At 45.1% G+C, this 72,089-nt stretch overlaps 1 protein-coding gene across 1 annotated transcript; it reads right to left on the bottom strand.

The window, feature by feature from the left end:
- Nucleotides 1–28,086: 28,086 nt before the first annotated feature.
- Nucleotides 28,087–57,459, bottom strand: Hsdl2 (Hydroxysteroid dehydrogenase like 2). Its single transcript, XM_037432311.2, has 8 exons — nucleotides 57,302–57,459; nucleotides 52,865–53,028; nucleotides 48,112–48,325; nucleotides 46,905–47,008; nucleotides 45,144–45,245; nucleotides 41,174–41,374; nucleotides 32,140–32,376; nucleotides 28,087–28,617 (listed from the first exon to the last, which is right to left on the bottom strand). Exons 1-8 carry the CDS (start codon nucleotides 57,313–57,315, stop codon nucleotides 28,376–28,378), a joined length of 1,278 nt encoding a protein of 425 aa, XP_037288208.2. The 5' UTR covers nucleotides 57,316–57,459; the 3' UTR covers nucleotides 28,087–28,375.
- Nucleotides 57,460–72,089: the final 14,630 nt, after the last annotated feature.

Below are 72,089 nucleotides of genomic sequence, written 5' to 3' on the forward strand. Positions count from 1 at the left end.
GCGATGATGTCAACATCAATGGCAGAAACAGCAGCCGAGGATACTGAGCAGAGCACATCCCCTTCAGGCAGAGGGGAGCGCGAGAGGGCGTCGGCGTCAGCATGCTGGCGTCCGTTGCGATACAGCACGCGGATGTCATAGTCTTGTAAGCGAAGAGCCCAACGGGCGAGACGGCCTGAGGGATTCTTCAATGATGAAAGCCAGCATAGTGCATGATGGTCGGTGACGACATCGAATGGGCGACCATACAAATAAGGTCGAAACTTTGTAAGAGCCCAGACGATCGCCAGGCACTCTTTCTCCGTGACGGTGTAGTTTTTCTCGGCTCTCTTGAGCGTACGGCTTGCATATGCTACGACATATTCAGGGAATCCGGGTTTTCGCTGCGCCAGGACAGCGCCGAGGCCTACTCCGCTGGCGTCCGTGTGCACCTCCGTTGGGGCTGTAGGGTCGTAGTGGCGTAGAATGGGAGGCGACGTCAACAAATGGCGGAGCTTCGCGAACGCGTCGTCGCACTCGGATGACCACGAATTGAAGGGCCCGTTGCTTCCAAGGAGCTTCGTCAGCGGTGATATGATTGTGGCGAAATTTCGTATGAAGCGTCGGAAGTATGAGCACAGGCCCACGAAACTACGCAATTCTTTGACAGATGCAGGTTTGGGGAATTCGGCCACGGCCTGAAGCTTGGCAGGATCAGGAAGAATGCCGTCTTTGGACACGACGTACCCCAGTATGGTGAGTTGCCGTGCTGCAAAGCGGCACTTTTTCAGATTTAGTTGTAAGCCGGCATTGCTCACACGTGCGAAAACTTCTTTCAGACGTTGGAGATGCGTGGAGAAATCCGGAGCAAAAACAATGACATCGTCGAGGTAACACAAGCACGTGTACCATTTCAAGTTGCGCAGCACAGTGTCCATCATGCGCTCAAAGGTCGCAGGTGCATTACATAGACCAAACGGCATGACGTTAAACTCGTACAAGCCGTCTGGCGTGACGAAGGCGGTCTTTGGTCGAGCGTCGTCAGCCATGGGTACTTGCCAGTACCCCGAGCGCAGATCGAGAGAAGAAAAAAAATCGGCTCCATGAAGGCTGTCAATCGCGTCATCGATGCGTGGAAGTGGATAAACATCCTTGCGAGTGATCTTATTGAGCCGTCTGTAGTCCACACAGAACCGCACAGAACTGTCTTTCTTCGCAACAAGAACAACAGGAGACGCCCATGGACTGTCGGAGGGCCGAATAACGTCGCGTCGGAGCATATCGTCAACCTGATCATTAATTACTCGACGTTCAGCAGGCGACACGCGATATGGACGTTGCCGTAAAGGTGGATGGGCTCCAGTGTCGATGCGATGCGTAACAACGGACGTGCGACCGAGAGAACTTCGCCCGACATCGAAAGAAGAACGATATTCTTGTAACAGGTCCAGAAGTTGGGAACGCTGTACGGCCGTAAGGTTGTCAGCGATGGAGGGGCCAAATACATCAGCAGACGACGAATCAGAAGTGGAAACAGCATTGATGGTACACGACCTTGGAGCGCGCGTGTCATCGGGTACGTCCAGGACTTGTGCGTCGTCGACTGGTTCCACTCTGCCGAGACATTCCCCTCGAAGCAAGGTAACAGCGTACGGGAACGGGTTGGTTACAAAAATAGCAGTGTTGCCCTGGTTGACCTGCACGGTCGCGAAAGGTACTAGCAACCCTTTCCTGCTGCAAGCGCGGTCAGATGGCGAAACAAGTCCAATGGTGTCGGAGAGACCAGCGCAGTAGACAGACACAGCCGTCGTCGAGTTTGGAGGCACTGTTGTATCGTCTTTCGTTAGAATCTTGCTCAGTGTCGGGGGACTGTCTTCTGGCGTCAAATGCGAGAAGGGTGAGAGCTCAATTTCGGCGGCGGCACAATGGATGACGGCGTCATGGCGGGAGAGAAAGTCCCATCCCAGGATGACGTCATGAGAGCATGCCTGAATAACGATGAACTGGGCGACATACAGAACGTCCTGGATGACAACGCGAGCTGTGCACCCTGCTGTAGGATGAATCCGGTGCAAACTTGCAGTACGGAGGGATAACCCAGAAATTGGCGTCGTCACTTTTCGAAGTAAGCGGCAGAGTTTTTCGTCCATAACTGATACAGCAGCTCCAGTGTCAATAAGAGCCGATGCACAAACACCGTCCACAAGCACGTCAATGACATTCGAGGGGCTGCTCTGAGGGCTTTCACATTGCGATAGCGTCGCAGTCCTTGCCTCAGGGACTGCGACGACTAGTTTTCCCGCTCATGAGCTGCCGCACTTGGCCGCATGGGAGACAGGGAACGGCGTCGTGGAGACGGTGATCTTCGAGATGGACCTGGGCGAGATCGAGGTGGCATAGACGGCGGTTCTTCGCGATAAGGACGGCTGAGTTGGCCAGCAACAGGTGAAGAAATTGGAGCCGGCTGTACGCGATGGCAATAACGGGCCACGTGACCGGCGTAACCGCAGGCAAAGCAGATGGGCCGGTTGTCGGGTGTGCGCCATCTGTTCACCGGGGTAGGTCTCACCCATGTCGCAAGGGCTGATGGACGGAACGGTGGCTGCATGGTGGACTGAAGCTGAGGCTGAGGGGTTACGTCAACATACGTAGCGGGCATGCCCGCTGCAACGGACGGAGGTCGTGCAGCAGCTTCAGCGTAGGTCAGAGGGGCGGGTGCTTGAACGACTTGGGGTGGCCTGGCGACCACTTGCGCGTAACTCAGGGACGCAGGAGCCGGAGGCTGTTGGGGGTGGTAAGCAGGCATTACCTCCGCTATTTCCTGTTCAATCGCTCGGCGGATGGGAGGGAGAACGGTAGTAGCCGATTGTTGAACAGCAGGTTGGTGGGAAAAGGGCAGGAGGGAGAACTGACGCGCGATTTCCTCACGGATAAAGGACTTCAGTTCTGCCATCAAAGCCACTTGGTCACAACTGGCCTCCAAGCCAGCAAGCGTTGCAGCTCGTGGTGGGGAGCGTCGGGTCATCGAACGCTGCCGGCGGAGCTCCTCGTAGCTCTGGCACAGTGTGATGACCTCAGCCACCGTGCCGGGGTTTTTGGCGAGCAGCATGGTGAAGGCATCATCGTCGATGCCTTTCATGATGTTTCGGATCTTGTCAGACTCGGACATGGTGTGATTGGATTTGTTACATAGGTCGAGGACATCTTCAATATAGCTGGTGAATGACTCACCAGCCTCCTGAGCACGTTCACGCAAGCGCTGCTCGGCTTGCAGCTTGCGAACAGCAGGGCGGCCGAAGACGTTGACGATTGCGGTCTTGAAATCGGACCAGGTGGCAAAATCGGACGCGTGGTTGTTGTACCACAAACTGGCGACACCGGCAAGGTAAAACACCAAGTTGGTCAGCTTGCCGTCCTCGTCCCATTTGTTGGGGACGCTCACGCGGTCGTAAATGGCGAGCCAGTCCTCCACGTCAGTGCCATCAGCGCCAGTGAAGATGGGTGGATCGCGGATTCTGGGGACACCGGGACAAGGGGGTGGCATTGGAGGAGGCGTTTGCTGAGAAGCGTCTTGGTACATAGTAGATGGCAGGGTACGTGATCGTAGCTCCAAAGGCATAGACAGGGATCGCAGCACTCTCCACCAAATTGTTAAGGCGTTTATTAGCCGGCAACGAGCGAGAATATATAATGGCGACAGTCACAGCCAAGCACGGACTCTCAGCGCGAGCGGCGTCCTTGTTGGGTAGCCCCACTAGAAGGTACTCAAGAGTTCGACCCATTTCATAGTTCGGAGGCTTCGCTACAATATATATATATATATATATATATATATATATATATATATATATATATATATATATATATATATATATATATATATATATATATATATATATATATATATCCTCCTGAGTTCCAGCTATGGGGATTTGTCCAAAATATTGGACATGAAAAACCCCATCACTACAAAGATCTCAGCATGTTTTCTTCCTCAAAAACCACTTGTCCAATATTTTGGACATCTACTGGCGCCCTCCATGAAGTTTTGTCGAAATTGCGCCAGGAGATCGCGAAACAAAGAAGAAAACATGGTGGCGTTCAACAGGGCAATCTTCTAGAAGTTAAACGGCGAAAGTTAAGGTCCACTTTTCTGTTGGTTTTTTATTATTTGTTACATTTTGAATAATAGCTTGCAGTTATTCCGGAATTTGTCACAATTTTCTTCAGTAACCTTGCTTTGTGTTGCTTCAGGCCCACTACTTAACGCTTTAATTAAGTTTCAGCGTCCAATTAGTTGGACATCACGCCTTACCAAAAGCGCGGGCATCATGGAAATAATAAGCTTCACTTTTTATCTTCGTCATCTACACACCCAGTTGTGAAATTTTCAGGAAATTCCGTGGACCAAAATCCAACCCGGAAGCCAGGAGGATATATATATATATATATCCGCAAGTATATAATTCACACGTCACACCCCACTCACAATATCCAAACAGCCGCTATTTTTACGCAGTGCGTTTTTCGTCCGACTACGTACGACTTGAAATAGTTTTGAGACCTCATACTGTCGAAAAGGCGACATTTACCGTGCGAATTTGTACATAGACACGCTAAACGTTCAGCGCAAAACTACCTAGAATTTTTTTTTTAGGAGGAGGGGGGGTTGTGTGCAGCAGAACGGTTAACTTTTGCAATTGGAGATCGCTGTAAATGCGTGTGAATATTTTGGTATACCCTAAAAAGTTAAATTACGAAAATAATTCGTGGTGTTGGGGGTTCAGATTCTTTTCCTCTCCCCTCTCTACTTACGGCCTTCTGGTTATGCGTGCGTTTGACACAGTATTTTTTTTTATCTCACAGGTTTCTGAGCGCATCTAACATCTAGTTAATCCACTCAGTTATTGTGAATACTGCAGACACCTAACCAACAAAACAGTTAAGACAGAAGAAATCGGAATAAGACATGCCCTTTTTGTTTCTTCTGTGTCTTATTTCTTCTAGCAGTGGTTCGTCTTCCATTAATTATAAGTATTGTACCAACTAGCCTAGCAACGAGTTCGGCTCAATTACAGCGAGATTTGGGATATTCACTGTGGCGATCATCCCACTTTCATTTTTTTACATTTTCCATACCTTCCAGCAGCATGTACCGCATCTATTAAATGTGTTTATCGAGCAAGCATCTATTAAAAGCTTCATTACTCAAGGTTTACAACAACTGCTAAAAAAAGTAGTTACAAGAGCAAACGGGATGAGTCAGCTGGGCCAAGGAAGAAGCAGCGTTTGACCAACACTGACTAAGAGGATGTTGCGGACGAACCTTCTAACAGCAACAACACCCATGCCCCCTTAACCGTCGCAGACTTGAAGCAACTCAATCTGCCTAATAACTACTGGACGCTCCATGAACTTCGTGACGATGAAGAGGTGTGCTTTATCTGGTGCTCATTGAACTCCATCACTGGTGAAGTGCATGTCGAAAAAGCTGTGTTCTTCACCGTTGATAATGCAAGTGGAGCAAGCTGAAGGACGTTTGGGTTGGACAAACTCGTGGCACACGCGGCTGTATCAACGATGAATGGCGTGACTAAGCTACTAGAGGAGGCACACGAAATACATATTTGTAAATGTTCTGCGGCGAGCGACGAAGACTACTTGCTGGGCAACCTAACAGAGCACCTGCAACGTCAAATAAATAGAAAATCTCAAGTTGTGTATAGCACCAAATGCCATGGCGGATCAACAAAGGAAGGAATGCCTTGCGTGACCTGTAAGTACCTGAGGAAAGCGTTGCACAACCGACAGTCGCGGCTGAAGAGGCGCCAAAGGACACCGACACGCCCTTGTTTGATGACTTCACGAAAGCTCAAGATATACAAACTCAAGAACAAGCGTCTTGAAGCTAAACTGAGCGTGTTGTTTCAGACATTTAAGAAAACCCAAAAAGAACGTGCTGGGATAGCCGGGGAAGTTCTCACCGAAATGATTAAGTCAATTTTTCCAAAGAAACAACTTGCCATGCGCCATTGATTTAAGGCGTCCAAGAGGAACAGTGCACGTGGGATGTTGTACGACAAAAAGTGGCTACTCGAATGCATCCTCTTATGAACTAGGAGCCCGAAGCTATATCGGCACATGCGGAAACAACAGATCCTAGCATTGCCCAGTGATTGGACTCTAAGGAAATACACGGCTCAGTATCGAAGCAGCTACGGATTCAACGAAAAAGTGCTTGGTGCACTGAAAAAAAAAAGGTGGCCCACATGGATCAGTTGAAGCAGCACATAGGGATAATCATCGATGAAATGAAGCTCTCAGAAGATCTATGCGTCACCACTGGTGCAAAAACTGAAGGTATTGTAGACCTGGGCCCCTATACCCCCGAGGAACAAAAAAAACTTACCGTGCAACCATGGCCTAGTGGTTATTTTAGTGCCCTTGGTAGGCAAACGGACGCAAGTTCTTGAAGCTTTTGAAAGTAATGAAAATGTCAAAGGTGAGCACCTGGCTAAAATTGTGCTTGAAGCCACTATTCTCGCTGAGAAAATGGGTTTATTTGTAGACTATGTAACATGTGACGTGGCTTCGTGGAACAGGAAAATGTGGCGCATCTACAACATACGTGCCTTTCTAAAAAAAAAAAGGTTGTTTGCAAAAAGATGCATTCAGTAAACTCAAACCGGTTTCTTTACTTCTTTTCTTACTTTCCTCATCTGGTTAAAAATGTTTGGAACAGGCTACTCCAAACCACTTTCGACACGACAGAAGGATGCGTGTCCGTAGAATTCGTCAGAGAGGCTTTTGCTATTGATAATCGCGCTGTGACACTGAGAGTCATGCCAGGCATAACTTGCGTTCACATCTCGCCGAACCATTTTCAAAGAATGAGAGCCGATTACGCTTTTCAACTGTTTGGTCAGAGACCTTTGCAGGCCTTCTTTTTTTATTGCGTACAGCTTGAAAGGAAATGTGGCCCCACTGACACCACACAGAATTTTTTTTCCAGAATGAAAGATTTGATCAGCATCATGACAGCCCGCTTCTTATCGGAAGCATTCAGACCTGCTTCAAATAGCGTAAAAAAAAGATTGAAGAAATGTTATTTTTGAAAAAGTGGGAACATCCCGCCGATAAAAAAAAATTTCTCAGTGAATCTACTGCAGAAGGCTTAAGGGTTAGCCTCACAAGTACCTTAGAATTATTGCGGTACCTGAACAGAGAGGTCGGTTTCATCCATTTGCTTACATCACAGCTCAGTCAGGACAAGGTGGAAAGTTTTTTTGGAATAGTCAGACTGTCATCGAAGCGATTCGAGGCTGACCTTGATTCGAGGCTGACAACAAAGCGAAAGGTGGACCTACTACGTGTGTAGATATGTGGCAAAAAGTGCGTGCTCCCAAGTGGTTGTTCCGCGTGCATTAGTCTCCTTTTGCTTACACCGGAGCAAGGCCATTGTCTAGCAGCTTCAGCACTGGTGCTACACAATGACCAAGGTGGCTTGCTTTATCCTTCGTTGGATCTCTTTCGCTTCATCACGCGTCTGGAAGAGGTGTTTACAGGGTGTTTTTCTACGTGGAAAGTTCACCGCGAAAGTGTCCTTGACATACCCCACATGATCCATCGAGCTTCACCAATGGAGATTGGTTGCTCTGAGCATACGGAGGTCCTCACTCAGCGGGTTATCAGCTTTTATCTGAGAACAAGGCTCCACTTCTTTGTCAAAAGACTGGATAAATCGAAGCTGCAGCCGAAGCGGAATTCTGTAAAGCACCTGAAACTTAGGAGGCTTTATTAGCTTTTATGCTGACCTACTAGCTTGCATGCACGTGTTCGTGATAACCCGACCACACAGCACACCTTGCAATTGATGTGCTGACATTACTGTGCTGACACTGTTTTGCTCATGTGTTTGTGTTGTGCTGTTTTCGAACCATTTCTGTGACTGTGTTGCACCGTTTAGGAAGTGATTCCACGTGTTATGTGCCTACGGTTACTGCGTTTACATTACGTGACATCCACAGGACCACAGTTCATCTCTGCATAGAAACTACAGAGCACTTATGCGTAGTCCATCAGCGCAGGAACCATTGAAAGCGGGTTGCATTTCATTCCGACCACTTGCACTTTTTTCCCAGTATTTTTTTGAGGTGCGCTTTTACTGCAAGCCAGCGGACTTCTACAACAAGTTTTTCTATAATAAAGAATTTTTATGTATAAATAGGACCATTATTATGATGTAGTGCAACTCACTTGTTTTAACCTCCCAACAATGATGATCTTTCACATCTCTGAAGCCATGTTTTCTTTACTCAACGCATTACCAGCTGTCTTAGACGATGCGCTCCTACCGATGTTCACAATACAAAAGTAATTTGAAGCACATTTAACTTCAGGTAACGTCTGTAATCATGCAAAGGCTATAAAGCTTGACTGTGCCGTTCATATTTTTTTCTCATTGTTTTCATACCTGCAGTAACCATTCTAACGGTTTAACCTCAACAAAATCAATAATTTTCGATCTCTCACATTGGCTTTATGGAGCTCGAACTCAGTAGGTTGGCGTGTCATACTTCAAGGGTTATGACATCATGTGTAAAACATGAATGATGGGCAGGTACAAAAAAAACTGCATCAAAAAAGCGCTGGAGGAGCTGAAGCACCTAGCAGTTCCTGCGCGCGGTGGTTGGCTCTTTCAGTACTGTTCGACTGCAGCGCCGGCACTACGGGCAACACGGAAGGGAACGGGTGGCGAGGCGCGGTCACCCCACTCAATACTTCAAGTACACTCTAACAGTGGCTAGAATAGGAAAGTGTGATGAGCGGGAAGCGGTGCCCACGGAGCGCACTGAAGCCTCCGAGGAAAAGCCGCGTGGGGGGCGCGCGCAATCGTTTATACGAGTTTTGGAACCATCTAAACTCCCTAAGAAATGAGACGAGCCGAGAGCAGAGGTTTATAACTACAGCTGAAGGTGCTAGGCTAAAAGGGGAACAAAGCTGACATACACAACTACCGTCCTATAACAGTGACATCAGTGGTCTACAGGCTGGCGATGCAGATTATAAAGGAAAGACTGCAGGCATGGATAGAGGATGAGGGGGTGCTGGGGGAACTGCAAAATGGGTTTCGGAAACACAGGAGGTTGGAAGACAATCTGTTCTCACTGACGCAGTGCATCGAAATAGCAGAAAAGGAACACAGGCCCCTGTGGCTAGCATTCTTGGATATCGAGGGAGCGTACGATAGCATGGTTCAAGAGGAATTGTGGGGAATACTGGACACACTAGGCGTGGAACATGTAGTCACTAATCTTTTAAAGGGTATCTATAAAAGTAACAAGGTAGTTATAAAGTGGGAAAAACAGGTATCGAAGCCTGCAGAGGTAAAACGGGGGCTTAGGCAGGGGTGCCCCCTGTCACCCTTATTATTCATGATGTACCTACAAGGATTAGAGGCAAAATTAGAGGGAAGTGGACTGGGCTTCAACCTCTCTTTAGTCAAACAAGGAAAACTCATTGAACAGGCACTACCAGCATTGATGTACGCAGATGATATAGTGCTAATGGCCAACAACAAGGAATATTTGCAGAGATTGATGGACATCTGCGGTAATGAGGGAGATAGGTTAGATTTCAGCTTCAGTAAGGAAAAATCAGCAGTCATGATTTTCAATGACAACGAAGGTAGTGAGCTTAGAATACAGGAGGTCACGCTAGAGATAACAGATAAATACAAATATCTGGGCGTATGGATAAGCAATGGGACCGAGTATCTGAGGGAACACGAAATATACGTGACGACTAAAGGTAACAGGAATGCAGCAGTCATGAAAAATAGGGCACTGTGGAATTACAATAGGTATGATGTTGTGAGAGGAATATGGAAAGGGGTCATGGTTCCTGGGCTGACGTTCGGCAATGCGGTCTTGTGCATGAGATCAGAAGTTCAAGCAAGATTAGAAATTAAGCAACGTGGAATAGGTAGGCTTGCTTTAGGAGCTCACGGGAATACACCAAATCAGGGAGTACAAGGTGATATGGGATGGACATCATTTGAGGGCAGGGAAGCTAGCAGCAAGATAAAATTTGAGAAGCGATTGAGAGAAATGGGGGAAGAGCGTTGGGCTAGGAAGGTTTTCAGCTACTTGTACATGAAGAATGTTGATACAAAATGGAGGAAGCGAACCGGAGAATTGACTGGTAAATACTTAGAAAACAGCACACGTGTGCCAGCGCCATCTGACGGTTTTCTCCCAAGGCGTTACACGCTAGCCGGCGCGTTCATCACACTCCTCTATTCTAGCCACAGTAGTTTCAGGCACAATTTTTCTGGGAGGCGTTGGTAGGGCTATGGTGGCTAGAAGGAAAGGTGTCAGCATCGTGCCGGCCGCGCGTTGAAGAAAGGCGTGCTTCATTTCATTTAATTTCACCGCGGAGCGGCGCGCAAGTCGCTACCGTGATCGGTCGAGAGCCTTATCCAGCCGCTAGCGCGGCACTTTTAGTCGCTTGCTCGTGTACTCGGAAGTCGCAACGTCTGCGTTCTGCCTATTTGAACTTGTTCGGGATCAATACGCGCCAATGTGACCATGCCACAGAGAATAGTAAACAGCAAAAACACTGATTTGCATCTGGAGGCAATGTGGGATAAGCTCCGCGGCCCGCAATTAAGGGGAAAAAGCGTCTCTCTTCTCTGCTCCAGCCGACGATGAATGGCACAAGGCACGGGAGCGTGCGATTCCTCGCGCTGACAAACCACTGAAAAAAAAAACAACTCCCAAGCATTTCCCCAAGGGTGAACATGGTTAAGTGCGAATGCACTGGGTAATGCTGTGAGGGGGAGTAAAGTTAAAATCCGTTGGCATTCACCTGTGAGTTAACGTAAACTCCCCCGTGTGATCACATTGCGATTCCCAGGAACCATTACACTGCCTCGGGAAATCTTGGCGAGTTTACGCGTATATGTGAGAGTAAATTCGCACTATAATGATATTTATGTCCACGGCCAGTTTCGCCTGCTTGCGCTCGGCATCACGGGCCCTTCGCCGCGCTGCCTTGTCTTCAACCGGCGCGACATCTTCAACTACGCGTGCAATGCTCGCATTCGATTGCATTGTACTCGTTGTTGGAGGTTTCACAGTCGAGGTTGATGCCTGCGATGGATCCATACCTATGACGTCGTGCCGATCTCTCGAGCAAGTCGTGGCTGGCGCACGGAGCAGAGGGCGGAGCGCTCGCAATCACGTGGTGTGTGACGTCGCTGCGCCTTTGCTACAGACGCTCCTCTCCGCTCCTCGCGCCGTTGCTCGGGGAGAGGAGGCGCACCGCGGACGGTGGATTCAGGGTCGCTTATAAAGTGCATTCGCACTTAAAAACTACGTTGTGTGCGAAGCTCATTTCGACGAAAGATACATCGTTTTTAGCTACAAATATGTTATCAACGCGTTCTTAGCAACTGGGAAAAAATCTGTACCTAAGGAAGGTGGGTTCCTGAGTGAATCAACTGCCGAAGGACTCCGCGTCACTCTAACCAGCACCCTTTTCATGCTGCACCATGTAACGAAAACCTTGAACTATAAATACTTAATGACGTCTCGCCTCTGCCAAGATTCACTTAACATCTTTTTGGCATTCTGAATCAAATGTGTGGCTCGAATAACCACCCTACGCCGACACAGTTTCTGATCTCTGTGAATCGCCTCAGCTTTTACAGTTTGGCACAATCACCCTCCAGTGGAAACAAACATTCTGGAGTTCTGGGCAGCCTTCTATGTCCGGGGTCCACAATAATTCAATAAAACTGCAGAATACGCTGGATGAGCTGCTAAATGTGGGATGCCTTAATAAGGTTCATGAAATGATTGTTGCTTATGAAGACATCCCTGACCACACTGATCTCATTGGACGCAAAAGTGACTCCCGGATCACTTATTACGTCAGTGGCTATGTGGCCAGGTAGATGGGGAAAAAGACGAAATGCAACGAATGTAGCTGGTTCTTGCTTCACTCTGAGAATTCCAGCTTGCTTCTGGCAGAATCATGCTTCACACTCACACGTTATGTAGACAGAGGTGGCCTTCTTAACAGACCTGGTCAAAGCTATGGAAGATGCATTCCCATTCACCTATTGCTTTCGTTTCAACAAGTTGAAAAGTGACAGCATGACGGACGTTATCGCTTACTTGTCTGTGAAGAGGTTAAATATGGTCGGCTGTGAATGCCTTGAACTGGTAGTGACAAATTAGATAATGAGATTCTTTACACTGACCAGAATGTGTTTTCTTTTTCCTGCAGAAAATGCGTCCAGTCAAAAAAAAAAGAGAGAGTGAGAAAAACTGAAGTTGTTGAAGTTGAGACGTATGACTTAACTGCCATAATGTTAACTCAGCGAAAAAGGTTTTAGTTTATGTTATTGAGCATTACTCACACTGTGTTGTTTTTTGTTATTTTACTATTGTCTTGTTCACATTGTTGCAAATCTCTTAATTAATATTGTGATGTCACTGTCTTGCTGTGCTTCACCTATGCAGAAACCAACACTTTCGTGAACTGGTTTGTGACTGTATCTATATGTTTGCCAATTAAATCTCAATGTCAGGTGTCTATGTGTGTCCATTGTATCATCGTATATTTACTGATCTTTTTAGCTGCCTTATTCCCTTGCTCTTGCTGAGTTTTGTTTACCTTGCAGTTCTCTCCAACCTTAATGCATATATTGTGTTCATTTTTTATGGCATTTTTCGTTTTGGTGAAAATAAATGTCTTGCTTGCAAAATTAGACCTTGATTGCACAAGTCATAAAAGTAACGCTTGCCGATACCTTTATCTGCATTGAGACGTCACAAAAAACATTACGGCATCAAAGTGAGAACTGCACGGACTTCCTTTTGGTGTCAAGCTCACGGCAAGTCATTTGGTTCTCTCTTTTCTAAGCTTCGTAGCTGATACACTACGAAGAGTACTGAAAGCATTAGTTTTCAGTGCTAATACACGCTTTGCAACGCACCGCCAGAATTGTGACAGGTAGACTTCGTTATAATCCACAGGGTAGCGTGAAATATTTGCAACAAAAAACGACTGATACACGTGCGCGGACGCGAAAAGGGGCATCTTGAATGCCATCGCAGCTCCGCCGCATCGGGATGAATTCTTGCTCGCTCTCCAGCGCGCCGATGCTGACACCTTTCCTTCTGGCCACCATAGTAGGGCGTATGGAGAGGAGGAAGAAACGGCTGAACATTTGATAATGTTCTGTAAAGGGCTCCACCGTATAGTCGAAGATAACGGCACCAAATTTTTCAATTTTCAAAACATTGCGCTTTAGGGACAGTGAATGAAAAATAGACTTTAAACGGGTACAAATAACCAGGAGGTGGCTAACTGATTGGTGGCTACTATCGAGGCACGAGTGAAATTCAATCCTTAAACACAGAGTGATAGTACTTGACTTTATAGCTAGGCGGCGTGAGCCACTGCTCGATCTAAAGGGCACAGCCGGATACATCCATCCATTTGAATATATTGTTACGGAAGAGAGACGCCGTATCTACGAGGCTGTGGATGAAATGTATTTCAAATCAGCAGCAGCAGCGGCGTGACCGATAGACCCGACACCGAGCGGAGACCACTCTTCGTCTTCCTCGTCAGGCACACACGCGCGTCACCCCCTAGAATCTCAATTTGCATGCATGTAGCATAATCCCCGGCGATAGAAGTGCCGTCTCGGCGCATCTAAATGTCAACGTCACTAGGACAGTGTTTGGGCTTCAAGCGCGCAACAAGCACAATATCGGTAGCCTGTTGGGCACATGAAGGCGATGGGGCGACAGGACCAATTTCATAAGTCACAGGAGTAACCACACGAAGGACTCGGTATGAACCTGTGTAGTGAGTAAGCAGTTTTTCTGACAAGCCAACTTGACGAGTCGGAGACCAGAGCAGGATCAAAGAACCTGGCGGAAAGTGTACGTCGCGGTGTTGTTGGTCATACAAACGCCGTTGCTTCTCTTGAGAGGTCAGAGGCGAGTACCGGTGATTTCGCGTGCGTGAGCGGTCTGAGTGATAGCGTCCACGGCATATTCACTGGTGGGTCCCGCAGGGGACGGTATGACGGCGTCTAGAGGCAATGTTGGTTCTCGGCCAAACAGCAGAAAAAATGGAGAGTAACCGGCAGTGTCATGGCGCGAAGAATTATAGCAAATGTGACGTATGGCAACGCAAGATCCCAGTCGGTGTGGTTAGTAGAAACATACTTAGCGAGAATGTCTGTAAGAGTTCGACTTAGTCGCTCCGTGAGTCTATTACTTTGCTGATGATATGACGTAGTCGGCTTGTGTCTCGTTTGACAGGAATGTATAATGTCGGCTATCAACTTCGACAAAAAGGTGCGGCCACGGTCTGTAAGCAGCTGCCGTGGGGCTCTGTGTTGCAAAATCACGTCCTTGAGGAGGAAGTTGGCGACGTCTGTGGCGCAGCTTGTTGGAAGAGCTCGTGTAATTGGCATAACGCGTGGCGTAGTCGGTGGCCACAGCTATCCACTTGTTACCCGAGGAAGACAAGGGGAAAGGACAAAGTAGGTCCAAGTCAACGCGGAAGAACGGTTCTGACAGAATGTCAAGTGGTTGAAGGCGTCCGGCGGGAAGTGTCGATGTCGTTTTGCGGCGCTGACATTTTTCACAAGCCGCAACGTATCTTCTGACTGAGCGTGCAAGCCCTGGCCAGAAGAAGCATCGAGGTATTCGGTCGTAAGTGCGTGAGAAACCAAGGTGACCAGCAGTCGAAAGGTCATGAAGTTCATTTAGAGCTTCCGAGCGAAGGTGTTTCGGAATGACAAGCAGCAGGGCCGGTCTATCCCGCTCGAAATTTCGGCGGTATAGTACACCATCTTGGAGCACGAACGAGCGATGGGACTGATTAGAAGATGGTGATTCGAGGTGCTCAATGATAACACGCAAGGACGCATCACGGCGCTGCTCGTCACCGATGCATGTCATTTGCGAAAGAGAAAAGCTGCAAGGGCCGGTGTCGGTGTCAAGTATAGTGCTCGACTCAGCAACCGGGTAGCGAGACGGACAGTCTGCGTCCTGATATAGGCGTCCGGACTTGTACGTCACCGTGTAGGTATACTCTTGCAGTCGCAGAGCCCAGCGCCCGAGCCGGCCAGTAGGATCTTTCAGTGACGTAAGCCAACATAGCGCATGATGGTCAGTTATTACAGTGAAATTTGTGCCATATAAATATGGGCGGAACATTGAGACTGCCCAAACAAGAGTGAGACACTCATGCTCTGTAATAGAATAGTTGTGCTCAGCAGCTGTGAGGAGGCGGCTAGCGTAGGCGACAACTCGGTCGTTCCCCATTGGCGTTGGACTAGGACGGCTCCAGTCCCGTGACCACTAGCATCGGTTCGGACTTCTGTCGGAGTGGATGGGTCAAAGTGAGCCAATATAGGTGGAGTCATCAGAAGCGTGAATAGATGAGAAAAAGGAGCAGCTTGGTCGGTACCCCACGTAAACGTGATGTCTTTCTTCAGAAGCTCAGCGAGAGGTCGAGCGAAGGTTGCGGAACCTTTCACAAACCTTTTAAAGTAGGAAAAAAGTCCTACAAAACTCCGAACCTCTTTAACTGACCAGGGTACAGGAAAACTGGTGACTGCACGAATTTTCTCCGGGTCCGGCTGCCCACCAGATGCGTCGCAAGGTGACCCAACACTGTAATTTGCCGGCGTCCGAGTGGCACTTTGACGAGTTTAATTGAAGGCCTGCAGTGCGGAATATGTCGAGAATAGCTGACAAACGCTGAAGGTGGGTCTATAATGTTGGGGAATATACAACATCATCAAGATAACAGACATGTTGACCATTTGAACCATAGTAGCAGAGGGTTCATCATGCGCTCGAATGTGGCTGGAGCGTTGCATAGCCCAAACGGCATAACCTTGAACTGATATAGGCCGTCTGGAGTTACAAATGCAGTCTTCTCTTGGTCTTTTTCGTCGACAGCAATTAGCAAGCAGCCGGAACATAGGTCTACCGCAGAAAAGTATGGGGCGCCGTGGAGACAATCGAGAGCGTCATCGATGCGGGATAAAGGGTAAACGTCCTTTTTCGTGATTCTATTCAGATGGTGGTAATCCACGCAGAAGCGCCACGTGCCATCTTTCTTTTTAACGAGCGCAACGGGGGACGCCCAAGGGCTCGAAAAGGGTTCGATGATTCCCTTGGCTAACATCTTGGTGACTTCTTGCTGAATTACTTTACGCTCGGTGGCAGACACCTGGTATGGTCGCCGATGAATGGGATGAGAATCACCTGTGTTAATGCGGTGCTCGACGAGTGAAGTCTGGCCGAGCGCACGGCTGTCTATGTCGAATATGTCGTGGTATGAAGCCAGAAGGCGGCAGAGCGCGGCTGACTTCTCAGGTTCGAGGTTCGGGGCGATCATGGAGCGTAAGGTTGCATTCAGGTTCGTGGCATTCTGCGAGTGACATGGGTGATCGGGACATACGTCTGCTGCAAAACAGGTGACGTGGTCGTCAATTAAGGGTCTTAGCATGGCGATGGATATTCCTTGAGGTAGCACTTGTTTTATAAAACCGAACTTGATAACAGGTAAATATGTTCGGTTAGAGGCCATGGTTACGACAGAGTGTGGAACAGTAATGTCACGCGCCAGGAGAACATCAGGAATAGGAGTCACGATGTAATCACCGTCGGGCGCACGAGAGGATGTTGCCAATTCAACGAATGTGAGAGCTTTAGGTGGTATCTAGAAGAAGTCAGTGGTGCACAGGCTGTTCGGGAGTTCAGGGTGAGAATTCAGGAGAACAGGAAGTTCTAAACAGAGAGTTCTGGCGGAACAGTCAATCAGGGCAGAATGCGTCGATCAGAAGTCCAGCCCAAAGATGACGTCACGAGGGCAACTGTCGAGCACGGTAATTAAAACAGGAACATGGCGGCCGGCAAGGCTAATACGAGCGGTACACATTCCAATGACGGCTACAGTTCCACCATCGGCGACACAGACGGCTTGTATTGCGGCAGGCGTGAGTACTTTCTTGGGGCGGCGACATAGACGAGCACTCATTATAGACACCTGAGCTCCAGTGTCAACTAAAGCTGTCAAAGGAAGACCGTCCACATGCACTTCCAGCAAGTTCTTATTAGTAGGTAGCGTCAACGAAGGATTTGGGTCAGTCGCACTTGATGCAGAACTACCTCCAGGAGCTGCATAATCTAGTTTTCCATCCGGGAAGATGTATAGTTAGTCGGCGATGGATAGCGGCGGGGTTGGGGCGATGGAGAACGGCGGCGTTGCGATGACGGTGAACGCGCGGTAGAGCGGCTGTTATGTGCATCGGAAGCAGGATACTCACGACTGGGCGAATATCGACGGGGGTCCGCGTATGGCCGAGGAGAAGAAGAAAATTGGCTCCAACGGGGGGGTGGCATCCAAGTGCTGCGGCAGTAGCGGGAGACATGGCCAACTCGGTGACAGCGGAAGCAGATTGGCTTGTCGTCTGCTTCTCCACTCCGTCGGATTGCAGGATCTGGGCAGAGTGTATGGGTCGTGGCGTGGTGCATTTATTGGCAATGTTCTGCATTCCGGTCAAGAGACGGAGCAGGCAACAGGAAAACCAAAATTAGCAATTTCTTGCCGCACAACTGCCTGAATAACTGACACCGCCGGAGGTCTTCGCACGGTGCCCTGGTTGAGTGGAAGTGCATGAAACGGCGCCGGACGGGCCGCCTCAAGCTCGCGCGGAACGATGCATGTGACATTCTCGTGCAAGGGTGGTGCGACACCGAGATCGGTACAGGTTGACGTGACAGCCGTGTTAGGGAGCCGTGAAAATTGAGGCCGAACTCGGCGGTTTTTGGCCATTTTGAAGCGGCGGCATTCCTTAATTATGATATCGGCGGTCGTGACATTGTTGTACACGAGCAAGTTGAAAGCGTCGTCCGCAATGCCTTTGAGTATATGGCCCACCTTGTCGCTCTCGGTCATTTGCTCCTCCACTTTGCGGCACAACGCGAACACGTCCTGTATGTACGAGACATACGACTTGGTTGATGACTATACTCGGGTGGCGAGTTCTGGTCGTGCGGCCGTTTGTCGACCGGATGGGTCCCCAAAGATGTCGTGTAGTGGGTCCTTGAAAATGTCCCAGCTGGTGAGCTCGGCCTCATGAGCGTCGAACCATACATGCATACATGTGGGGTGCCATCCAAGTAAAAGATTACGTTGGCGAGCATCATGGTTGGGTCCCATCGGTGAGACAGGCTAACGCGCTCGTACATGCGGAGGCAATAGTCGGCGTCAAGACCAGGCTGCGCGGAGAACGTACCGGGATCATTGGGGTGGGACATCGCAAGGTACGTAGTAGCTGGCGTTCCAGGTGATGGCGGTGAGGGGGGGATATTATTATAAGCCATAGCCGCAGGTTGGGCGGTGCGGCCACTGCGAAGCTTCATGGTGAGGACGGGGAACGTTCCACCTCCACCAAATATGTTACAGAAGAGAGGCGCCGTATCTACGAGGCTGTGCATGAAATATATTTCAAACCAGCAGCAGCAGTGGCGTGACGTGACCGGTAGACCAGACAACGAGCTTGTTTGTTGTTTTTAGCCTCTAATCCATGGCTCATACCCACTCTGGGGGATTGGCCATGAGAACATATAGTCTCATATGGACGATAGCTGCACTATTGCTTACAACGAAAAAAAAGGGGGGGGGGGGGGTAGTTGTATAGTGAAGACAGTATATTAAAGAAAAAGAAAGAAACCAAAGATTCAGATAGCGAGAAAAAAAATCAACAAGAAAGCAGACACTAATAGCTATACCTTGATTTTGGGAACAGACCAGACAGCTGGTTTTACCAAACCCGATTAATTTGGTATGTCACGGATTTATCCAGATTTGAAAATTGCTTTTCGACCCATTTTTTTTTTTTTTGAGTACCTGTTAACGTGGGCTTTAAGTTGAAAAACGTTTAGAGTTTTGAATAAAATTACACACTGCATCGAATGCATCTCTGTGGCAACTTCGCAAAACAGAGGCACCAAAATATAGAACATTTTCTGTGGTTAAATTTAAACCTAGCTTCGCAAATAAAATATCTAGAAGTTTTTTTCTAATTAATGCATAGTTCTGACATGAGCCAAAATAATGTTCAATAGTTTTTGATTCTTCGCAAAACGGACAAAGGGGGGAAAGTGTCAGACTAATTCTGTGTAAATAAAAATTTAATGGGGGGACGCGGCACCGAATCTGGAGATTATTATTTCAAGTTTTTTTGACGAACTCCACTGGGCTTTCCATGAAAATTTGAGGTGCTTATAATCTGTCCATTGTGTGATATTTTCTAAACTATCTGTAAAAACAGCGAACTTCCTATATCTAACCCCTGAAAAGTATTCTAACTCGGGAAGTACTGAAATTACTGGTCCATCAAGCGATGCTCGTGCCAAAGCATCTGCCAATTCATTTAATTGAAATCTGCAGTGACCTGAGACCCACAGTAATTTGAGGAGTTTTAAATGCGGTGGTGCTAATGTGTGGAACGCTGCTAGGGCACGAGATTGTTCGAAGGCTGTCAGAGCTGCACACACCGAAAGTGAATCTGTTAGGATGATTGCAGTGGTCTCGGTCGTAGGAACTTTACGAAGAGCTAAAATAATAGTTACTAGCTCGGCTTCAAATATAGAAATGAAATCTGGAAGCCTTACTGAAAAAGACCAGCTGAGGAATTCAGACGCAATTCCTACGCCTGCCTTTTCATTGTTGACAGAAGCATCTGTAGCTATTTCATTTTTTGTTTCTGCATGTACCAAGTAATCTTTTAATGTAGTGGTCAAAAATTTAAGAGATTGCAACTTGGCTTGTGGGGGGAAGATTTCATCGTACTCTATTCTAATATTGAGGGTTGAGAAATTAGTTTCGATTACTGTGCTAATGTCTACATTTATGCAATCCAGTTTCTTTTTAACGAAAGTTATCTGAGGGGTATGAAATCGAGGCCAATGTGCAAGATAGAAAGAGTCAGGGTTGCTAATAAATGCGTACTCTGATTTTCGTGCCAGTAAACTGTCGAACTTTAAGAAAATTTGAACCGTTAGAATGCGGAATCGACAGAAGAGTGTTGGCAATCGCGCTTCTTGGTACAATACATTATTCGCCACGAACCTGGGAAGTCCCAGGCATATTCGCAGGGCTTCTCGCTCTAACATTACTAGCGGTTTAATTTTATAACCAGCGGCCCCCGAGAATGATACACACCCAAATTCCAATATTGGTCGCACATACATTTTATATGTCATTAACATCATGTGTCTGCACAGCCCGTATTTTCTGTTGCTTAACCTGCGTAATAAACCTAACGCCCGTTGTGCCTTTGCTGTTATATATTCTATGTGTGGGCTCCAATTTAGCTTTTCATTATAAATCATTCCTAAGTAGTTGACTGAATCTACTTGTGGAATAGATTCCCGATTATACAATACAGAAATTGAAACTGTATCTGCTATAGGAAACACCAAGAGCGCACTTTTACTGATGTTCAATGAAATGGATTGCAACCAAATTTCTAGAGTATTATTATATCTTTGCAATTTTTGACGTAGTGAGTAAATGTCACTCTCTGCAGCGAAGAACGAGATATCATCTGCATAAATCCAGACACTGACATCCTGAACAATCGAAATAGAGCTTATGAGTATATTGAATAATGCTGGAGATAGGACGGACCCTTGGGGAACACCACGTTACTGCTTGAATTTATGCAAACAACAGCCATCCTTCACGCAATACAATTCCCTTGATTTTGAGAATTCTGCTATCCACTCAGTAATATACTGAGGAAACTTCTCTGCAAGGCGGTCAATAGAATAGAGTGCTCGACACTGTCGTACTCTTTAGCTATGTCGAGAGTTACTAATGCGGCGTACTGTTTCCTTTTACGAGCAAGCTGTATTCGACTCTCTAATCCGCATGGGCGCTCCAAATTGAGAATTCACTGCGAAAACCAATTTGGTTTGGCTTTAATATGAGCTTATTCGTCATCCAGGAGTTTATTCGGCCATTTAGGACCCTCTCTATGAATTTCACCATGTTCGAAGTTAGCGAGATGGGTCTGATATTTTCTATGATAAAACCTAATCCTTGCTTTTTTATTAATTGGATTACCTTAGCTATTTCTAGTCATACGGTATCCAGGCATTCTTTAAAGAGTAGTTTATAAGATTGAGGACGTCGTCGGGGGATAGCTTGAATAAAATTTTAATCATAGGAACTGTGATTCCATCTGGACCAGGAGCTGACGAGGATAGATCTCGAATTACTTTTGATGCTTTAGACAGCGTTACGTTTTTGAAGTCGGTGCTTATGCTAGACTTTTGCCAGTTGAAAGCCATAGTCGAAGAAAATCTAATTTCTAGACCTCTGCCAATAAACTCTGAAGAGTTCTTCGTTTCTTCCAATGACAGTTTTTCATAATCAGTATTTACTGTAGACGGCAGGATTTTGCGAGATCGCATATGTTGAAATAAAGCTTTCTTATTTTTAGGTTTCAAAAGAAAATCGAAATGTCTTTTATCATATTCTTCTTTAGCTTGGGCCACCGTGTGTTTAAATACAGCGGCAAGAAATTTATAATCTGACCAGTTCTTAGGGGACTGATTATGTATTAGCTTCTTCCAAGCTGCCTGTCGTCTGGGATCTCGTGAACAGTTGGAATTCCACCAGGGGCTATAGGGTACTCTCTTCGCCGATTTAGCAGCAAATTCAGCGTTTTTGTATGACCTTTTAATTACTGCGCTTAATTTCATAGCTTTAGTGTCATTTCCATACTGAGAGGGAGCGTCTGAAGCAGTTTTTAGGTCGTGTTGAAATTTTGCATAATTTATATAGGTCCGGGCATGAAAGCATGATGGTTTGATGGGGCAAGCGATCTCGAACATTATTGGAAAGTGGTCACTGTTGGAGGCGCAATCAAGGGCTGTCCATGATGTACTAGCAATGGCCGAGCTTACAAAGCTTAAATCTAAGGCGGAGCATGAATGACCTCGAATAAATGTGGGAGTTCTAGCGTTAAGGCACAATAAGTTGTTGTCTACCAACCAGTCCCACAACCGTTGTCCACACTGATCTGTTCTAAAACCTTAGCATGTATGGTGAGAGTTGAAGTCGCCAACTATAATTTTTTCTTTACAGCCTGAATTAGCAGCCATATCTAACAATCTCGAGTCTTGAACGCCTACAGGAAAGTCGACGTTTATTAGCGAGAAAGGCAAGTATCCTGGCAAGGTAATATCTAACGCGAAAATTTCACATTCAGAAGACATACATTTGTATGAGTTTTTGACTTTTAATATTATTGTTTATAAAGAAAGCTAAACCTCCACCTTTGGATGGACGGTCTAGACGAAAGGTTTGGAAGTTGTGTAGGTGAAATAAGTGATGTGTGGAAAGCCAAGTTTCTTGAATTGCAATAATAGCCGGATCGAATTTGGAAGACAGGTATAACAGATCTGTTATGGCTGAGTGATGAGATCGGCCCTTCCAATGTATAATTTTAAGAAACCCTATGATTTCGTTAAAATGGTTTCGGCAACTACCTTATCTAAAATACTTTCTTTTAGAAAATCCGTTTTTGAAAAATTGTCTTCCTGGTATTTCTTGCTTTTTACATGTTTCGGCGAGCCAGGTTTTTTCGATACAGGGGATCTAGAACGCTTTAGGCATTTGAGATCTATGTCCATATCTTGTGTGTCCTGAGAAGCTTTCTGTGCACCCTCGCTTTGCCTCTGAACGCCTTCTCCAGAGGGCTCTGCAGACTGTGCATCCGGTGGAGTTATCCAGATTCTGCCTCATTTGTCGGGTGTGCAGACTCAGCATTTTCTACAGCCGTACTTATATCTATCTGTGCTCTATAGACTTGTGCGATCTGGTTGTTTATAACGTGCGACAGTGACTCCCATAGGGTGGTAGCAAGGTGTTGCATAGCCTTATCCACAGCCTTCTCGATCATGTCCGCAACTGATAGAGAAAAGGATGCTCCATTGCTATGTTATGGCGGGCAGCTGCTCCTGCGTACCCTTGAGTTCGGGCCTGGATTTCAGCAATGGCATCCTTTCGGGAGCATCGCCTTCTGTCTACAATTTCAAGGATTTAGATTTCACGTGCCTTGGCTGAGCAGTTTGGGTCATCAGCACAGTGTGCTTCATGGCAAAGACAGCACTTTTCTTCATTACTTATACAGTCGTTTTAGTTGTGCATCTTACCACAAATTCTGCATCTAGGTACTGACCTGCATCCCTTCACTCTGTTCCCATAACACCAACACTTAATACACTGTAGGGGACGAGGTGATAGCGGCTCTACTCTGTATATTAAAGGCCACGCTTTGATTTCAGTTGGGCGATTCGACCTGGCAAATGTAGCAATCACGGGCTCCGTTGGGACCTTGTTCTTGTCCACAACTCAACTACATCTATAGATAGCTATCACACCTGCTTCTGAAAACATATCTAATACCTCAGTTGGGGTCAAGTTGACATCGACACCCCGAACGAGGCCTTTGACACAAGCTGGGTGAGGTGGAATGAATGCGCTCACCGGGTTGGTAGCGAATACCGAGCATTTTAGTAGGTCTCGAACACAGAGCTGGTCAGACAAGAAGCAAAGAATGCCACCCTTGCTGAACTGCCTGACCTCTGTGATGCTTTGGTAGAGAGTTGTAGTGGCTCTCAACTCCATCTGAATCATTTTTGAATTCTTCATCCGTATAATACCATCGTTGCTTGGGACCAATGCCACAGGAACGGATGAGATGCCGTTGCTGTAAAAACAAGTCCACTGGCAATTCCTGCGAAGGAAGAGAAACAGACCAGAGGAAAGCCTCTGGTCCAGGTGAGGAAAACGGCATCTGCCTGGTCGTACTATCTGAAAATACACTTGCTAATCAATTAGGACACTATAGAAATATTTATGAAAAAAAATATATATATACAAAATCAATCACAACTACTAAATTCTTGGCCAAATCCTCAGAGCAGGCAAACGTCAGTCCTGCCTGTCAAACCTGTCTGTTTGTCACCAAGTGGAGACCACTCTTCGTCTTTCTTGTAGAATCTTCCTCGGAGACCACTCTTCGTCTTCCTCGTCTTCCTTGTAGCCCCCTAGAATCTCAATTGGCATGCATGTAGCATTATGATGACTGGCGGAACATGGGAGAGGCCTTTGTCCTGCAGTGGACGTAGTCAGGCTGATGTTGATGATGATGACGAAAAGATGCGAGGTGGTGGTACTTGGAGTGTGCACTATATGGATGGATGAACGAATGCACGGACGGACAAGCGGACGGACAGATTGATGGATGCATGGACGGACAGACGTACGAAAGAACGCATGGCAAACGAATGTACACACAGACGGACGGATGCATGGACGAACACACAAACGTATGCACGAACAGCAGCAAGAACGAACGGAAGCACGGACGGACGCTTTGCCCCGCTCATCATCATTCACTCCGTGGATATGCTGTGATTATTTTTGTTACAAACACATTGTGCCGGTAAACCAAGTCTTGGGAATCATTTAAAAAACGATTAAAGCTCTCTATAAATCAGTGGTGGTCCAGAGGGGAGGGGTGATCGCCCTCCCCCAAACTCTGTCAGCACCCCCCTCTCTCAATTTAAAGCTGCAGTCCACCTCCTATCACGAATTAGGACAAATGAGTGAAAATGATGCGAGCACACATTTGCGGTATTTATGCTGGGAAAGGGTTTTTCTGCTAGTAAAAACAAAAAAAAAGTCATGACCACGCCCCCCTACTCTGTGTTACTTTAGGCAACCCCCCCCCCCCCTAAAATGAGTCACTGGATCCGCCCCTGGTGTAAACTGTGTAATTTATTATAACACTTTAAATATACGAGTCACTGGAGACACCTGCAACTCAGTCAAACGCGTTTTCAACCACCCATTCACAATACGAAATCCTCTGATAGCGCGACCTCACCTTATCTGATCAGCTGTGGAATTCTCGGGAGGTCAACTGGCACGGTGGCGGCACCTGATGGAGCAGATATCAACCACTTCGCGATCAATGTCTTTTTCAATTTAAGCAATTCCTTACACAAAAGTAGCACTACGAGGTTTCTGGACTATTTCAACAATCAACCTTGACTTAATCTTTGCCTCTAGTATTCCTTTAAAACTGATTACAAATGTGTTTCAGGCTACACTTTCCATTGATGTTTCGTTATGATGTGCGTGTCCACACAAGTATATTCCACAAGCTATCTCACCTTCGAAATTTTCTCAGTGTTCTTCAAATAAATTAACTTTAATTACCTCTCTAGCATATCATTCATCTCTTCCTATTACTTATTGTATAAGGCTCAAGTGAGGAAGCAAACAGATGGTACATTTGTACAGCCAAGATTTATTAAACCATTACTATACATCAGAAGGATTGTTAGTACCTTTTACATACTCAAAGGTAAAGGGAACTAGAAACAAATCTTTGCACTCCTTACGCTGCCCGAAATCTCTGCTTCATGAAAATTTTTTGTTCCCGGAGTCAGCTTGAGTAGTAAGACTCATATAGTATCTTGGTTCACCAGCACATGTACAAGAACATAGCTGATGTCAGCACAGGCACTTTTAGATGCTAACGAAATTCGCCCTCCAACAATTGGATGGAGTCTCATAATACTACCTGTTGTGCAGACTACCTTCTCTAGTGTACAATGTTGAAGGAGCATACACATCTGTCCATTATACATAGAATCTAACAAAGTGGATGCAATGAAAGTCTGCTGTAATGCAGGATATTCCCATGTTTGAGCATGCTGATAACACTAGCTCTTGAGTCAAATTGAGTTTAGTGCAAAGAAAGCAATCTTTTGCAGGCATCTTCAAAAATTTTACCAAAAAATAATGAAACGGCTTCACCATTCATTGCTTCATTCAGCGATAGCTCCTTCGCTTACGCTCAGGGCATGTGAGCATTGTTTCAACACAATGTCAGCTTGACATGCCGAGCACAAAGAACCAACATTGACCACACCATATCGCAATACATATATTCTGTCCCGAAGCTGCACAAATGCCATGGCATAGGACTTGAAGACAATCTCGAGTCAGTTGGCTTGTGATTTAGAACAGAGTTCAGTAGAAGGATTGTTAATGAGGCAAAGATTAGGTAATCTTCACCTGAACGTGCACGCATGCAACAAATTCAAGAACCAAGCAGACTGTACCTTGCGCACAAAAAAAAAAATGCCCTTTGGATGCACAAATATCCCATACCGAGCCGATCCACTTAGCACGCACCACACCCAAAAGTGCACTTATATTATAAGCACACTTAATGCACTTTATTATTCTCAATTGTAAATGGCCATCACTTCCCTATTATTCTGCTGCTTCTCGTTTTGTGCCGAGTAAGTAAATGCGCACAGAGCATGATTAGTGGTACACATTGTAGAGGCCGATGAAGAGGCAACAATTTTACTTCGCGTAAAAAATACAGTTTTCGGAACCGTAGTTGTTGCTTGCCAAGAAAAGCTAGACGGCGTGGCAATCTCACAGCCTATTGGCCTACGAAAGATACTACTGCCCCCTTTCAAACTCTGCCTGTAATCTTCGCTAATATAAGGGGCCATGCAACACTTTCTGAGCATGGTCAGAAAATGCTGCCAATTTGTAGTCAACGCCTCTGAGAGTATGCGAGCCAAACATCAGTGCAGCATAAGGCCTGGAACGAAAAATTGATTCTCCCATTCGCAAACCACTCCCTCCTTTCGGAATACATGACGCCACATAACTCAAAGTTTATAGCCATTGGCTCGATTGAGCATTGATAGCTGCATAGTGCCGTGGCCGCCACGGGATGGCGCTACGTGCCTGGCCGCGATCAAACTTAAAGTAAGCCATGAAGGGACACATATTTCTTGCAAGCTTTCAGAGAGCTCATTAGTACGAAGAAAAGAAGGAGAGCGCTTGAAGAATGCAACAAGTTTCTGTAACTTGATTAGTACTTGATGGACTCTAAAAAATTTTCAGGCCAGCCAATACGTGAGACGACATGCTCTTTTAGTGAAGCCACTTGAGGACTATTTAGAAAAGTGTTTTTCAGTCTTTTTAAAATGGAGACTCCACATTAACTGCAAGTATTGTTTCACCATCGTTGTGGACTAGCCTAGGACCGGTGCAGCCGTACGTACCACCACAGATGCGTATTAATGTGAGCATTTGCTTGCGGCATCTCTCCACCAGTGTAGCCACCGCTTAAAAAATTTCAAGCTTTAATTTTTTACTGCACAGCAGTTTGACAACACATGCTATCACTGCAAGACACTCCAGTTCATTACACATTGCAAACAACCAACATCAGTTAGAGGTTATACGAAATACTTTAGCTATTCATATTGCACAGCAGAATGGTTCTATAAGGCATAACAGTTCTCTTAAGGCACACGAGTGTGTTATATACAGTAACAGATTCAGCTTTGAAAACAAAACTACTCACGTTTTTTCTATGCATACAAGCATACAGCTTCATATGTAAAAGCCGCATAAGTTTTTTTACATAAAGCAAAATATTAGGCCCTGGTAACAAAAAAAAGATAGTCTAGATGCTATGAAGAGTGTTGCAACAACACAACTAAATAACTGACAGCATTCATTTTCCAGTATAAAAATATTTCTTGATTAACATCAAGAATTAATGCAATCAATGCCATTAGTGCAGATATAATGTCCATCCTAGTGAGCAAGGTAAACATTTCAAAATGTATAAAGTAACACTTGTTCCTATTCCAGACAGTTGCTCCATCATGCGAATGAATGCCACATTTCAATTAAAATCACATCTCATCAAGCGATAAGATATAACCATCAGTGACACTCTAGACATCTGAAGAACCGAAACCGAGAAAAAGGAAAATTAACCTTATTCATAAGACGCTGTCTTCACCACACCCTTTGTTACACTAACAAACTTCCACATTGCTATGTTCCCGATGAGGTGGACCCGATCATAAAATGAATTGATCAAAAAGCTTCCACACTAGGAAGTTCAAGATACGACTCGAGCCACTGCACATAATTATGTTGTCTTGCCGATGCCTCTCGAGGTCGCTGGAAGCACCAAACGCGCTGGAGTTGAACGAAATGCGAGATCACGCACTACATTTGATCCAGCAAATGTTGACACAGTCTCTGCGTCGAGGTAAGCTGAAAAATCCGGTTGACCAGCGACGTTCATGAAGCGGGTGGCGCTGTTGGTGTCTAGCCTTTGTGATCTTCCTTCTGCTTGGCTGCACAGACCGGAGTCGGTGAAACATGCCGAAGTAGTTGCCAAACAAAAAGCATAAGGCTCGGTTGGTTTCTAGAGTTTGGCTCGGAGGCTGCCCATAAGCTTTTCGAGTTTCATGGCCTTCCCCATGTCGCCCTTGATCTTCATCTTGCCGCTCATAAAGGCTGCCGTCGGCTTCAGACTGCCTGCAAACATCTTGAGCAGGCTGTCGGCGTCCATGGTAAATACGACGTCAGGCGAGTTGCCTTCCGACGGCTGGCCTTTGCCAACGCTACCCCCTTCCGTTCGGAGGTCTACGAAGAAGTCATCACCACCTGTGGAGATGAGAGAAGACAGTTTCATCAGCCGGTCAAAACGTTTGAGAAGCGGCCCTTGTAAAGCATCATGTTGATGACACGTTCTTTAAACAAACTGAGTGAAAAGGCACAAGAAGAGGTTAACAGAAAAGATAAGAGGGAGAACGCCACTGCAAAGAAGACAAGGTTGGACCTTACAATGTCACCCAATCAGCCACCATTGTAAACTTGTAGAGCACTAACTACGATCCCTCATCACAACCCGAGATGCATATACAGTAAAAACTCGTTTACTCGGATCTCACGGGACCGGAGGAAATGTCCGAGTTAACCGAATTCGGAATTATCGAATGGACCATGAAAACAAAAGTAAAACGTACACAGCACAGACAAACCTTTATTTTTAAAAAAATGCGTTATTTTTGCTTGCTTCCCCGTCGGAACTTCTGACAAAACGATCCTTTTTAATCCCATCAGGTGGTAGTTCACTGTCGCGAGAACAAATGCAGAACTCCTCGACCACAGCGAGGGCTTCAGCGGCCTCCTGCATGGTGCATTGACGTCGCGTCGACTCATCCAGGCCGTCATCATCAGAACAGTGATTTTGGTCCTCCTCAAGCACTTCCGATAATATATCATCGTCAGTCAGCGGACCAGCAGCGGCAACATGATAGTCTGTAGCGACGTAGTCTAAAATCTGGACGCCACTAGAAAGAAGAGAGTCAAAATGCGTGTCATTCACCTCGTCGTCCATATTTTCAGTGGGCTCGCGGGTGTCCTCTGGAGGAATATTCGAGTCATCAGGGCGGACAAAGCCACTGTGCCGGAAAGAATTTGCAATGACGGCGGGCGGCGTTTCACTCCAGACATGAGCCAAAATGTGAATTGCTGTCAGGAGAGTCACGTCGCATTCTCGCCCTGCTTCCTTGCACAGCAGGATCCGTTCCAGCACATGCTTTCTGTACCTGCTTTTTACGTACTGAATTATCCCTTCATCCAGCGGTTGCGGAGCAGCCGTCTTGTTTGCAGGTAGAAATACAAGTTCGATGCACTCTAGCCCTGACACTCTGGTATGAGCACTGCAGTTGTCAACTAGAAGTAAAACCTTATGCTTGTTAGCGGAGAAGCGGCGGTCGAGTTGGTGCAGCCAAGCTTGGAAAATATCCGAAGTCATCCAGGCCTTTTTGTTGGCACGATATTGCACAGGAAAGTGGTGAATGTTTTTAAAACACCTTGGGTTACGTGCCTTCCCGATGACTAGCAGTGGCAGGCGCTCGGTGCCTGAAGCGACAAGCACAGTGAAGCGACAAGCACAGTGATCCTTTTTTTGCTCCTCTTCCCTCCAACGCACGGGTCGCCCTTGAACGTGATCGTTTTGTCCGGCAAGGCTTTAAAAAAGAGAGCCGTTTCATCGGCATTGCAGATGTTGGCAGGCTCATAACGAGCCAGGTACTGGGGAAGCTCAGTTGTCTTCCAGTCAGCAATACGCCGTTCTTCCACTGCTGCTTTTTCTCCGCACACGTTTCGAAAGACCAACCCCTGCCTTTCTCTAAAGCGGGCAAACCAGCCTTCAGACGTACTGAAAGATTCGATGTTCATTCTCAGTGTGTACCTTTCAGCTTGCTGACAGATCAACGGTCCACTCAAGGGAAGCTGGTTGTTCCGCATGTCTGTTATCCACAGCAAAGCGTCTCCTGCTTCGGGTGTGCTGCCGCACTCAGTCGTTTTCGTTTTCCGGTGAATTTGCCGCTGTCAAACGCCTCAAAAATTTTTTCGTTGTTCTTCATGTAGTCGCTTAAGGTGCTTCTCTTAACATCATACTTTTTCATTATCGCCTGTCAAGAAACACCTGCGTCCACGTCTTTCAATATCATAACCTTTCTTTCAAGATCATTTGCTGGCTGCTGTGGCCGCTGAACTCCGGTGACGGCCGCCATGAAGCGCGACGGCAGCGGCAACGCGCACAAACACAGCCGTAACACGCGGAGTCACAACACAAAGAACCAAGACACGAAGTACACCAGTAGACGTAGCATGTGCGTAGCAAGCAGATGTCAGTAGACACTGGATGCGCAGGGGACCCAAGCCCTTCCGCCGGGTGGTGACTAGTGCCACCTAGCCACTTCCCACTCATTCACTATCATTATGGTCGTATTCTGCTGCAGTTCGCTCGGTTTCGGTTTCTCCAAAACTCCGGTTCTGCCGTCGGTTACGGCAAGCGGTGCTTGAGCCTCCAAGCCACCGAGATCGCGCGACTCTGGAGTCCCGATAGCCCTCTCAGGAGTTGTCAGAGATAACCGGTGCGCGGCTAAATCCCTCCGAACTAATGAGTATTTGACCTCATTGAAATGTACACAGTTTTGCCGGGACCGCACCGCGAGTCCGAGTTAAACGAATTTCCAAGTTAACGAGGTCTAGATAAACGAGCTTTTACTGTAATAGCTTGCAACATGTTTAGACAGTTGAGGTTAGGAAGGTTGCCGATTCCTGCAACCCACGATGAGGAAAGCGGCAACATTGTGAGCAAAGAAAACTGAGTGAATGAAAAAAAAGGGCATAAAGGAAAGGCCACCTTTTTCTAAGATAACCATAGGCTGTCATGAGGCTAGTCTGTTACCTCTCACAACTTCCGAAAGACTGGAGGGTGCGGTGACAAGAGGAATCAAATCCAGTACCTCCCACACTGAAGGTGGATGCTCTGCCATTTGATCCCTGCTGCAGTGGATCATGAGGAACCCACAGAGCGAAGCAAAAATGTGCCCTCTTTCTCAAACTACAGTCACAAACTCATCTATCATTATCTGTTAAGTCCAGGGAGCACTGAAATAAAAAACACCCAAGTAAAAAAAATTTAAAAAGCACTAGCACTAGGATCGTATGTTTCGATTGCTTGTGAAGACACATCTGTAGAGTTCTGGTCTGTTGTTTTGATACAAGCATTTCTTCAATGCTCTCGTCAGCATGCTCACAAAAGTGTCGCATTATCGGAATCTCGCCCTGCACGCCTTTCATAAAACACTGCTATAGTTGCTTGTCCACTTAAATCGGTTCACTTTCTACAGCCGTGCACATACAGTCAAATACCTTGGAGATGCAATCTGCACCACCTGGCTTGCACATCACAAATAGCCAGTTTCAATATCAAACTTGCTAAAGAGCTTTTTATCGCCAGCGTAATGTCAGATGTGGTGGTGGGATAAAGAAGTTGCTAGTCGAACATTCATAGAATGAGCAATAGCATAAGCCATGCAAAAGCAACTAAAATATTTCTTGCCAGCCCTGTACAAATATATATTTATAGTGGAATACCAGGCATCAAGAAGCCATCCTACCCTACCATAAATTTACACGGCATACCGGCTGTGGTGATGTGAACAACAGAATAAGTAATAAAAAAGCGCGCTATTAGAATGGTTGTGCCATATTATGTAGCCACGACTTCGACTTGAACAATGCAAAATTTCTATAACCCTGTCAAAGAAGCCCTTCTGTTATAACACTAATTTTACAGCCTTCTCAGAGAAAAAGCAGCATACTAACCTTTAACTTGGAACAAAAACAGCCCTTTAGTAGAGGCAACCAGCTCGGGGCTCAACTTCTGGTTGATCTTCTGCACGATTCCATCGACTCCGTCACTGGCAGCAGGACTATTAGATGTGGAAGACGGTGGTGAGGCTGCTGCGCTGGTACCGCCAATGCCCAGCGACGACACCTGCTGCTGGTCAAACTCGGCGAGGACGTCATCCGGAATGAAGAAGTCTGGCTGTAGCTTGGAGCCTGTATTGTGACGAGAGGGAATGGCAGTGTTCTCCCACTGTAGTGTACAGTTGAACCCTGCTACAACGAAACTCATGGGGCACGAAAAATATTTTACTGAAGTGAAAATTTCGTTGTAGTGAAATAGAAAAATATACCTAATATGAGCTAGCAAAACAAAGAAACATTTATTCTCAAAATTGAAAAGTTTTCGCTTAGTCATGAATAGCGAGGCCATGGTGAAAAGCACGCTGAAACAATGCCTACAACCGCTTTCATGAACATACCAAGCAGTTGCATTAACACGTTAACACCAGCAGCTGTCCACCGTCAAAGCGTATCCGACAACGCCGAAATGGAGGCAGGGTATCTTGGAGCGGTGACTTTTGCCTTATTCTATGCCATTCCTATCATCCATCACTCGCGACTAGCTGATTTTGTTGATTTTGTGGATTTCGTTGAGTGCGAATAAAATGATAAGCAAGCATTAGAACCAAAAAAGGCATCCTTCCGTGGTTGCCCCAAGCAGCTGGGGCAGCTGCGTGAAGGAAACCATGAACTGAGCGACTGAGCTTCAGCTTTGGAACGTCTGCGGCCCAAAAGCAAGCCGGTGGCAAAAGCAGGGCAGCCTCATTGCCATCACTATCGAGCAATGGTGGCACCCATGCTTGCTGAACAGCAGAGGTTTCTGGTGGTGCCAATGCGTATTTTAGACTATGTCGACGTATTTTCACGTTCTGAAAATGCATCAAAATATTAGATTGGGTTTACTGTAGAACAATAAATATCTGAGCCTGGAATTCCATCGTGAAATTTTGTTGAAGCGGGACAGTAGAAAAAAATGTGTTCGTTGTGGCGACAATGAGGCATTGACTCCTATGGACTGCTGACGGAGAACTGTGAATTTTTCAATGTAGCAGAAATTTCGTTGAAGCGGCGTTCCTTGTAGCGAGGTTTGACTGTATTTTTAATACGTAAAAACTTGATTTTAAAAAGTCTCAGTTTTGCTGTAAAGGTGAAGGAATGAATTTGATAGCGACAAATAGGAATGTCGCACAAGAAAAGGCTCACACTTTTAGAAAACACCGCTGTTGGAAAAGAAAAGGAATAAACGTGTGCAGGCTAGTACTGCAGAGAGAAGAAGAAGAAGTTAAAAGCAAGAACCAGCGTTGGTCTGGTTTCTTCGCCGATCGGTAGTTTTCCTTTACATCGTGGTGCCGAAACACCTCGCGCGGACACGTCTCCTTCATTGCACGACTCGAGGGGACCTTCTACTCGACCGCGTCGTTTTGCAGGCGGCGAGGACTGCAACGAATCGTTTCCGATCGGCCTAGACCGGACTAGACTCCAACACCGGATCCGATAGATCGCCTCAAGACCAAGCGCTCCGCTCGACGAGCCCAGAACACCAAGATGCTGCAAGAAGCAAGGTCACTGCTAAGTGACCCTACCGCGGACAAGCTTAAACTCACAGGTATTTATGACCGTTTGTCAGCGAACAACAACGAGCTCTCGAAGATCAATCATGCGCTCGAGGAGCACATAACGGACAAGGAGCTCAAAGCTGAGTATGTCGCGGCAGCAGAGTATAACGACAAAGCTATAAGCATGCTCGCTGAGATTCGCTGCAAGATAGATGGTTTGCGACATGGAGACAGTACAGCAGCGGCTGCTCCTCAGAACGCAAACCCACCACCTTCTGACGTGCCGACCGCAATTGACCCAAGGCTGCCGAACCTTGGCATGCCAACATTCAGAGATGATATACATGAATGGTCGGCTTTCTGGGAGCAGTTTGAGCAAACTGTCCACCTGAACAACGCTTTGTCAACAACGACGAAGTTCTTCTATCTACGTCATTATCTTGCGGGTGAAGCGGCAGCTGCGATATGTGGTTTTCCGACTTCCGAAGCCTGTTATGCAGACGCCATTGAGTTATTGAAGGAACGCTTCGGAGATCGAAAATGAATCGAGCAATGCCAACTATCAGCGCTTCGCAATCTACCTCACATCAAGTCGGGAAACGACGTGCACGGCCTTAGGCGACTTTACGATGCTGTGCAGCTGAATATCCGTTGTCTAACAGCACTAAATGTTTCTACGCTTAGCTTTTCCGCTATGCTGATTGACATTTTACAGAAAGCCCTACCGTACGACATCATTTTGGCCTACACACGTGCAAAGCGCAGTCAGGCACTAAGAGAAAACGGGTCTGCTGCCAATGTCTTTGAGCCAAGCGTGGCAGCTGCTACATCTGATGCGGAGTTAAAGGAGCTGCTCACCTATACACATATAGACTATCAGCGCTTCGCAATCTACCTCACATCAAGTCGGGAAACGACGTGCACGGCCTTAGGCGACTTTACGATGCTGTGCAGCTGAATATCCGTTGTCTAACAGCACTAAATGTTTCTACGCTTAGCTTTTCCGCTATGCTGATTGACATTTTACAGAAAGCCCTACCGTACGACATCATTTTGGCCTACACACGTGCAAAGCGCAGTCAGGCACTAAGAGAAAACGGGTCTGCTGCCAATGTCCTTGAGCCAAGCGTGGCAGCTGCTACATCTGATGCGGAGTTAAAGGAGCTGCTCACCTATACACATATAGAGCTAGAAAGTCGGGAGCAGTGCAAACCCTTTAATGACCGACTGCTGGATGACCGTGCACAGAGGACTCGAAGCGGCAGCACCAGCACGGCTTCCGTACTACACAGCACATCAAACAGCTGGGATGAGTGTTTTTTCTGCAAGTCGAAGAAACATGGCACCCGAGCTTTAGACACGAACCTTGCCATCGATTCGAAGAAAGGAATGCTTGTGAAAGACAACCGCTGCTATCGATGCACGTTCCGAGGACATCAGGCACGCCGCGTAAAACTCACCTGCTCGAGTTGCCACGGGAAGCACGCATCAAGTATGTGCGACCCGCACTATACATCGAACCAAACAGCGACACCTTCTCGTCCAGTTGACTCCTCCGGCAGCACAGTAGGAATGATGTCGTCACCATCAGTTATGCTGTGTGACAAGGATTCACCGAGCGGGGGCACAACATCCCCACAGTGAAGTATATCTACAAACGTTTCGCGCCTTTGTCATCAAAAACGGCAAAACAAGGTATGTTCGAGGGATTCTCGATGGAGGGAGCCAGCGATCCTTCGTCACAGAAGATCTCGCCAAGACATTACACCTACAGGTGCTGGGAGAAACACAAATTGCACTGAATACGTTTGGCTGTTCATCGCCAAGTATTGTGGAAAAACGGCAAGTGTTAGAAGTTTCTCTGCGTAGCCAACACGATTCTGACACCTGAACGTTGCGCGCAATCGTTGTTCCAGTTATCTGCCACGATATTGCTTCCACGAAAGCTGACAGCCATTTTGTTCAGAGCCTGCATCTTGAAGGAGAGGTCATTGTGGACAAAAAGAAGTTTGGTGCGGAAACGGAAAATAGCTTCAGCTTGTTGATCGGTGCTGACCACCTCTGGCAAATCATGTCAGGACGCATCGTCAAAAGTGCAGAAGTTCCAGGACTGGTAGCAATAGATACAGCTTTTGGATGGACGCTACAAGGACCCAGTCACCAAAAAGCCTTTCTTGACTGCAGCTCTAGCCTAATGGTCTGCATTCTGAAAGTGCAAGCAATTGTTGATGACGAATCAACCTCGCAGATCTTGCAATCCTTTTGGCAACTAGAAGCAATGGGCATCGCAGATTCAACGGCACCTTCCTCCCATTGGTCCGTTGCACGATTACATGAAACCATTAGCAAGTAAAGCGAGAGATACACAGCGGCATTGCCTTGGAAGGAAGATAAGAAACAGCTTCTAAGGAACAACCGGGAAATCGCGCTATCACGTCTACAAAGATTAACACGGAGGCTATCAACAATGGAAGGAATGTTGCAGCGATATGACAGAGTAATCCGGCAATATCAGGAGTTGGGTCATGCGGAAACGGTGCCTAAGGATATTCCTCAGGATCGAGATCACACCATATATTATATGCCACATCGGGAAGTAATAAGAGAGGAATCGTTAACTACCAAACTGCGTGTAGTGTTCGACGCATCGTCACACACCCAAGGTGTACCATCCCTTAACGACTGCTTGGATAAAGGAGTGAATCTCAATCCAGAATTGCTGCAAGTCCTTCTTCGCTTTCGGTGGTACCCTGTCGCCATCAATTCCGACATCGAAAAGGCATTCTTACAAATTGAGATACAGAAGACTGACCGAGATGCATTCCGGTTTTTCTGGTTTGACTCTATTTCCGTAAGCCAACACCGTAAGCTCGTCGAATGGCACATGACACGGGTACGGTTTGGATCAATGTCAAGCCCTTTCTTGCTCATGGCAACTATTCACTACCACTTAGATAATGCATGTGAAGACAAAGAGCTCGCTTCTACATTAAAGAAGGCATTTTATGTCAACGATTTATTGGTGGGTGCGGAGACATTCCATGAAGATCGGCGCATCTACGAGCAGTCGAAAGCAATTATGAAAGATGCTGGCATGAGGCTCAGAAAGTGGAAGACCTATGACCATCAGCTGCAGAACATTTTTGACAACCAGGAGGAGCAAGTAGAAGGAGCATCCGGAGAAGCAGCTGCAATCTTGGGAATGCAATGGGATATAGGAAATGATTACTTCAAATTTTCTTCCAAGTCGGTGGTCCAGTATTTAGTGGCTGGCGAGCTCGACACGAAACGTACCCTACTGATGGTTGCTTCTCCAATTTATGACCCGCTTGGCATTCTATCGCCATTCACCATCACTGCGAAGCTTTTGTTTCAATGCCTTTGGGTTTTAGGTCATTCTTGGGATAAAGAATTGCCCGCGGAGATCAAGACACAGTGGGCAGCCTGGTGTGCCGATGTAATACAGCTCGGCCACATAAAGATTCCGCGTTGCGTGAGAGACGGACTGCATGGAGCACTTAAAGAGGCTGAACTGCATATATTTGTCGACGCCAGCCTGAAGGCTTATGAAGCATGTGCCTATTTGAGAGCATTTGATGAAGGTGGAAACTCCGCTACCTCTCTCATAGTAGCGAAGTCAAGAGTGGCACCTATTAAGACATTAACGCTTCCAAAGCTCGAGCTTATGGCCCCGGTAGTGGGAGCCAGATTGCTAAAATACATTTGCTCCTCGTGGGATTTCAAGCATTTCTATTGCGTCATGTGGACTGACTCCATGATCACACTGAGCTGGATACGCGGAAACTATAGCAAGTGGAGTCAATTTGTAAAGCACAGAGTCACTGAAATAACGCAAGTTAGAGAAACAGCGTTATGGCGCTACTGCCCTGGCGAAGACAACCCAGGGGATGTACTGACTAGGGGTATACATACCGATAAGGACTCTACGTGCATGTCGCTATTGGTGGTATGGACCTGAATGGTTGTCCCAGCAAAAATCAGGCTGGCCTCCAGAACCTAACCAGTACAAACCGATAAACAAAGAGACAGAGATTGAGACGCGACATGTATTTCTTCAAGTGTCGTCCAGAAACTTACACCCGGTGATCGATATAAGGCAGCATAAAGACCTGCAGAAGCTCCTGCGCATCACCGCCTGGGTCTTTAGCTTTGTGAATCGATGTGGTGGACTTCAAACTTTGCTCAGCGAAACAATTTTGGCACGGGAGCTAAACAAGTCAGAAATGTTTTGGGCCCGATATGTTCAGCTGGAAGTATTCGCGAAGCGCGTCGAACAACTGCAGCTTGCACACACTCTCTCCAAACAGTCTATCCTTGTTGAGTGAAAGCTCAAGACGGGAAGTTTTTCAGAAAACCAGTGCAGAAATTGTACAGACTGGAATTGAGCGACGCTACTGGGGGGACGGGAGTATCTTGGAAAAGAAAAGGAATAAACGTGTGCAGGCTAGTACTGCAGAGAGAAGAAGAAGTTGAAAACAAGAAACGGTGTTCGGTCTGGTTTCTTCGCCGATCGGTAGTTTTCTTTTACACCGCTGCACCATCAAGCAAAGTGACCTTTGTGCGGTCTAGGTCTTTGACGCAAGCACTGTGACGAAACAGAACACATGAAAACAGGCGTACATGCCCTACAGATGGCTGCTTTCATCCGTCCGCTGAAACGGCGAGCATGACTGTGCACTTTCTCTGCACCTTGTTCAAAGGTGCGCACTTAGTACACTTTTTTCTTCGGCTGTTGTGTCATGCGGCATGTTAAAAATTGAGCGGCGTTTGATCCGCATTTGGAATTTGCGAGAGCAAAAAGTTCTTTTCCTGCCAAATCCGGATTACAAATCACTGAAAAAAGGACAATCTTATTTTCATATGCCGAGGTAACTGCTAACACAAAGTCGTCCGTCTTCTAAGTGACAGTTCACTTCGTCACATAAAGTGTGCGGACCATCCATTCCTTGCGCAGAAATCTTGCGCCGAACGCCCTCCTTCCTGGAAATTACGCACACCTTGTTTTTAACTCGATGGATACGGCACACCCATCTACACGGTGACCCTTGATGTAGGACAAGTGTCGCCTCTACCTGTGGATATTGTCCAGTGTTAGGCCCCCGGAAAGCACGATGTGTCTTGTTGGTGGGCTTCAGCTGTGCGAGCTGCGGTCGCCAGTACAGGACACAAAATTCATCAACTCTGAAGTGCCTGCCAGCGGCCCTGTTGCCATTTTCTAGTGCATAGTCGATCAGCTTTAACTTGAAGGCCGCCGCATAGCCTCCGTACCGATCCATAGCCTAGTCGCAGAAGGACGTCACATGCTGTCATTACAGGCCAAAACGCGTACTTGGTAATTGTGGCTTGGCTTGGATTAGATTAGAGCTCTGTTAAATGGCAGTAAGCATGATGCTTAATTAAGAAATGGTGCTAGGCTGTTGCACGCTATCATCAGTGGTTGGAAGCAGACAACATTATTGGAGCAATTTTTGGGAGTGCGATGATTACTCATGAAAAAAATATAATATTTTTCTTGGGCAATGCGGGAACGTGAGAATTATAAGAGTGTGAAAATTATGTGAGTAAATACAGTAGTTCGTTTGTGGCATTAATTTGACACTGCATGCACAGAAAGGTCACTATCGCTCAGCGACACCTCCAACCACTGCTTCATTCTAGGGTCACGCTCTTCATATGCTTTGAGTAATAGAGCTCAAGGGGGGACGCAAGTCTTAGAAAAGTAAAAAATGGCCAAAAAATCGATTTTGAGAAAAACGCATTTTTCAAATTTTTGAACCTATAAGCACCTCTCCTCAAATTCTTAACGCTAAATTCGATAAAAAAATAGGTTAAAATCTATTTTCAAACCATCACGGGAGTCGCAAAACAACCCGCAAAACATAAAATTTGTTCGAACTTCCCGCGCGCGCCGCCAGCGAAGCAGCCGGCGGATCGGCGCCATCTTGGGCTTGTTTTGAAGCTGGTTTCTTTGTGGGCGTTTTGCGGGCTCTCAAAATGGCGTAGCTCCAACACAACGACTGCCCTCCCCCGTGTTGCGAAGCCGTCTGCCGGACCGCTGATTGGCTAGAGCGCGCGCGCGCCGGCGAGCCCCCCCGTCTCGCGCTTACCATTGGCTGGCGCGGCCAAGGTTGCTCGCTCTTTTTTTTTTGTTTGTTTGGTTTTGCTCTGTCGGCGCCTGCTCTCGTGCGTGTTATCTCGTCTGCTACCCGCTCGTGTACCGACGTCGCCGACGTATACGCCTTTCTGCATTTCGCCGGCATGGCTTGGGAAGCTCGCCTGAAGAAGAACACTCGTCAAGCTTTCGGCAGGAAACGAAAGCGAGCGTGGAATGCGCGGCAGAAGGGAGCGGCCTGCGCGCCGCCGAGAACGCCGGAGATGGCCGAGGCAGCGCATTGATGAAGGATGTCTGGGACAAAAATGCGTGTTTTACTTGAAATAGTGTTTTATGTATAAAAGGGCGATGTTTTTATATATAACATGTGTCTTCCTTTGGTTTTCAGTGCACTAGAACAGCCACAAAGTTGTAGACTGGGTTCCTTATACTGATTCAACGGCCAGTACACAGTTTTTAAATGAGCTATGGCAAATATTTTGGGAAGGTGCATTGACACATTTGGTACAGCCATACTCACATAATGTAGAGCTATACAACGGTGCCATTTTTATTGCTCTAGCTTCACTTTAGCAAAAGTTGCAGTTATTAGAAACTTTAAATGCGTTTTTCTCAGTTCTATGTTTTTGTGCACCACACTAAACCTTAGGGGTTTTTCTTATATGTTACTGTTGATTGAGAATGACAAACTTGGTATCATTTTATTTGTAATAACATTACCTACGGGGTGATGCTATTTTGATTACTCTAGAAGCATACTGTTAATTACAATTATGGATAGTAATGAGCGAAAATTGAACAGAATATCCATTGTAAGTGCTGGTCTGTTTTCTTATCTATATAATGCCTAAAATTAATAAAAGTAGCATCACCCCATACAGAAAGCCCTCAGCATTGGGGCTATGCATTTATTTTTTGGATCTAGCTTGATTAAGTTGCCAAAAAGCCCCCAATGAAGTGCATAATTAATTAAATCACAGATGTTAATATCTTTTTATCCACAGAAGCTATTTCAGAAACAATTACATATTTGCCGACCAAATCCTTCGACACGCACAAGTAATGATGACACTAGCCCCGCAACAGCCTAAAACCCACTACATGCTCATGTCAATATATATGAAAGACACAATGGCGCCAACGGCAACAGCGACAGCAAAAACCTGCCAAGAGTATTCATATATTTGCTGTTGCAACAAATGCTCTCTATAGTCGGGCTCTCTCTCAGTATCTGTCGCAATGTAAGACAAACTTCACTCACCAGGCACACACGAATACTGTTCGAAGTCCTTGACCCCTTCTTCTTTCAGCAACCGTTCGTCGATGCAGAAGTTGCCAGTAAAAGACCGGCTGGGCTTGGTCAGGATGGCATACGCAGCATCGGCCATGATGGTAGGCTTGCGGCTTGAGCTTTGACCGTGCTCGGCACCCATGAGCATCTCTATGGCTGCTGTGTGGATAGCTGAGACGATAAAAAAAGGGGGGGAAAGCAAGTTCATTTTCGTTTAGTTAGGAGAACACAACACGTATGCATTTGAAGAACAAACAAAAAATAACCCTGAATATATATATTTTTTATTCTTCTGTACAGCAGAATCCCCGTTTCATGTCCCCCGGTTTCAAGAAGACTCGCATTTTACGACGGATTTGTCCCGTCCCTGCGAAAGCCTCATAGATGCAATGCATTAAAAACCTGAATTATCCAACGCCATTTTACGCCGAACCCGTTTTTCACGACGATCCGCACGAAGCGGAGAGACAAAATGACGAACAAAAAGGACGTGTCGCGGGTGTTTTTTGCCACACCAGCAGGAGGAACCCTTCGCATGGCGAGAGCTTGGTAAAACAGTTAACTTTGGCTTTCAGATGCCGTTCGTTCGTCTTTCTTTCACCCTCTTAGCGGCTGTGAAAGCGGCGTAAAGGGGCGCGGTTGTGGCTTTCCACATTCTTTTCACCCTTTTTGTACGACCATCTCATTCCTGCTTTCGTTATGCAAATGCGTCCGAAGAATTTTGTCTAGGGAAGGCTAACCTGTGTAGCATTTTAGTTGAGGAGGGGGAAGGCATAATTAGGATGTAATGTGATGTAATGCGGCATTATTAGGACTTACACGAAAGCGCATCTCAAAACAATATCGCGTACCTTCAGCTGTGCAGCTGCCATCTGCTATCAACAGTCACCCTTGATAAATGAATGCATCGCTCCCCCTACGGGAGCTTGTACAACAATGCGCATAATGGCCTGAACTCGCAGTCGTGCATCCACAACCCGCGGACGCAGCTCCATGATCGTCTTCTCGGGCATGTCACCTCCGCGTACAATATGGCATACCCGCTATCGAAGATGCGCGCGCTTTCTCCAACACAGAACTATCAGACACGCAACTCACTCCGAGAGGCAGCGGAGACTGAGGAAGGAGGCAGCGCCGGCCCGCCCGTACCGATAGGGACCCGCCGCGCCTTCTTTCTTCTGTGTGCGGGGCCAAGGCACACAGCGCATACGAACGCCACGGAGGACATGCCTTCGGACATTTCCAATATTGAGGGGAAGCTTTTGCGGATGGGCTTAAAGAAAGTGCAGAAGAAGCTTACAGATATTTAAGTGTATTTGATGCCTCACTACGGCTCTTGGGAATCGAGCCAGCGGATCGCGGAGCACTCAGGTTCGTTTAAATGAATTATAACTAGTACCTGCGCGGCAGTATACTTTTTGCTTTGTATTAGAGCCCTGTAGAGTTTGTTGGTAGTTTGTGTTAAACTTTCTCGCTAATCCGCTTGCTAAACATTTTTTGTGGGTGTAAATTTTCATGTTTGGATTTTACACCTGCATTTTGCGATGATTTTGCGCAGTCCTGAGAGGGTCGTGAAATCGGGATTCCACTGTATTAGCATGTGAGGAGAAACTTCATGCATGTATTCACAAATAAAAACAACACTCCTGTGTTTTCTTGATTAAGAGAAGCTAAGGCGGATACCACGAACTATAAACAAGCTAATGTCACCTCAGAAAGTTTCAAGTTTACAAGATATGCTAGATAACTTTAGATCCTCCCCAGCAATACCATGTCGATAGGCTGGGACATGTTCAAAAATGGGCAACAAAATTAATTTACTTGTCTAATTGACAAACACAATATGCAACAAGCCTGCTAGCATGGGCAGGACTAAGAACACTAAATTGCCCGCCTAAAATTCCTTGATCAGCTGTCAAGCAGCAAATTCAACGTGCTCCAACCTGGAGCGAATTCTTGTCGCGCCAACTGATCTCTTTTCGTCCTATAGGCTGCGAGTTGACATGTATAAATATACAATTCTTGTTCATACATACAGTCAACATCCGATTTCTTGGAGGCCCGATTTCCTGGCCTTATCTGTGGCACCGTCAAGTTGCCCATAGAGTGAACATATTATAAAAAGTCCTAAATTCCGGACGTTCATAGCTATTGCCATTCAATTTTCCAAACTTTTTACCGCTAACCGCAGACTCGAAGTCACTATTGACGCCATCATTTTCATTGTTTTCGTACCCTCGAACCCACTGCATCGCGGCTACCACATCCTTGAAACCGCAAAGGCCACAATACAGCACACACCAATTCATTGCCAGCTGTACCTTAGTCAAGTCTGTGGCCACAGTCGCATGGTGCCCTGTTGCCTGTTCTCCAACAGTTGGAATAGCTACGCTGTTCACTTACAGCCTGCGGTCGGCACGCTTGCAGACTCGTGGAAGGCGGTTACAAAACAGACCCCCTGGAACTGTTTTCGCCACGCAAGCTTCATACTGCACGGCGAGACAGCCATCTCGCCTGGAATGGACAGCGTGTGCGACCAACTTCCACATGGGGACATTGCCTTTGACGATCTGCACGCTGCCAGTATTTTGATTCCAGCCGAGATAACCTTTGAGGGCTTCGCCGACGCTGACAGAGACCTCGAGCTGTGTGCAGAATTGACCAATGACGAAATAATTCGTCAAGTTATGGAGGATTCCGACGAATACAACACCGAGATCGAAGAGGCGGCACCTACACATCCAATGAACTCAGAGTTCACGTGAGCAATGGCACTGTTGTCAGTGTAAAGTGACAACATAATGTTAGCTGAAATTGAGGCATACATCATCGTGGGCAAGTTTAATGCCATGCAAACGAAAATGAGGGACTTTTTCTTCTTGGACCTAAGTGTTTACAAATGCGGCAATGCCAGCCACATGAAACTTTTTTTCTTTCTTTTGATTTTATTTTGTATAAACGGCTCCTTTCAGAGCCATCTAAACCTTGCATTTGCTGGATTGCAATAAGAATTGTGTACTCTTTCGATGACCCTCTCAATCAGCAAAAAATGTCGATTAAAAAGGTGTGTTTTCACTTGCTTTCGTTTTTCTGGACTGCCAGATTTTTCGGACATTTTCGCGGTTCCTCGCGGTTCCGGGAAATCCGACGTTGACTGTAGCTGAATGGAATGGCCATGGTCTGGAAGTTTTCAATGGCATTAATAGCTTGGCTTCCTTTGAATCGAACCTGAAGTAGTATTTCTTATGACTGAAAACTAGTACTGCTTGTGTGTTTATTCTCTTCTTGTGGAGCATTACAACTTGCAGTGACAGATTTTACTGTATTTTGTGATCAAATACCACCCTGTAACAGCCTATACGAGCTAGCAGTATTCCAAGTAAAATAAATAAATTGCAGACAGTAAGTCCTGTTGAAGCTTCAATTTTTTCTTTACAAAAGAACCACCGAAATACATACAGTGCTTCTAATGATTCTTACGAAAGAAGCACTGATCACTAAACGAGTTTTTAAAGATTTTCCATGATTAAAAAGTAGATATCAATCACCATTACACATGATCCTCAATTTGGCCAACCTTAAAAGCGTTGCACCTACAAAACTGCTCCAAAGGCTTGTCAGAAAATCCATGGGAGTTGCCACGATATAACTGACACTAGTTTTTTAGTTTTCAACACAAGCCCCAAATGACTTGTGTTGTACATATTCCGGGTCGGCCTGGCCACAGCATGCACTGCCGTTAAGTTTACTTCCACACTATTGCCGGAAAAGGATTTGTCTGAACTGTCCGATTTTCTGAATGAACTTGGAATTGACACGTGCGTTCTGTATAAACAATTTTCTAAGGCAGAGTAAAACGATTGTGCTGGAAGGAGTGATGTTGTACACAGCTTCGTGTTAGCAAGTATTACGTGTTTCTCCCCCAGAACAGACAGCTCACCTGTCTTAGGCCACAAAGCATTGACGGCAATGCCATCTGCACGCAGCTCCTCGGACAAGCCCAAAACACACATGGACATTCCGTACTTGGACATAGAGTAAGCTGCAAGGCAAAAAAGAATGTCCCATTATTTGCACATTCAAAAATGTTGAATACCTCACGGATTGATGTGCACTTCAGTCCACAGATGGAAGTGCTGAACACTTAGGAAGTGCTCAATGCTTCAGTTCGTGGTAAAGTGCTCAATCAATGAATTGTTCGAAGAGAAATGAAAATAGTACATACTCAGCGCTTTCCTGTGAAAGAACCGTTATGCGTCACATATGCTTTGTCACATATACATCACATATGCTCCAACAGCTTGTGCGTTCCTAAAGGAACCATCAAAATGACTGAAAAAATGCTTTAGCAGGACAGTAAAGAGTGAGGAGACCTCTTACTTGGTGAATGGATTAAAATGCAATGTTGTGAAAATAGCATGTTTATGCTTCACGTTTTGCACATTTAGCAGCTATTATGCAACTAGGAAAAAAAACATTTAGTGGTGGTACCCTCACTGCGTGTTTTATAGATAAAGAAGTCAAAAAATGTGAGTGGGTGATGTATATTATACCCAACTATCTATTATATTATTGTCTCCTACAACAGATCCACTGCATGGAGCGATGTGGCTTGGTGCACTTGGTATTGATTGCTTGCAGCACAGCTGGGTGCAGTACTAGCGTGGTCTGTTAATAACGTCTTGCCAGCAATAGCAGATCTCGCTGTGGAGCTTGCAGACTTAAATTTGAAATAATTAGGTAGGCTTGTGCCAATAATAAATTATAGGCTTCAAGCAAACAGGTGATTTATCAAATGATTCCTAATTTGAATAGTATACATCATGTATGTATTCTTTGAAAATGTGCACATTTGTCATGACCAAACTAACCTGCACAATATTTTTTAGGACTGACACAAGGCCTGTGCAAATGTCATTCTTTTTATTTCGAAGCAGAGTGGAAGCAACTGCGAATAGTAGCGCGATGTCACTTTCGGCAAAATGCAAGTGATAACTTGCAAAATTCGTTAGATTTTAAAACTCACTATACATAGAGCAAGCATATGAGCCAGTAAAACAAGATTTCAAACTTCAAAAAGATGAACTGATGTAAGGGTAATGCGCCCACTGAACCATGAAGTAGAACTTCGCGGCAGTGCGGATTTCCCCTAATCGTTGTTTCCTCAGTTCAGCACCACTCCGCTGCAATGAAACCATCTTTACAGGGGGGCTAATGCGATTTGTAATGTCTATTAGTTCAATACAGATTCTTCAAATTTAAAAACATTTTAAATTCAAGCTGAAGCGAATACAAATACTGTAATATTTTTGCAAACATTCAAATTGCTTGAATATTCGCATGTGCTTGTAATTTGCATATGTCAAACATTTAGCAAGCAAGTTTCCAAGTGGGTACCATGATTTTTTTCTCTGATGGAAACTGACAACCCACTCTAGCAAGCATCCAAAACATGTTGATACAGATCGATAAACTGAGTCAGAGGATAGTAATAATAATTTTCGAAATAATGCCCACGCATGTTAAAGATATGAAAAAACAAGTTATGCAATGCAGACTGCTACCGGGATTGCATGATTTTTCTCACTTTATAACGATGAAAGTGTGTGAACTGCAACTTAGTGCTTTTTAGAACAAAGTAAACATGGCGTGCATACGGGTATTAGAAGCCCCAAATGACTTGTAGAGAAGGCTCGGGTACCTAGGTGGTTCTGAAACCAGATTGGTTTCATGATGAGCGGTGGGCTGAGCATGAGAATGTGCGGATTGCTGGACTTCTTCAGGTGGGGAATGCAGTACTTGGAGCTGCAGCAAGAAAAGAGAACAAAGACGAGACGTCAACCTTTTCCTTCAGCAAGCGCTTGCACTCCATTTATGTGGCGGTCATTCTTCATCCATCCTGATGCACCCCAATAACTTTAAATTATAGCACGGGCGAATGAAACAAAGCTCTGCTACACGCACCAACGTGAAACACACAGACGATTATCAGATATAGGCTGATTCAGTCAAGTGCAACATGAAGGGCCGACTTTACAAGGCTGTGGCAGCTTTACAGAGGTCTGGATCAACTAACAACTGCTTCAGCTTACCGAAGAGTCTGCAAACCGTAAAAAAACAAAAACATTAGGCTTGAACTTGCAATCCTACTTGCTAGGAGCTAGTAATCGAAAGCAGCTTTATAATGCCTTCGCTGATGACGGAGATCGAATAAAAATGGCCAGGGTTATTTCTACTAATCCTACAAATGTGGTGTTTTGTTTACAGTCCATGTTCAAAGATCCAACAGCTAGAAACTTGGGAATGAAAATGGTGACAAAACGACAGTAGTGATGTATCAGCGGGTATCTTGGAGCTTTGGACTAAGGCTCTTTAATTTCGTCAATAAACAGCAAGACGTGCTGTTTGTTGATGAGTTCGTACGGACATGTGGGCACGATAACATAAAACATAACAGCTTATTGCACACTGGGGCGTGATGCAACAAACAACTGCCAATGCATCACAGTAGACCATGATTATTTAATTAATTGATATGTGAAGTTTAATGTCCCAAAACTACCATATGATTCTGAGAGACGCCGTAGTGGAGGGCTCTAGAAATTTCGACCACCTGAGGTTCTTTAATGTGTACCCAAATCTGAGCATACGGGTCTATAGCATTTTTGCCTGCATCAAAAATGCAGCCGCCGCAGCCGGGATTCGATCCCGCGACCTACGGGTCAGCAGCCGAGTACCTTAGCCACTAGACCACCTTAGCGGGGCATGGAGGTGACCATTAAAACCAGGTTCACAGCTAAATTTTGACTGTCTTCATTTTTCTACAGATCTTGTCAGCCCAGAAAACCAGCTCAACCTAACAGGTGCTTGTCTAGACACCAGGCACCCTCATTGGATGAAAAACCTACGTGAGAAATGTGCCGCGGACGTTCACAGAGTGCATCAGGTCGTAGCGCTTCATCTCTGTGCTCTGTGTCTGCGTCAAACTGATGGCACTCGCGTTGTTGACCAGGATGTCGATGCCGCCAAACTTGGAAATGGCGTCCCCGACGGCCCTCTTGACCTGTTCCTCATCGCGGACGTCGAGGACGCAGGGAAGGCACTTGCCTCCCGCAGCTTCCACTGATAGACGGAGAGAGAGAGAAATCCATTCAGGCAGTACCAGCACGGGTACTTCAGTACGTCGTACACAGGAGAGCATAGCATGATTAGGTTTAGATTAAATTAAGACAATATCGCTATTATGACAAGGCCTGAGCCGTTATTAACTGGGCAACACTTTCCAACACGAGACATCATTTAGTCAGCATATGGTGAACACATAAAAGACATTAGTCATCACTAGCCAAGACTAGGCTGTGCTCACTTGTGATACTAGTAAACAAGCATGCATAATAGGCAAGGGCCCTTCCACTTTCTCTTGGCTATGAAAAGTACATAATCCAACGGTAAAGGGAGGTTTCTGTTATACACTTTACCAAATGTTGAATAATGATTTGAAAAGGTGCTGTTGCGGTTGGATAACACTGGAAACCTTGGGCACTGATGCCAAAAACTGTGTGCGATTTTTCCTTTAGGACAACAATTAATTATGCGAAGCTTCACTAATTCGTTATGTCTACTACAGATTGCTGCTACTCTATTGCCACTGTATGTTAGGTAGTTGTTTCAAGATATATCAGTAAAGTGAACTCAAATATAAAGTAGCTTTACATTCATATAGAATGCTTGTATTTAAAGAATTAAAAATTTCAGCTCATAGTCAGCATGAGGACCTGTATTTTTGTGCCAATTCATTCTCTTCTTCATTGAAACTATGGAAGTATTGATACACTTTCCTGATAAGTTTTCCTTAACCAATCACACATTTTTTGGGCTTTAGCATTAATGAGATACAGAGCCACGTTGAGCACACAGGTAGAAGGATCATGCTGTTGAGTGAATATATTATGTACAGGGTCTTCGTTAAGAGCTGTACGAATACTTAATTTTAAAGCCTAATCAAACACCCATTGAACACGAATGCCAATCTAATATTATTTGAACGGTTTTTGAATAGTAAAGCAGCCATATTCAATGCAGCCCTACAATGGTAATGTAAACACTTTCAAAACAGCCCCAGAATTGCACAATACTTTACTTGAAATAACTACTCACTAGCTTTAACAAAGGCACATTACAATTATCTTTCACCATCAAAAAGAAAAAAACCCACAGTTCTGTAAACTGAGGCAAGCTTGCATACAGCAGCAACCGGCTTCAGAAAACTGACCATGGAAATATTTTGTACGACCAGGCTGAAATACATAAGTGACTAGAGTATTCAAGATGGTGCTTTGCTAATAGCTTTCAAAGAAAACTAATGCATCTATAAATACTAGACAGCGTTTACCGGTAAACATTGCCGTGAATATATTTGTAAGTATAGCAAATATACATAACTGTCACTTTGGTGACACCTGAGCTTTAGGCAAAAGCACATTATTCTTGTTCTCCATACAGTGTCCATAGTACCATAAAACATTGGGCACCTTGGGCATTTTGTTGATTCAGTGATTAAAACAACAAATGTTATTTCTCTCTCTTTGAACATTTCGTCTCCGAATGTTTTTCATCAATACTTATTATAATAAAACAAAATGAGAAAAATACACTAAATTTCTGATATGCACTATTCCAGAGGACACAAACTTTTTGAAGAGAAGGGCCGGCCAAGTTGTATGAAGCCAACAAGGCAGGGGACAGACAGCAAGTTGAAGAAAAAAGAGGGGGGGGGGGGGGCGTAAGTCGGCGAAACTTGCGGAACTCGCTCAGCTTCCCTCATGAAATATATCTATCGATTTGCACTCACTCGAACACAGACTCACCGGAACATTATTCAGCCAGAATCAGGCAGACTTCTGGCTAAGTCTGAGCCCGAGTGAGCCAACTCATGAGTCCATTAGCCTAAAGTTATCTTTTTCGACTGTAGTGTCAATCCTCTTTACCACCAATATCTTACGTAATCAATGCTGTTGGTGGCACACTTTGATATAGTACCTTTAAACAAGAGCTGTGAGAGCTCACTAACCCGTGAGATCATTTTTTCTAGAGAGAGATGACCGCATAAGAGATATTTATGAAGATATTATCTGGAAGAGTTGGCGGTGGGTGTCGGTCAAGGCACCCTTCCCCGCAATTTGTGCCTCTATCACTAAATACGAAAATGGTGTACAAATTGACGCTGCTTCGGAATATGTGCGAGTAGAACTGGGTATTAATCTGAGTCTAGGTAAGGCTCATAGTAATACTCATTATGAGTAGATGGGACGATATGTCAGCAAAAAAAAAGTGGAACTCACTCACGACTCGGTCAGTAAACACATACTGTGCTATGGACTTGCTATGGACTCACTCGAACTCGGACTTGCCAAAATTTTCCTTTACCAGACTGACTCGGACCCACACTGGCAAAAATGTTTTTTCCACCAGACTCACTCAGACTCAAACTCCTTGCTCAATCTGGGTCCGAGTGTGTCCGAGCGAGCCGACCCATGAGTGAGTTTGCCAAACTATGAGCAAAGGAGGGCTATGCAGACATGGAGAAAAAATTCTACGAATCAGGAATTACGTACAAAACTGGCTAAGTTTTCACCACGTTTCCTTAAATTCTGGCTAAGTGTGATGATGGGGGACATGCCAACTGGAATCAATATTTATTTGTTCCTGTCAAACTCTGACATCAGAGCTGCCACAATGATCTTCTAATAGGAAGTCACAAGGGGAAGGTTCTGACGTCGTTTCAGGGACCGCAAAATGCTGCCCCGCAGACCCCGTGCGGCCTGCAGGCAGCAAGTTGCCAGTCCCTGCAGTATACGATTCGAGTACGAAAGTGAATAGAACACTAATTTTTTAATTCAAAATTTTTAAATACAGTATTTACAAACTTTCTTGCTATAAATATCAAAAACTAGGAACTAACTGCAATTCAGTTGCTTGCATTGAAAAGGTAAAAATTATAGGTGTGGTTTATAGACAAGAAACCTAGAACTAAGAAACTACAAAACAAAGCACCTCAACAACATGCTAGACATGAGAGGTCATTATAGTCGCACACTCTTACAGCAAGTAACTGTCATTCTGTAGCACTCTTTGTAACGCCCTTCTTTTGTTTCACAGCCACACTATTTATGTCCAGTCATCTATTATCATGCAACAAAGAAATGTTCTTTTTTATTGCAGCTGCAACAGCACATGACGAATTGAATTTGCTAACAGAGAGAACAAGAATTTTCCTGCATTGCCGATGCCATACTGGTTTTTTGTTACACACAGACAGCGCTTGAATTCTCATAAGCACCCACGGTCGCAACTGTCATAGTCGGCCTAGGCATGTCCTGAAAACTTCTAAACTCAGACATGCATCTAACGATCCGGCTTTCTCATCATGCATGTGTCATAACCTCAAGGTCTGCATCTGGCGTCTAAGCTTTTTTTATAAACCCCACTCCACCCTCTGCTGCATTGGCGTACGCAATGTTGGAATTGAACACGGTTGTCGCTGAAGTCCCAGTCAGTAGATGTGTACGTTAAGGCATTTTGCAATAGCTATAACAAGCAGCACATTGGAAACTGAAGAATCCACTCTGTAATTAAACATAATAAATGCTGGCTGAATGGCAGCAATCTACCAAAGAGTCTACTTAAAGTTTGTTTCGAAGTTAGGTGGGTATGCACATTCAATCGGTCAATTAGTCATCTGCGCGTGAGGCCTACGCATGTTACGCTGCATGAAAAAAATGTAGTGCAAGCCTTTTTTTTTTTAATTTTCATATTGTAAGTGATCTCCTGGGCCCCATAAGTTGCTTCTTATCAGCTCTTAGCTTAGAGGCCCATCTAGAATATTTTCTATTATATACTAGTAAATGAAGGTAGTGAAATCGAATTGAACTTGTTAGTGTACATGACAACAATTATATCTGGGGGTTTTCATCCCAAAACCCTGATACGATTATGAGCGACGTCATAGTGGTGGGCTCTGAAAATTTTGACCATCTGGTGTTCCTCAATGTGCACTCAACACAAAGCACATGGGCTTCTACCATTTTGCCGAGATCGAAATACGATCGCCGTGGCTGGAATGGGACCTGTGACTTTCAAGTCGGAAGCCGAACGCTGTAGCCATTACACCACCGTGGCGGTAATGTATATAAAAGAGTATCCTCTTATCCAGTGATCTGTGAGAGGATACACTGAAGCGAGATGAGATTCAGTATGAACAAACATTAGCAAGAAAAAAGCACATAGAAGAGGTTTTAAATTAATTTTTCATTTCCTTTTGTTTACAGCACAGAAAGAAAATGCAATGGCAAAGAACAAGAAGCTGCAAAACAGCAGCTTAAAAGGGTTCCTGCCCCTTTGGTTTGGGGAAAAGTATACAACGTGCATACAAATGGAGGGGGGGAGGAAATACAATACATATTCACACACATCTATATCTACACATCTGTGTATAGACAACATCTGAGTGCATTCCCATCTATACATTTACACAAAATATCAACATCTATTCACATGCAACATTTACATGTTTTCATCCATACATGGGATTCAGCATAGAATTGAACAAAAAATATTAGGTATAACACAGGAGCTAATCAATTGAGATTGTGGCAGTCCTACCTTCCTTGGCGGCTGTATAGATGGTGCCCGGTAGCTTAGGATGGGGCTCGGCCGTCTTGGCAGCAATTACCACGTTGGCACCGTCCTTGGCGGCCTTCAGGGCAATCTCCTTGCCGATCCCTCGGCTGGCGCCCGTGATGAAGAGTGTCCTCCCAGCTAGTTTGCTGAGAGTAGCACACAAAAGAATTGTTTGCTTATTTTCAGAAAGCGTGGCTGTGTGTTTCCATCTCTTAACCGCTGAGGAAGCATTAGATAGGTGGCTAAACAAGATGCCTTCCCTTGCATGTGGTCACTATATTTGTGAAACCATATTACCAAAACAAGTCTTGATAATAAGAATATCTGGGCCATGATGTCCTGAAATGATCATATGATTATGCACGATGCCGTAGTAGAGGGATCCAGAAATTTTGACCACTTGGGGTTCTTTGAATGCACCTCAATCTAAGCACACGGGCCTCAAAAAACAAAACAAGTTTTATTAGACACAGTGGCGCTTTACTTTTGCCTTTTTAGCCAGAAACTAAATGGTCTCCTGGACTTGGTTGCACTTGCTGCACTAGTTGAAGTGTGATGCACTTCTTCACTCGATTGGACACTGTGCTGCAAGATGTTGATGACGTTGATCAGCACTTCAGCACTAGCTTCCCCGCAAGTTTTCGTCACATGCAAGCAGGGCAAGGTAAACTGCGTGGCGGCACCTTTGCCCTTATTTGACTGCTGCGATCCCGTGAATTTATTTTGAACTTAGTTACAGTTGCAAAAAAAAACTTATCATGATTACTAAGTGGGAAAAACTGCTTAGAAAGTGCCGTGCAATTGCATACCAGCAAACCTATGCTAATAACTTCAATGAGATTGGCAACACTCGCACAATCACTTCAATAAAGTTGTTTTTTTGTCCTTATTCCCCATTGCCAAAAAAAAATATTGCTTGTAGTGACAATGGCTACGTTTTGATTCATGTGAAGCTTGTACAGAGCATGATAACAAATACTCTGTATGCAGAGAATGTGGTAGAACCATGGCACTCGTAGAGAACAAAATGGATTGTGTTCCTTAGAATGTAAACCTTCAGAGACCTCTGACACTATTCTCTCACCGAGGCCTGCACTGCCAGAGTAAACGCTCTGATCTGGCACATCACCATTGCCCAACGCTGTAATATAGCTGGGTGAGAGTGACTGCCATCGACAGTATTCTGCTGACAAAGAGAAAAAAGATATAAAAGAACAAGCCAGGAAGCCAAGAGAAAAAAAAAGTATCAAAAGCACTGATTCATGTGATGAGCACATGGCTGGGCGCTATTAAAGGAGCCCTGTGGCACAAGTAAAGCGTGTTGTTTTCATCACTTCTCAAACTGTGGAATGCAGCGATATCGTTGCACAAGTGACGATGCCATTAAGCAACCTGTTCTAATTTTATTTCTATGAAAAAACCGCACTTTTTTTTGGGACAAGGGTGACACACAACGGCTATTTCTGTGATTGGAGGTGCTTCCCCACAAGGGAATGACGTCGTAGGCTGTTCGCTTTGATGGTTCGACGCGACAAGTCTCGCGTGATATTCATATGGTTCCAGTTTGGGCCACTCTATTATGCGCCAAAAATTATAGGAGCACTATTTATACTTCAATTGATGCAAAGAATTTCTGTTTTGAATATGAAAATGTGAGAATGAACGCAAAATGACCCTTCCACAAGGTGAGTCATGTGGTGAGTCATGTGGTGCGTCTTTCAGAGGAGCCCGGTAATTGGAGAGAACCCTTGACATGATTGGGAGAGTGAAATGCGAAAGGGAATGTTTCTTGTCATCGTCTTCTGGGGTTTTGAAGGTTGAATATTAATAACTTCCAATAGAGCATACCGTTTTCAATAATTCTTTTGTGTTCATCTTGGTATTTAGCACTGCACGAACTACAGCACTGCAGAATGCGGATGAAGAAGCATCGCAGAGTCTTTTTAATCGAAGTGTTTAATACCTGTTTCGTTTAAAATGAGCATGAAGTAAACTTGTTTTTTTGTCTCTGACTCTCAATGCCTCAAAATCAAATATTTTTGTTGCCCATTATAAAAACGTGAAAAGATGAGGAAGATTTTTTTTTACTATATTCTTACTATACTATTAAGCACAATACAAGGCTACTGAGCTAGAATCGTGTATGTGCACACAATAGTTCTCATTCAAGTTTGTTGGCAGTTTTGTTTTAAAAGTTATAACAAAAACTACTTGCTTTGCTGAAAAATTGCGAAAATGTCAACACTTGAAACAAAATTGTAATTCTAGCTACATCACAATAAGAGAGACTTTAGAATTAAATAAATCAACCTGAAATAGTTTCTAAGAAAATTGTCCTTAAAAGAGCCTTAAAATACATGGGCCGCATGGGGCCCAACCTGTGCCCTTAGTATCTGGCGGCAAAAAAAAAGGCTGCGTTATCAATCAGTTCCGCTGTCAAGACCAAATATGCAGTAAATTAACATCCGAAGAAAAATAAAAACAGTGTGCTGGCTTTCACAATTAGAAGAAAAACAAAAACAGTGTGTTAGCTTTCACGATATGCAGCTGGTCAAGTGAAGAGTGGGATCGAAAACAGATCATTGTGAATGATAACACAGGCTGACAGAGCTGGCTGACAGTCAGATATAGATACAGTTGGCTTTCTTTTATTGTATTAGCACAACCAGTCAGCCCACTCTTGAGATTGGCTTGAAAATGCAGGGGTGTATGAAGGTTAAAGTATACAAAGATAATGAAGAGTGCAAACTGAATACAAAGAACTATGCATTTCGAACTTATCAAGTTGGAAACAGATGTTTAATGAACCATAACTCAATGGTCATTAATGTAAGCAAACAAAAAAGGTAATACTGGAGTCTGCAATCCTTACCTCACACTGAAAATCTGAAGTGGATTCAGAGTTCTCAACATATTTTTGAACACCACAACAATATTATCACAGATGTGGCAAGGTCGTGACAAGCTGTCAGAGTAGTCTCTAAATATAACTTTTTCTTATTTCTCTTAAATGCAAAAATTACGACATGTAGACACTCGGAGATGTAAATATTCGCTCTTTTCGGAGAAATGAAACATTTCAATTCTCTTTCTCGCTTCATATTTTTTTCGTTTCATTATTTCTCTCACGTCCAGACATTCGAATGACGACATTCAAGCTTGTTGACCAAGCGGTCAAATCTGCCGGCTGCTAGCGACGTTAATCCGTTTTGCTTCGTATTTCGTTCAAGGTCGAACAATTTTTCGTCTCTTGTTTTATGTAATTTTTTTTCGTTACCGACGAGGTTGATTGATGTCTCGCACCGTTCACGAGTGCTTCAAACGTCAGGCTACAGTGCCACAGCAACGCATTTCACACAGAGCAAAGTTTCCGCGTACAAGAGCTGCATTATCGGCTTCCTCAACCGTATCGGCATGTGCGAGCCCGGTCAAGGGCGTGCAAGTACGACACAACCATCAGTTGCCTGAAGGCAAGCGACGTTCAATTTAATCACCGACGAACCAGTCGGCGGGAGCTACGCTGAAGTCGGAGATCGCGAGGGCACAACCGTCCAGCTTGAAATCCTGCGAGCGAATCCGCGGTCTCCTGACGCCGTGTAGCTCTCGCATTGTGGCACCCCGCCCTTGGACTGCTTCGACCGGATCCCCACTTTCCTATCTCCTTCTTTTTCCTCTCGTTGGCTGTCTTCTTCTGCTTCTACTTTCCTTCTATCCTTTTTATCCCTCCTTCACCCCACCCCTATAAGGCACTGCGCCGTGTCGCCTGAAGGCAGACAGAAATTAGGTGCCTTTTTCCTCTTCATTGTAACCACTACCACCACCACCACCACCGACGAACCGAAAGCTTGCGGCCCAACGCGACGGTTCCAAAGTGCTCGTAAAAAAAAAAAAAAAAAAAAAAACCCTCAGATTTCCGATGCGGTGGCCCACTCTACAGCACAAATTGCTGCTTCGAAAAGAACAGGAATAACAAAAGCCGAAAACCGAGCGTTGCGTCCAAAAAAAAAAAAAAACACACACGTTCGTTGACCATGAATGCCTTAGAAGACAACTTCCTCGTATAGCTTCTGCGGAGTTTGTCGATTAAAAAGAAACTCCAACGCGCAGATCTTTGGTGTTGGCTCTACGTACTTAGAAAACGCCAAAGTTACGTTTGTCCACAAGTTACACGGCTTATAAACATTTATCCTGTCCAGTGCACGCACAATTTACCAATGGGCGAATCTTGCAGAGCTGACACTAGCTGGCTTTACGTAGTTCAGAACAGTTGCGGTCGCAACCTCAGCGATGCCGACTGATTGGGCTAAAAGGCAAAAAAAAAAAAAAAAAACAGGGACATCGAAGGCGTTGACGGAATTCACCGGCGCTTGCTTGAGGCGAGGGGCGCACGCGAAATTGGCGCTGCACGCTACAACTTACCCCGTGTTGATCATGGTGAGGCCGCAAATCCCTACTCGGTGCACAACACGACTTGATTGCCTTCGGCGATTCCGGATGTGCTTCGGGCAAAGGGTGCGGTTATCGCGGCAAGATTGTAGCCACTGCGCTTGATCAAATCACCCAAGGTAAAGGTGTTAGTACTTGTACACGCAGCGTATCCGTCGAGCGTGCCGGCCGTAGTCCACGGTGTCCACGGAAAGTGGTAGGTGTTCTCTGCGGAAAGTAGAAAGAAGCAGCAAGAGCAATAACAAGAGGGAGCAGCGTGGCTTGTAGTTTGGGAACACTCAAATAGAGGACGCCACCTACATGTTAGTAGCCTAAATAGATAAACAACAGACCATCTTCTTTCATTTTTTTTATCCATTAGTCTGTGATATACAACAACATAGCTTTCATTGCTTCAATAATGTTTTTTTCTTTAAAAATTTAATGGTTAGCGTAAGCATTGCAGTGTCTGGTAATAAATTTTGGTGTCGACTGCATGGCGTTTGTGAGATTAGTGTTGGCATTTCATGCCCCAAAGGCGTAGCCTCAAAGATTCCTTATCTTAAATTTCAATATTTATGGCTTCTTTTACGCAAAACCTACAGACTTTAATTATTAAATCTTTATATAAAGTTGTGACTCAACATGTAAAGTTCAACGAAATTTTATTGAAGCAATGTCACCAAAATACAAATACTGCACTTTTGAAATACATTACGTCACTCACGACATTTCAGCGCTTAATTTAAAAATGAAGCCTTGAAATTCGCTTTCTCCTACTTCAATAATCCTATCTGTGGGGGCAAAGTTAACGACATTAGAGCTCTCAAAGTACAAGTCATGAATCCAAACTCATTCGTTGTGTCACTTCAGTGACCCTTAAAGCGAGCATAACACGATGAGGCAGTGGCATATTGTTCGAACACGCACACATTGTTAAGATTCCAAATGAAGTATGCTGGCGATGTACCGCAGGTGTTTTCTTTCCAAGTCATCGCCATGTAACAGACATTGAAGGCGTGTACTGGGGCCTGTGTGATTTGATCCGGCATATGTCATCTCAGACACACAGAATAAACCAGCTTTGGGATTTAAGCGCGAAATTACCGGTTAATGCCATGGAATCGGTCATCTTTAATGTGAATTTGACATTTCATTCCCTCATTGTCCTAATATTTGTGGTTAATATGCAGATATAGAATTTTCTATGTAATGATCATTGATGTGCTTGCATTCAGCGAACGTAAGTAACCGAATATCTCGCATTGTCTTCAGTTATTGCGTTGATCAGTCGTTGCTGTTCTTCTGTATAGAATGTTTAAAATGTGCCAAGAAAACGATATTTCATTTCTACCCGCAAGTCATAGGATCGAATACCAGCCGCGGCGGCTTCACTTCCGAAGGAAGCGAAAATTCTCGATCGATGCCTGCGTGCTTAGACTAATACCCCTGTCACACGGCCACCACTAAACTCCGTTGAACACCGTCAACGTAAATCTCCCCTGGGTGGTTCGACGGAGAAGAAGTTGTGGCAGTGTCACACGGCAATGAAAAGGCTGTAACAGTTGGCGCGAGGGGCCTCAGCTGGCGCTGTTTGATTTTCGGAAAAGTATTCTAATTTCATCTTTATTAATTTTTTTGTGAATCCTCGTTCTGGGGTTTTTACAAAAAACACTATTAAGGAGGTAAGAGGCTAACAAACCGTAAACATATTTTCAAATAAAAACAAATTCGCTAAATGTAGTGAGGCTGCTAGTGACGCTGGCCACATTGTGCTTTTAGTTGTTTTGTTGCCTGTGTTCATATTTGTGTACGAAAGTTCTTGTGCTTTCTTGCCTCGTAAGCACACATTTTGTGTTCTTCAGCCATGAGTGACATAGAGACGACCACAACCACACGCACGGACGAAATATTTTTCAGTGGCGCCGGCCGGCCCGACTCGCGAGGCACCACGTGCGAGGCACGGAGTGTAGAGCATCGGTATTGAGAGTAAGTGAACTCTGGCGGGCGTAAATATATGTAAACAAACACGCCTTGTGAATGAGTACTACAACGACAGAACGTTTAAGATTGCCAAAATGTATTATTCTTTCACTGCGGCCACTTAGTGCTCGAAAATTTTCTCTCACCTCTAGACTGCTGGGGCGAGAGTACCTCGTTTCGCTGCGAAAAGAGATCGTTGAACGTCCTTTGCGAAACGCTCCGTTTACCTTCGTTTGGGTACGGGTGGCCGTGTGACACGGACCGCATCTTCGTTGTCGTAAGGACGAGGGAGTTAAACGGTCTTCGCGGGTGCCCGTGTGACAGGGGTAAGGCGCATGTTAAAGAGTCCCACGCTGTCGAAATTTCCGCAGCACTACTACAGCCTCTTTCATAATGATATACTTGTTTTGAGACATTAAGCCCCAGTAGTGATTATTGTTATGCACTTAGTCTGTTCGCTGCTGCTGTGAAAGGAGCAGGAGCCATGATGAGCGCTCGGCACCTTTTGCTCTTGGCACCAGTGTAGTCTTTCTTTCTTTTTCTCTTTCTTTCTTTCTTTCTTTCTTTCTTTCTTTCTTTCTTTCTTTCTTTCTTTCTTTCTTTCTTTCTTTCTTTCTTTCTTTTTTCTTTTTTACTTTTTCTTTTTCGCCTTTCTTTCTTTATTCTTTCTTTCTTTTTGTTCTTCTTTCATTCCTTGTTTTTTTCTCTTTATTTTCATCCTTCCTGCTTTCTTTTTCTTTCTTTCCAAATTGAACAGCTAGAACATTAACGCTCATTTGCTGTTGTGATAAAAACCTGTTATGGTTAAATTACTGACAATGTAGCTCTCTAGTATCGATTGATTATACTAAAGCCTGCAAAATAATGTTTTGTTTCGCTTCCTTGTTTGTACGTTTCTTAAGTCATGCGCGCGATGTATACGCCCTAAACATTTATGTGTATGTTAGATCAAGAAAACTTCTTTGAGCTATCCTACCTGCCCCTCTCTTTTTAAAGTTTCCCTTTTTTATAGCTATCTAATAAGGCTGCTGCTTGTGACCAGAAATCTTCGCTGTCATTAGTGAATCAAAATGTGGGTATATCGTAGTTACTTTTTTTTTCTGAACAATATGCTGACAATACCAAAATTTTACAAATTCCAGACATTTAACATACGGTGGAACCGTAACACTTCAGTCAAGGGGAATTACTCGTTCCGTGGTTTTCGGCCGTGTGCACCGAATACCATTACGTAGTATTTCGTTCTTAGCTGCAGTGGTTTTTAAGATAAGGGATCAATGAGAGAAATGAAAGCTTTTAATTGAAGCTACTATAATAGGTCACAATAATCGTGTTGCATTAGCGAATCTGTGGGCTCATTCGATAAGCATGAGCTCGATAATCGCTGCTGATCTATTTTTCTTTGTTTGTTCAGTATTTTCTTTTGGGGGGACTCTTGTGAACCGCTGTAATCTGACGTTAAACATCAGTGCTGCTAAGCAATGCATATTTCCTCCAATGACTAACTTCATAAAAAGGGGCAAGAAATGACTTTAAAATACCGAATTTCGTAATGTTGCTGTCATCCCATGTGAAAGAAACATCTTTGGAAGCTATCGTCAACGTTTTAGGGGTGAAGCTCCTTAATGCGTGGGTTGTGCGTCTTCTGTGTGTAGTTGCCACCTCTCGTTTTAGTGCTTGGAATGTCCGCTGGATGGTGATTCTTGTATGTGATGGTTATACGATGAAAATATGTGATATAGCGGTACTTGGAGTGTTCACTAGATGGGCACATGAACAGACGGACAAACATTCAGACAGACTGTCACACCAAGGGAGGTTTAAAAAGTGCTGTAGTGGAAATTCTTGCCCACGAGTGAAGCTGTGCCAACCGTGAAATGCCGGTTACGACAGCCATCTTACTAGGGGCATAATGAGATGTTGACGTTCGGCGATTGAGAAGATGCGTTTTTCTCGCATGCCCAACAAGTTTGACGGGACCACCTTTTAGGATCGGATAATGCTCAAAGTGCGTCCTTGTGTTACTAGTTTTCTTTAGTAAGCCTCGAATTAAAGGCGTATTTCATTGGAGAATGAGTCACCGATACTAGTCTCTGTGGATTATATCACTGTTCTGATTTCGGGATATGAACTGTAGTGTATTGGTAAGCTAGAAAAAAGGACTGCGTGGACTTGTACGGAGAATATTTCGCTACTCTCGACTGCGAACTGCAGAAATGCATAAAAGGGGTGTGGCAAGCAGCCAAGCAGGTTTCTTAGCAGGTTTCTTTTTTTTAATTTTTGTGCTTAAGCATCTCGGTCATACTCGTGGGGGTTCTCGTTTAATATTGTAATAAAGGACATTGCAGTATGACAATTACTTTGTGAAAAGTATTCTATTTGTAATTATTTCTAAAAATATTCTTATGAAAGAAGACATGGGATTCCAGTTTATGAAGATTCCAGCTCCCTCTCTTTTCTTTTTTAAAAAAAATTGATTCTCTAGAGCTGTAAAAAAAAAAGAGGCCGCTTAGACGTTTTTTTTTTCTTCCAGTTTTCCTGCGAAGTATCATTTAGGAGCACAGGTGTAGTATGAAATCACCATTTCTTCAGTTAAGACAATGCTAACACGCCAATTTGGATACCACCTCTGTGGGATGACGTCAGTTAGGACGTCATCGGCCCCGGTTACTGAACTCGAGCATATGACATTCATCACGCATCGCTTCGATTCATGTCGGACTTAGGTGCGTAATTACAACGCAGGTATAGGTCACGGAAGCCATTCGAAATCGTGCATTATTTATCGCAGTTGACACTCGCATAATTCCATCGTTTGTAGAATTCTGCAAGGTAGAAATGCACCCGGCCGGATGTTGGTTTGCCGCGCGCTTTGCTTGTTGCCGCTGCATCTGTTGAGGAGAGAAAAGTTTTTGGTGCGATCAAATCATTGCATTCAGCTCAAATGAGGACGAAGTTGCTGTTTGAAGAGCAATAGCCAACTTGTATCATCAGTAACCACTATTCAACAACTACTTTTTTTTGCGCCTTTCCTTGTGAGAAGGGCAAACGTGATATAACGAATCTGAAGCTATGGTCCGGTACGGGACAACTTTAGTAGGCATAGCTGTTTCCACCTCAAAAACCGACGCACAGAAGTATGGACCAATGAGAGCGCCTTCTAGGCTGACGTCGTGAACCGGATGGTCAGTGACCCCACCGCGGAAGGATATCACTCGGTGCATGAGCGGGACCATATTTTCCGTTTCATACATCAGGTGCAACACTGTGGAAGCTGTGCAAGAAGTTCGGCCGGCAAAACGTATAACTCCGCGCGTTTCGTGGTCGCTCGCGTGACATCCGATTAGTGCCGGTGCACCCTCGCGTTTCTTTGTGCTCCGCTTCGGCACGACTGGCGAACAGACAAAAAAAAAAGTGGGGTGAGCGCAGAAAGAACGCGGGTACAGAACGACCCTGTGGTGTCCTATTCTGCACTGACACTGAAAGTCCAGGAGGTCGCCATCGTGACGTACACGGAGTAGAGAGCCTGTGTGGGACGTCCCAAGAAAACTAAGATATACAGCAACGTAGTGACAGACGTTCAATGGCGTTGTTCTTTGTAAGGCACGTAATATCTTCAATTACTTCTCGCCGTAATAACGAACGAAAAACTAAATTCTTTGTGGTAAGAACGTACACTTTATTAAGTAAGTACATTTTATTAAGTAAGTACATTTTATTGCGAACGCAACGATGGCAAGAAGTCTCGCTAGCTTCCGCAACGTTGCCTATGATGGGTGAAACAGAGTATAGTTATTTGGCCAGGGTGTGCCTGTGTGCAGGGTGCCACCAAGATTATTTTACCGCCCACTATAAGCGAGTTTATTCAGAAGCGCGGGGGAGGGGGGGATGTGGAGAACTTAGTCATTGGGTTATCGGTATGTTCCCTCTTGAAGGGCAACTGGCGGGGTGGGGGGGGGGGGGGCAGGTGTAAATTATGAAGAAACTCCTGCCCCCCTCCCCCCTCTTCGTGCCCACCCCTGGCGCCGCCTCTGCGTGTGTGGCGGGGTAAGTGTGCGTGGGGATGCTGTCCTGCGTTATTGTATGCGACTGTAATCAGACAGCTAGAATAATTCAGGCAGTGCTACTCAACATTAGCAGGTATTTCTATGCGTCATTTATTACTACACGTTTTGTTTCACTAACTTTATTTCTCCTCGCATTTTCTTATTACTGCTTGTCTCAAGAAGGTACGCACTCATGCGAGTAGAGTTATGACAGTGAAATGTGGTGCGGGCGGCGAACACCATTACGAGTTGCTTTCGTGTGAGTACAGTGAACGGTGATATCAGTTAAGCTGATTTCCACGTAGGTATGTCTTGTTAGTGTGAGTGGATTGAACAACGTGTATGTGAATGTTTGTGTCTGCACGATGTTGATGTGACCATGAACGTGGCTGCTCTAGCGATAGTCGAGTGGGCGTGGCTGTACAGATATTTTTGTTGGAACGCAAGGAGCCGTTGGAAATATCGTAAATGACTTCGTCGGGGTCTCGCATGGTCGCGGGAAGGATATATATGACTGACACCACCATCTGCTTACAGCTGTACCGACATTTTAGCAAAGCCACGAACGCGTGCTTGTCAAATATCTTTCTCGTATGCCTCCCGCCATCGAGATTTACGCCGCCGAAGTCATTCGCAATTTGCAATGTTCCGTGACCATGTCTTTTAAGTAGTTGACCGATTTGTGCTCGCATCATCGATTCCTAGAGTAAGCACCCCGCAGAAGTTCTGGGCCCATATTTACAAAGCAACCCTTACCGTATACCTCCCGTTTGTCTCAAGCTTTTGTACTCGCTGCATGCGTTATTATAAGGACGCAAAAATGTTAACGGCGTAAACGATAAGTTCAAGTATATGTATATAGTTCATGAATACTAGCCTACTTTTTTTCATCAAGCGCAATGAAGGCCAAAAACCGGTAAGGAAAACTCGAGGTAAAAATGCGGCTCACTTGTTAATATGGGCCTTAACCTCGTGTTCGATCCCAGCACCATAACCAATTCTTATCTAAATCAGAAGCTTTTATCTCTTGTAAATTCGTTCTGCTGAACTTGTGGATTCACGCTATGTACGGTTGGTTGTGTACCAGTTTCATATCCACAGGAAACGCCCGGAAGCCTGCGTCCGTTCAGCTGCTGCGGGCGTTCAGCTCCGTCTGTTTCATAAGAGGTGGTAGATGCGGTTAAAGGCTCGCGCTGGGCTGACGCACGTCTCCTGTCGCTGTTCGTCCAATACCGGATCCACTGTCATCGCGTCGCCGCCGCCATTGGCGTAGACGACTGTGGCCTTCCGCGAAGGTACTTCATCCGCGCCGTCCATCTCCTCCACGTCTTCGTCGTCGTTGGTGGCGGAGATGATTACCTCGTCCCGTTCTTCGGACAGGCTCAATCGGGCCAGCTGCAAGCTCTGCCGGTTCACGAAGTTGTCCTCGTACGACCGGCGTCGGTGGGGCATCGCCTCGGCGGTCGCCGTCACCGCGGTTGTCTTGCGCTGCAGCCGAGCCGTCTTGGACGGTCGGGAACCAGGGCAGGGCTTGATGACGGGACTCGGCTTGCTCTGGGTGCCCTTCGAGCAGCCGGCCTCACGCAGATCCCGCTCCGAGATCCAGCCCGGGAGCCTGGACTCGACGCCCCGCGTTGAGAGCCGAGTGTCCGGCGGACGGACGTCGGCGCCGTCTCCGGATGCGAAATGCCTGAGGGGAGTCAAGGGCCGGACGTGGGGAAGAGACACCATAGAAAAAAACTGCCCCAACCTCCCTGAAGAGAATCGCGAAGAAGTACGAATGCATTGCAAAGCGTTCACAAAGGCGTTTCGCCGATATGAACGCTACGCAATGCGTTCATAACGTCGTTAGAAGAATGTTTTATTTTTTAGGGGCGAAGCTCCTTATAGCGGCACCCGTTCGTCCCTCGCTGTAGTACGTAACATTTTTTACGCTTTAACCTGCAAGGTGGTGCCGGTGGGAGATTTTTCCTGTGCGTTGTTGAACAATAAAAAATTCGCAGCGCGTGCGTTAATTGAAAGCTGAATTCTCCTGTCTCTCATTACCCATTAGCAGCCATTGGCATGCACATTGAGCCCTATCTGACAAGAAAGGGTTGCTGCGTTATACGTGCAGGACGTAACCTCCTTGGTTTTAGAAAGGTTTAACGAGCGTTGGGCCACGGTGCCATGAATACAGTGAACTAGTATATGCCATGAGCTCGAGGTGGTTAAAGGTGTACAGTACACCCGAAGCGCAAGCCGTAAGAAAGTGTGCCTGTGCCACCTCTCGTTTAGTCCTTGGAATGTCCGCTGGATGGCGGTGCTTCTATATGCGGAATATATGATGAAAAGATGCGATATGGTGGTACTTGGAGTGTTGACTAGATGGACGAACGGACACAGAGACAGATGCATGGCTGGACGCACGGATGGCTGTACGGACGGATGGACGCATGGACAGAAGCAGGGGTGGATGCATGAGCAAACGCAGGGCAGACGCATGGATGGACGTGCAGACGCACGACCAGACGCACACACGGACGGTCACACAGACGGACGCAGGGGAGGACAAAAGCAAGAACGAATGGACGGACTGATGCTTCGTCCCACTCTCCATCATTCACCCCGTAGATATGCTGCCATTTTTCTTTTCTTTTCTGAAGCCAATAGCGTCACTCACCGCACATGGCGTTTTTTTTTTTTTTTTTTGTCGCGAGAAACGCGGTATGCGCTTCCCACTCCAGTAGCTAGCATGGACGGTTAAAAAAACACCATGCAGTAAATAAAACAAGCAGCGTCCTCGGCTCAGCGTTGGCGTTTCACAGTGGCGTCTCGGGCACATGTTTGCAGATGTTCTTGAAAGGTGCACATCCAGCTAACGGTCGAAAGTGAGGTGCGAGTGGTCTGGAAAGTGGGGTGCTGGGAGGAAAGATAGAGCTAACGACGAAAGAAGGAGTGGTGAAGCGCTGCGCCTATCCTCTCCTACACTCTCTCGCACCACATGCTCCGGTTGCTGTGGGCGAGGATAAGCGTGCACGCCCGCAGCTGTTGCTATGGGAAAGGTAGTGAGAGTGGAGAGAACGGGGCCGCGGACGCCGCGGACAACGACGAATGCCCGACTAAGAAGTACATTCGTGTAAAAAAAATCATGTTAATTACCCTTTCGTGCCAAAAACCCCACACTTGCTGGTAACCAGACGCGTTCGGTTAGTGAAAAAACGCGCGAAAGGAAAATGCGACGCCACGTCTAACTTCCCGCATCAGGATCCACTCGGGAGCCTCCCAAGATCCACTCTTCAACGCGTGATAGTAATCCATATACTCTAATCCCGTGATCACGCCTTGCCTGTCATATTCTATAGGTTTAACGTGGTCTTTTGAGGAACGCAACTGCGTGATTACTTGCGTGATGGCTTGTGTTTTTGCAGAAACTGAACGCACCCTAATGACGCCCGGACAAAGTGGACACGTATACGCTAGATTATCAGTTCCAGAATAGCTCCTCTGGCTGAGGTACCGCACACTCACCAGAGGGAGCTGCGTTGCTTGCACTGCCCCATCCCAAGTTCGCTGACATTGGCCGTAAGGGGCACACGTTCCCCGTGTAACCTATCAACAGACCGCCCACTCGTGCAGGGTGGGATACGTGCTCGTCGCGTTACATTTTCGCGAACACCGTCTCAATGTTTTTTTTTTTTTTTTTCATCCGCTAGGCTTTGCGTTCTGGCACTGGAGTCAGATTGGAAAACTCGACTGCACGGTGCCTATAGACGGCACTGCCGATGCTGCTTCAGCCGACGCTAATGGGGTCCTGTTATATCATCTGATTGGAGCTAGTTCTTTTGCCATATTCACTGACGCATCTGTCCGTCTGGGGAAAATGAAAAAAAATACTGCATGGTTGCTGAATCTGGAAAACATAGTCTTGCCCAAGAATGCTTCCAAAGATAACACTAGAATGGGAGTTCTAAGAACTGTCCAACAGAAAGTGTGACACCAGTACTAATGGTTTCCTGTAAGAAGAATCATGTTGTAAAATGCCCGATCAGAGAGAAAACGTTCCTGTTCCACTTACGTAAACACTATATGCTCATTATAAAATTAAATGTCACTGTTTCCGATGAAATCAGAATGTAATGTGAATGAGTCCCGTTAACGTTAAGTTTGTAGTCAAAACTTTTGTTTCTTAAGTAAAAGGGACACACTGAGGAGCGTCTGTCCGGAAAATTGCTACTTTCAAACTTATTAGTGGGTGTAACGGTAATCGCTCCCTTTTATTCGTTGTGGGCTATCTTGCGTGCGGTACAAAACGGCAGAGTTCTGGCTCCATTTGCGGTTCGAGATTTATGCTCCACTATTTAAAAGGTCCTGCCTATGTAACGGTTACAGGGATCGACATTGTGAGCGACGTGACGACATATTAGTGCACCAACCTCGTGTTCATTGTCTCTGATGCGGTCAACCTGGTCGCAGTCTTCGATGAAGCTAGCGCTTACGGGCCGATAGAGTGTCCGGGTAGCGATGGGTCTCAGAAAGTCTTTAGAAATGATGATGATCCTTGATACTCTGGCACACACCCACAAAGGGCGATTTGCCAAGAACCAAGTGGCAGGATCTTAACTGAAAGGCTAATGGTTTTTCAAACAAAACGTAATTTTGGGCAGAAAAAAAATATAGAAAGAAAAGCCGAAAATCGAAAAAGGAGTATATCTGAGCAGGGAGCGATGCAGGCTATCAGATGCGATTTGAGACAAAGGTAATGGTGGGTCTAAAATCTAAAATAATATATATATATATATATATATATATATATATATATATATATATATATATATATATATATATATATATATATATATATATATATATATATATATATATATATATATATATATATATAGGCAGATGATTAACATGGCAATCGCTTTGTTTCAATTATGTATTCAAATACCGCAGAGCAGACGTCCCTGTGGCTATAACCAAATTTAATGCTGCCAAACGACAAAATTACTGCCACATTTAATTCTAATCCCAATTTTTCAAGTGGAGCTACCATGGTATCTTTTCCGCTGATGAGAATATCGGCGACAGAACAAAAAGAAGTGATCTATCGTTTCCATTTCTTCGCAAGTCTGACATAAAGGTGACGCCTTCAGACCGACTTTATGCAAATAATAATTCAGTTGCGGAATTCTGCAACGCAATCTTGTAAAAGTAACTTCCAAGTGCCGTGTTGCACACTACTGTCTATTCCAGCGGCATCTTAGATGTGCGAAATCTCGATATTTATCCAATGAGTAGCAGTCGTATTCATGCAAACAGAGGTTTCTAAACCTTATTGCTGTGGCGTAAGCCGTATCAGGCAAAATCGGGATAAGGGGACCGCTAAGAGATACTGTGGCTAGTGCATCCGCCATCTCATTGAGATATATGCCACGATGGCCTGGTACCCATAAGAGCTGTAGTTTTTTCAAGTTTGTAGGTATGAGTTGTCGAAACATGTGCATAAGTGTTAAGTTGGCTACTGAAGACAGAGCAGCACATACTGAAAAAGAATCTGTAATTACGACTGCTTCCGATTCGCCCAAAGCAAGTTTCCGTAGTGCCAGTACAATAGCAAATAATTCTGCTATGAATATTGGTGTGTAATCTGGGAGTCTAACCGAAAAGGACCAGTCAAGGGAACGTGAGAAGATACCTGCCCCAGCCTTTTCATTTGATACGGATGCATCAGTCGCAATTATGTTGTTCATGTTCACATGTGCCAAGTAACCCTGCAGCAGATCATTTAAATATTGAAATGGCATTTGCTTTGCGTTAGAGGGATAAATATTCTCAAATTCTATCTTAAGATCTAAATTAATGTTTCTTGTTGAAAAAATATGTTTGATTTTGACGTTCAGTAGTTCTAGCAGCGCTTCAACGAGCAAGATCTGTGGGCAGTGGAATCGTGACCACCAAGTTTCAAAAAATAAGCTTGGTTCTTTAATAAAAACATAAAACGATGCTCTCTGGGGCACAGTGTATAGTTTTAAAAATGTTTGAATAGTAAGCATTTTGAATCTTTTCAACAATGACGGTAGACGCGCTTTCATGTATAGCACGTTGTTAGCAACAAACTTGGGCAGTCCAAGGCACAGTCGTAAAGGCTCCCTTTCTAATAGTATTAGTGGTCTCATTTTATATGTCACACTGCCCGAAAATAAGACACAGCCGAATTATATGATAGGACGAATGTACATTTTATAGACCATTACCAATGTATTTCTTCGCAACCCCATTTTTATGTTGCTGAGCTTGCGTAACCACCCCATGGCTTGTGTTGCTTTGGACGCAATGTGATCGATGTGGCTTTTCCAATTTAACAAGCTGTTATATATGATGCCTAAGTATTTGAGTGAATCCACCTGGGGAATATGCTCTGTGCCATACATCAAGGAGATGTTGACAGGATCCCTGAACGAGAACGCTAGAAGCGCGCTTTTGTTTACGTTTAGAGACATTCCAATTTTTTCAAGCCATTCCTCTATCATGTTTAGGTAATTCTGTAATATCTGATGAAGTAATTGCAGATCACTGTTTGTCACAAACAAAGCAATGTCATCTGCATACGCATATAAATGAATATCGCTATGTGTTGGAATCGAACTGAGGAAGATGTTAAACAACACTGGTGAGAGCACTGCCCTCTGTGGTACGCCACGGTATTGTCGAAATCTGTTAGAAAAACAACCCCTTTGAAAGCAATAAAACTCTCTCTCCTTTAAAAATCTTTAGAAATCTTTAGAAATGCGTCGTGGCAAGCCGAGAATAATCTCCTTCTTCGTCTTCTTCTTCTCCTCTTCTCGTGGCTCTTACCAAATGCATGGGGTTGACCGAGTGTTAGGTAATTTCTTTTTGTGTGTGTGTGTGTTTTTGCATTACTACTCGTATATGCAAGGAATAGGTAACGCAACAAATATTTACTGAATAATATTATTTAATTGTTTCAAAGGATGAAAAATTTAGCTCGTTATTCTTTTAGTCTGACTGATAAATTCCTCTATGGCATAGTACACATCCCTGTGACTGTAGCCCAGAGTAGAGGCGCCAAATGATAGAACAACTGATACGGATATTTCCAGACCCAAGTTTCGAAGAGGTGGTGCTATGAATCTTCTTTTTAATGACGTATACGGGCGACCGGATAGAAAGTAATGACTAGTTATTTTCTCCTCCTTACAGAAGAGACACAGAGGAGATAACGCTTGACTTGCGCTATGCAGGTAAAAGTTGAGGGAGGTAAACCGGCAGCGAAGTTTGGTTATGGCCACTCCCATTGTACTCGACCGCGATAACTCACTGATTTAGGGAAGTAATAGGTGCTTATACTCTGGAGAAGCTGTCAAGACGGTCTGATAAGTATTTCTTGAAAGTTAAGGTGCGGAATCGTGCAATTGTATGTTGTCGGTGGGAAAACCGGAATGATTGGCATCAAAACCACTGCTTTTGTTTGCTAAAGAATCAGCACTTTCGTTTAAGAACAAACCCTTGTGTCCTGGTACCCAAATGAAGTGGAGACATTGTAGGTGCGCGGAAACTAGTGTTCTGGAAAACTTTAGCAGAGGTGTTCCTCCAGATGCGGAGAGAGAAGAACACACAGATAATGAGTCAGTGACGATTGTTACTACTGTATTTAAACTGGCTAATTTTCGGAGAGCTAATATTATGGCCATAAATTCAGCTATAAAAACTGGGATAAAATCCGGCAGTCGTAACTAAAAAGACCAGTCAAGTTGAGGGCAGAATATTCCTATGCCAGCTTTTCCCTCAGTTTACGATGCATCTGTTGCAATAACCACATTTCTTGGGAGATTATTTAGATGCTCTTGTAACAGTCTATTTGAAATTCCGTGAGGTAATAATTTTGCGTTGTTCCGAAAAATATCCTGGTAGACAGTGTCTGAGAATTTAGGTTTCATGGTCGAAGGACGCACATCACAAATTGGTACATTCAGGGAATCGAGTAGTGTTTGTACAAATATGATTTGTGGCTTGCGGAATCTAGGTCAGTGCTTGGAGAGAAATATATCGGGATCGGAGATTAAAATTATTTGAGTATAATTAGACAGCATTTCGTACAACCGTAAGAAAGTATTTTCCGTAAGTAGGTTAAATAGGCTTAACAGAGGTGGTGTTTTCGCTTTTAGGTATAATACTGCATTCGCAACATATTTTGGAAGACCTAAGCACAGCCGTAAAGCCTCTCACTCTAATAGGACTAGTGGCCGAAGCTGGTATGCTGGCACACTAGAAAAAAAAGAACATAGCCGAATTCCAAATACCGGTCGTACGTACATTTTGTAGACCATCGAAAGTGCTTTTCTTCTCATACCCAACCTGCGGCTGCTCAGCCTGCGCAATACACCCAATTGCCCATGCTCGTTTTGTTGTGATATATTCAATATGAGCTTGCCAGTTTCGTTGTTCGTTATATAAGACTCCGAGGTATTTTATTTTTATACTTGTGGGATATCCTGCAGCTTGTAAGTCAGAGATATTCTCACCGGATCGTTAACAGGAAAAACCAGAATAGCACACTTATTGGTATTAAGACTTAACTGCAGTCCATCTAGCCACTTCTCGAGTTCACTCAAGTACGACTGTAACGTTTCGTAAAGGCGATGTATGCCAGCAGCCATACCGAAAAAAAGCAATGTCGTCCACATAAACATAAGTCTACACCCCTGATCGAATAGAAATGGTACACATCAAGATGTTGAATAATGCTG

Source organism: Rhipicephalus microplus, chromosome 10 (assembly GCF_043290135.1).
Source record: "Rhipicephalus microplus isolate Deutch F79 chromosome 10, USDA_Rmic, whole genome shotgun sequence".
In the NCBI taxonomy this organism is placed as follows: domain Eukaryota; kingdom Metazoa; phylum Arthropoda; class Arachnida; order Ixodida; family Ixodidae; genus Rhipicephalus; species Rhipicephalus microplus.

Excerpts from the sequence above, each read along its gene's own strand:
- Hsdl2 (XM_037432311.2), bottom strand. Across the intron at positions 45,246-46,904 it reads CTGGTTTCAGAACCACCTAG|CTTACTCTATGTCCAAGTAC; the intron begins GTACCCGAGCCT and ends TTTGCCTTGCAG. Across the intron at positions 32,377-41,173 it reads ACAGTATTCGTGTGTGCCTG|GCTCCAAGCTACAGCCAGAC; the intron begins GTGAGTGAAGTT and ends GTCACAATACAG.